Source organism: Fulmarus glacialis, unplaced genomic scaffold (assembly GCF_000690835.1).
Source record: "Fulmarus glacialis isolate BGI_N327 unplaced genomic scaffold, ASM69083v1 scaffold9099, whole genome shotgun sequence".
In the NCBI taxonomy this organism is placed as follows: domain Eukaryota; kingdom Metazoa; phylum Chordata; class Aves; order Procellariiformes; family Procellariidae; genus Fulmarus; species Fulmarus glacialis.
The window spans coordinates 21,603-82,205 of NW_009232611.1; the positions used below are offsets into that span (position 1 = coordinate 21,603).

The 60,603-nt window shown below is 43.7% G+C and overlaps 1 protein-coding gene across 1 annotated transcript; it reads right to left on the reverse strand.

Annotated features, from left to right (window-relative positions):
- Positions 1 to 21,199: 21,199 nt before the first annotated feature.
- Positions 21,200 to 48,902, reverse strand: LOC104082021 (synaptic vesicle glycoprotein 2B-like). The gene is made up of 12 exons (XM_009584970.1): positions 48,386 to 48,902; positions 36,967 to 37,147; positions 36,180 to 36,331; positions 33,594 to 33,727; positions 32,749 to 32,838; positions 30,522 to 30,632; positions 29,295 to 29,383; positions 28,367 to 28,531; positions 25,664 to 25,797; positions 24,776 to 24,976; positions 22,321 to 22,480; positions 21,200 to 21,383 (listed from the first exon to the last, which is right to left on the reverse strand). The coding sequence occupies exons 1-12, from the start codon at positions 48,900 to 48,902 to the stop codon at positions 21,200 to 21,202; spliced, it is 2,118 nt and encodes a 705-aa protein (XP_009583265.1).
- Positions 48,903 to 60,603: the final 11,701 nt, after the last annotated feature.

Below are 60,603 nucleotides of genomic sequence, written 5' to 3' on the forward strand. Positions count from 1 at the left end.
CCACTTAAGGACTAAAGGATTTGGCCGTTGGAAATCCAACTTGTATTTGCAGAGCTGTTTTCTGACCTTTTCTGTAAGCCAATGTAGTCACGAGCAGTAAGATCAAAGGCCTGATGAATGTCTGATGTGAAGAGAAAAGAAAAGGCTTCAGGCTCTTTCAAAAAAAAACACCCATTTCCAGTTAATTTAATAGGATATATGCTGAAAAAGGGACTTCTGTATACAGTACATTGAACACAAACTCTTATATTCTCTCTGCCTAAGTGGCCAGTCTGTTCTAGTGAGTCTCTGCGTTAGTAGATACCAAATATTATGTTTGTCGGATGAATGTACCTCTTCAGGGTCTCGGTTTGCAAGGCACTGAATGCACCACACTTCGGACATCAGGTGTCCGCAGCACACTGCCAGGTCAGGATGAATATAGAAACCCAGAGACTTGGTGGTTTGGGATAAACGGAAGAGGTGACCCAAACCTCCAGTGGGGTAAACCAGCAAAGTTTCATTGATTTTGGTGTAGCAGCAGTGATCATGGTCCCTGATGGTCTGACTGCTGTTTCAGATCAGTTGACTGTAGAACAATTAAAGCAATGGTAGGAAGGAGGAGTGCGTTTTAAGGCAGTAACACCAGCATCAGACTTACAGCTGCCAAGTGAAATTTAATAACGTGTTTCCTGACATGTGAGCATTTTACTTCTGAGCCATCATTGAGAACTGGTTTTTGGCATAGGAACCTGGAAGGAGCAGCAGTGAGCCCAGAGGGAAGCAGCCCCCCTGCCTGTGGTACAGCTCAGTGGGACCAGCTCTCCTCGTGTGCCTCTCAGCAATGACTCCTGCACGTTTCATGGGAGAGAGGAACACACAAAAACGTTCCTCTGTGTGTGCTCACTGATAGTTCCTAGCCCAAAGCCCTCTATACAAAAGCAAACCTCAGTCAAATAAATTTGAAAAAGACAACATCTTGAAAAAGCTTTTTCTCTGGTTCCTACTTGCAAAATAATAATCTGTCTCCATATATAATGACTTTGGGAGTGACATAATGAAAGGAAAGGGGGAAAAAGTTGGTATTATTCAATGAAATCCATTTAGTGACACTAAGCATGTCATCTAGCACTTAATTTTGCATGTGTCAACTAAGTATAAGAAAATTGTATTTGCGGTAGGCAACAGCCCATGCTTGGCCCAGGTAGCTACATTAATGTGACCGACTGCTTTAGGATTTTCTCCTCTGGGACATTATTATGATCTAACCCTTTCAGCTGTTAATCTGCTGTGCTTTGCAAGATGGTGAGGAAGGCGCAATGAAGGGAGCGGTGCTTAGAGGGGAATTGGACACTTCACTGCATTTTACTGCAGTAAGTAATTACAAAGTTGAGTATTTCATATACTCGCTGCTTTTGATGGTTACCATCAACATACAAATACTTTGTAACTGCATCATTTCTTAGGCAGCAGATAAAGAGTCAAACAACAACGGGAGTTTTCAGCTTTCAGGCATCTGTGTCCCTGCTTCTTTTGCTAAATCCCTGTGTGGAGCTCGAGTTTGGGTGGATGTCTCCCCTAGACCTACTGAACAGTGTCAGTGCCACAAAGGAGACTGTTCTCTGTTCTTTTAGGAGCTAAACGAAGGCCAGAAAAGCATCGCTAATCTTTGTCAATGTATCTGGGATGGTCAGGGCTGTAAAATGGTTCAGTGCACTTTTGAAACCTTCTACAGGAGACAGAGTAATGCCAGAAAGCCTCTGCATTTACCTCCAAAGAGGATCTGAAAGGAGACAAGCTCCTGAAAGTGCAGTTTACCAGGGGAAACTACAGCAGCTATATCTATGTGAGCAAAGTGCTTCTCTCTCAGATTTAGCCTAGGATTCATGCTCTCTTTTCCCTGAGACTCAGACATTCCCACGCTGTATCAAATGCATGTGAGATGCTACCAGGCTGGTCTCTCTCCAAGGAAACCATAGACTACGTCTGTTGTAGCAGGTCTTAATTGCATGAGGATGAACTAAAAGTTTGCCATGATTACCCTCTGCAAATCAGGAGCACAGAGGCTGCTCTGCCCCTGCCTGTCATGCTCACTGCTATCACTTCTTTGTTTTCTTATCCTCCGTTCTATTTTCTCTTGATTTAGTCTTCAGTTCTAAGCACTTCCATGCCACCTTTATTCTGTCTTTGGATAGTGGCAGAATGTGGGTCTTTACAGGCTGCTGTTTTTAAGTAGCCGTTCTACAGGCTGTCTGCTGTGCCTTGCAGACACTGTCCACTTTAACCAACTGATACAAATTTTGGGCCTTCAATCAGAAAATGGAGGTGTGAGCAAGAAAATGAACTAACTCAGGAGATTCAGTCCTTCCTGCCCCTAAAGCTCATTGCTAGTCTCAGTAGTAATAAATTAGAGTTTAAAACACTTTAGCTTTTCATCATCCATTAGACTAAACATCCACTACTCATTTATATTCCTTCTGCAGTATCATTGTCTTCACAAGCCTGAATGAATTGATTTCTTTGAATTGGGTTGGGTATCATGAGAGGGCTAAATATTCCCAACAGATGAGAGCATGAATTGAGTGGGGGGGCGTGTGTGTGAAATAAATTCCCATCCAGAGAAGGAAGAAGTGACAGTTCAATACAAAGCTACTGTTACAATCCTAGAGTGACAGGAAAACCACAAAATTGCACATATGTGCAACAAGGGAACAAGTTGCTCAGAGAAGCTGTGGGTGCCCCATCACTGGAAGTGTTCAAAGTCAGGTTGGACAGGGCTTCGAGCAATGTGATCTAGTGAAAGATGTCCCTGCCAATGGCAGGGGGTTTGGACTAGATGATCTTTGGTGGTCCCTTCCAACCCAAACCATTCTATGGGGCCTCTAAGGTAGGTAGAGAAGTATCACTATTCTCATTTTATACGTAAAATGGAGATCCAGGATGGAAGTCAAATTGTTTGAGAGAGACCAAACAACAGACAAACTACATAATCCCTAAGAAAACCCAGGAATTCTGGATGTCACTCCTGCACTCTTCCTTCTCAACCATGTTATCATCTGAATGTGTAAGAAAACATAATCTACAATAAAATAAGCATCAGTCATAAGTCAGTGAAGCTGAGGTGGCAGCAGGTCCCTCAGTTTTGCCTCTCCAAGATGAATCAAAACCCAAAGAAACAAGGGAAGTTCAATTTCTTTCCAATAAAATGCCATTATTGTATCTGATAATGACATGTTTTGCATACATAGACACACACATGTGTGCACATGCATACAAAGTTGTTCCATACTAACAGGTTTTCTGGCTTGGTCTCAAAGCTGACGTAAATCAGAAGACCAGGAGCTTCTCGTCTGCTAGTTTATGGACTATGAATAAGATTGCACTTATCCTGATGATCCTTCTATTAAGCCATCATTTATAACCATAAGATAGACTGCCCCTCAGAAAGAAAGGACACATCCATACAAGGGGATCTGTCAAAAGGACTCAATGTGTCACTCCGAACATGCCCATGACCCAACCAACACTTATTTGTTTCCCTTCCTTTTTTAATTTAATCTATTTTTTCTCTTTTCTGATTCCTTTCCCTTTTTACCTGCTCACTGAATGGAAATTGCACTGATAGGAAGGCAGAGATACCAGCTGCTCTGTAACTCTCTCCATTTATCTCTCTTAGGTCCTGAATCAGTCAGGTGCTTCTATGCATGCTTAACAATAAGCACCTGCTTGAATCCATCCTTATTCAGTGAAACATTTAAAACTCATTGTAAGCCCCACTGATACCAAGTGGAGTTAAACACAGTTAATGTCATGCTTAAAATTCAGCCCAGATAAGGAGTGCTTTGTCAAATCTTTGTATGGCACTGGGTAGCAATGCAGACCTAAATGACCTCCAAAAAACTGCTTATTGCAGTTGTTCATAGCAGTTAGGGGCAAATACCTGAAGGTGGAGTTAAGGAAATATACCTGACTTCAGATCTTTGCCACTCACAAGCAAAAGTTCAAGGAACCTGAGAGGAGAAGGCTCAATAGGCTCTCAAAAAATCGCAAAAGCTCTGAGGAATAAATGCTGCTTTTAAAGTTTTCAGGATAGCAATTGCTCACAGCTGCCATAAAACCCAGATGACTTCCATATATTTAATTTTATCTGCCTAAAAGCTAAATTTACATGTTACAGAATTTGAAGGTAACCTAGGGATGCTGTTTTGTAGCTGCTTGCCTACAATTTCCAACACTTGAAAGCCATCATCTAATGAGACGATTTGAGTGGAAACCATTCAGTATCTCAGTTACTGTCTTGATTCGTCATGACCAACTGAGATAACTCATCACTAACACAAACAGTTCATTTCAATGGCAAAAATAACCTCCTGGAGGATGTATAGTGGGCTGGCTATGAAAAGCCCTATGCCAGAGTACAGGGAGTGAGGACTCCAAAACTGTACCTGCAGCCTATGTATCCTCAAGAACATAAAATAACTAAAACTGCATGTTTCTGGTCTGAAGAAAAGTTGTCTGTGCTATTTGTAAGAGCCATCTGTTCTCCAAAAGTTCGTTGACCATTGCACAAATGGAGTGGCAATGCCTAATGGGAGGTGTCTAATGGGCAGATGAAGAGAGCGAGCTGAACAGCTCGGTCTCTAACTATTAAAAACTGGCTTTGGTTGGGCTGCCTGGCTGAATTGCCAATGGCTCGGCTATTAGAGGGCTCAAGATGTTTATCTATAGATGGGTGTAGGGCTCTTCGTCAATTTTCAGCACTGTGGCTCTTTCTAACCTGCTATAAAGTCTGCCTGATCTTTGGATCTGCCTGGAGCTTGGTGCAAGATCAAGCTAACACACCCAGAATGGCAGGTGTACGAGAGCCATAGAAAAGCAATAGATTTGGTGATGGGAAACATTTAAGCCTATATCGTCCTTCTCTTAGATGCAGCCATTAGTACCCATATCCCTGAAAACACCAAAACATCCTTTCAAAGTGCAAGGAGCCTCTCAGATCAGCTCTTATGTGGAGGCAGCAAGACCCCAGCGCTCGCCATGCCGTCTGTAGGCGGCATCCCTCAGTGTCCCGCTTCTTTCTGCTCTTGAAGAAGTCTTATGCCTTGAAAGAGCTCCCATGGAGCACAATTCAGCTGCCTAGCAATACACTCACCATGGGCTCACCAGAGATGACTCTACTTTGCACCACTTCCCCTGTTCAAAATATCTGCCAAGATATTTATGTTTGGCTCTTCCTACGTGTGAAATCTCTCCTCATCCAGGGCCCTGGCTACGAGGCACCGGTGAAGCTCCGAACTGGTAAAACAAGCGGTGAGGCAGGAGACACAACCTCCACAGGAGGTAAATCATGACAGCACATCTTGCAATGTGAATAGCAGACGTCACCATGCTCGCCCAAAGCTTGCCAAAGAGTTCATTTCTTTGAGTTCCCTCCGTTGCCTCTTTACACGTGCACAATTGCTCACACATACAAAGCCGATGAACAACTACGTGGAAATAAACAGACACATGCTAAACCCCAATCAAACTATGCTCCTTCTGCCAGCTGGAAAAGGAGGGTTGGAGTATTTCGTGTTTTCCCTGTTTTTTACCCACACAGCAAACACTGGGATACCAAATAAGAACCTGTATAGAAAAAATAGAGCAGTATGAAGAGGACATAAATACCTGAAACAAACTCAGCTGCTTTGCCCAGGAGGAGCTGCTATTTCACTTCAATGCCTGCCGAAGTTGTGGATTCCTCCCTTGGTCTCAGCAGTGATTTTCTTTCCTTAATTAATCAATTACACATGTAACTGTGGTCCATTAGCAAGGCAGATGACTGTCTTCAGACTCTGATTACTCGTTTTGGAAAAGCCCAAAAATATTTCAATAGGATGAATAAATTTCCTCTATGAGGTTTTAATGAGACCATTTAGCTTTTTTTTTAAAAAAAACAAGAACTGAAAAGGTCATAATAAGCCAACTCCACCTACATCATGCACTTGGGAAAAACAACAGGCCCCAGTTTTAGACCCTGTCTGCACTTAATTGTACTTGGAAGAGTACATAATGGAGGACTAATGGTACCTATGCATTTAGTTCACTTAGCAGCGCAGAGGGGATGGTTTCCTACATGCAGTAGAGCACTTTGGTTGGCTGTTTTATAAGATAATGATCAGGACACATACATCAGTAATAGACTGCCAGGACTAGGGTGTCCTGGGTTATAAACCCCAGCTGGTCATTATCATAGTTATTAATAATAACAGTAATCTGCATTTCTAAATCACATCTGACCGCAAGAGCTACCAGAGTTTGTTTATATAATAGACATATTGCAGTAAGTCTAATTTCAACTGTGTATAAATATAGGGGCATTTTTCAGTGTGGGGGCATGTTTTCAAAGAAACAAAAGCTCCGTTCTTAGAGCAACTCAATATACTGTGCTGCACACAAAAATACAGCCAGGATTTCAGTACTTACTTTTTTGACATCTTCCCATAATACACACAGTGTATCTATTCATTTCATTAATCCATTATTGACAAGAAGAGCTCAGGACTTTGATTTTAAATCTCATCTGAGATTCTGAAAGCCTCTAGTCTCCAGCAAGTGCTTGCCCCTGGGACACTGCTACTATTATATGCTGATTTGCATTTATATATTTTGTTTGGAAACTGCGTTGTATTTGCTTTCTCCTATCTGAATTTGTTTCTGACACTGGGGATGAAAACAGCGATCAACATGGGACATCAGCAGCAGCTCACAGCTGTCCCCATCCTGCTACATTCCCTCAGCCTTTCTTAATGTTTTACTGCTTATTTTTCAAACTGAGAGGCTTAAAGCCAGGAAATTCCTGAAAAATCAGTTCTGAACTCAAGTGCTAAAAATATACATTTCATATAATGCTGAAAAGAAGACAAAGTGATCCCCACTCTACATTTGCCAAAGCGTCTCTGAAATCCAAATAAATTAAACTTCTTATTCACTCAGCATTGCCAAGTGGATGGGTACAAGCATCTTGTTCTCCAGTAGTGAGCATTGAATGACAAGTATATTGCCATATTCTGGGACTTATTTTGGTAATTGTTTTACCAATAAGGCAGGCATCAGGGCCTTCGAATCCTTGCTGGAACATGTCCTGCATCCTTACTGGAACATCTCCAGAGCTCCTGGTGCTGCCCCAAGCTATGGAGTCCACTGGGCTTTCACTCCTTTTTCCTCTAAGGATATTTAGACACCATTGAGGAGTGAGATGTCAGGAATATATGGATAAAATGGCTCAAAAGCTGGGATGAAGGCGGCTCAGTAAGAAGCAATTTGCATTGTAAAGAAGTCTTATAAGTATGCAGCCTAGTAATAACTGCCTCCATTTGTGACAAATGTCACCAGGCTGATTTGAGCTGCTTTGGAGGTGGAGCAGATAGCAATTATCTATCACCCTGGAAGATGCTCTCAACAAATGATTCACATTTGAAAGGGGGTGGTGTGGTGTTTTCTTTTGTTTTGTTTTCCTGATGAGTAATTTCAACATGAAAGTCCTGGTTTTCAAAGGCTTCAGACTTAAGGTCACCTCTGCAGGCCATTTGCATCTCCCCAACCCATCAGCCCTATTGCACTTTATGTTGCACAAACTTGAAAGCAAAACATGAAAAGGATCGGAAAGTTATGGAGAAGATTGAGTCTTTGGGCATTTACATAGCTTCAGAGTTATGACGGCTGAAGAAAAGCTTGCTGTGGCACCTGGAAAGGCAGCAGTCTGCAGATGGGTACCAGCTTGTGGTTTGACATTAGCTCTGGACTGGGAGAATGACCCATGGTACAGCTGAATCCTCAGAAAAGACCTGCTTAGGCATCCATTCAGCTCTCTCCAGGCAAGGGCATAGATAGCACCAGAGTGGTAAAAGAGGAATACCGGTATCAATATAGTCAACACAGATCTTGCAATGTGCTCTACTGAATTGACTCAAGTTTTCAGGAGTTGTGTCAATATGGTGTCTCAGAGACCTGACCCCTGAAGGTTTCCGCTGCAAGCTGCAGAAACACAGATGAGCTCAAGAAAATTAGATTCAGCTCCGTCATATGAAAATTTGAGGAATTTGAACTCTGTGGTGCCAGAATGTCACCTTTTTAATCCTGATCACCTGTCAACTCCATTTTACAGCCACTGTATTGTCCTTCTGCCTCCAGCCCACGGCAGCCAGGTCTTCAATGAGCCAAGTACCTCTTGCACATCTGTTGGGAATCACTTCTAAAGCTGTGTCTTTCCGCCCCGCCCTTCTGACAGCTTTCTGTATTCCTTAGGACACACAAGCACTAGACAGGAAATTCCTGGGGTCTGACTAGTCACAGACTGCTGACCTTAGGACACTTTTTTTCTCTTCCAATTGCACACATACCATTAATAGGCAATAAACTTTGAATCTTGAGGTAGGGCACTTGGAGTCATGAGTGAAGATTCAGGAATCATTTGAATGTGCTCATCTAGCTTATTTATATTTATGCTTATTTTTGGGAATAAAATGTGAGTGTAATCGAGCATCTTGAGTGCAGTGTGTAGCTTGTGTAATTTCAGATGTGTGTTTGTGAAAATCTTCCGGAGCTGCCTCTGGGAGTCTTCTTCAGAGAAAAGTTTTGCAATTACCTGACCCTCACCGTAGTTTGACATTTTTAAGCAATTTTCCATAGAAGAAGTGCTCTTACTGAACCCGAGGCATTCAGAGGAGGAAACAAACTCCCACAGAGGCACAAGAATCGCTCTAATTCACCTGGTGGACTCTCAGCAAAAAGCCCAGGAAACAGATCCCATTACCCTGTTCCCGAGTCGGGGACAAAAGGAACAGAATGAGTCACTTCCCCGGACATGTCTGTAGATGGGAGCTGTCAGTCCTTGAGACACCACGAATCACTGAAGATAGACAGCAAAGTCAACTGCAAACATTTCAGCTTCCTCCATCTGTCCCTGCAGATGCATCTTAAACTGTGCTGTTTGCAGGGAGAGCCCAATTTCGTGCCACCTACCAGTGGCTGAATCTCCAGATCCCCAGTCATATTCTGCAGCAAGCTGAAGTCAATGGACTTGGCTATTTGCAGGACCCGGCTTTCTGCTAGCAGAAGTGATCACATGAGATGTTGTGGCGAGCCAGTATCAGACCATGTACCTATCCCAATCCAAGCAGGCACTGACTACAAGCTTGGGCTATGTGAATGGTTTTATATCCTATTATAAAGGTACCAGTTCCTCACTGTCATCCAGTCCTCACCATCTCTCAGGCAGTTTAAGAGACAATAATGGCAAAGTTGTCAACACCTTCACATTTTCTGTTTTGTAACCTCCAGTACAAATATCAATTACACAGTCTGACAAGGAGAAAATGAAATTGCAAAGTGTTAGGCTGCAGGTATTTAGTTCAATGATTGGGGCTGTCTTTAAAACACTATAATGACACCATCCCAGCCAGATAAGAGAGAGATGGGGTATTATGTGCATTCCCACACCTGGAATTTAAATTAAAATTTGCTGTGATTTAAGACGTTGTCTCCTTTGAAAGTCTATGTTTTCCTTGGAGAAAATAATTATTCTCAGCTAATAATGCTAGTTGCTAGGCTAGTGATTAGTATATTTGCAACAGGGTAAATTTGTTTCCTATTGTCAAAGACTCGGGTGCATTAGTTACTGCATGATAATCTCAATCTGGAATGACTCTTTGACTTCAAAGGACATCTATTCTTTAAAGCTCATCATCACCTTGCCCTGCTTTTGCTTATGCCTCGGTTTGGAAGGTACATTTTTCTGTGTGATTTGCAGAAGTCATTACCAAATGCTTGAAAGTCCATCAGCCAGGTTACCTTGATAATTTCTTTTATGAATAGTAATAACAACAATGACAATAAATAAAGCTAAATTATATCCAAAGGAAAACAAAGTAGCCACTTGTGAGTTGTGATTGCAAAGATAGGTAGTAAGAAAGATGCAAGGACATAATATAGGTACTGACAGCATTATCCCCCATGTCTCATTTTGAAACCCCCATTAATTAATCAGGCCCCCATCCAAGGACTTTGCTCGTAGGGGTAATGTCAGGCAACAGCTTCTCATTACAGAGGGAAAGGGAAACACAAGAAGTAGTCGCTCAGAGTTACGACTGCAGAGCAGCTCAGGACAGAAAAGTGTAATGCTTTATCCCTAAATCAGCTCAAGGGCAGACACCAAGCTAGATTAGGATCCCTATGTGGCAAACAGGAAGATCTAGATTTTCCTCCACATTGGTTTTAATGCTTTGTGCAGTTATACGAGAACAGCTGCTGTGCCCTTTGAAAAGCAGGGCCATTGCAGTGGAAATCTCTGTTTTACAAACATTTTGCCTTGTGCTGGTTCCTTGTCATGCTCGAGGAAATCCTGGCTGAGATATGCCTGGTGATTAGCTCAGCCCTTATTCCTTCCCTGCCACTATCTCACTTACTGGAGGAATTCGTACTCAATGATTGTGTTGCTGATAAGGGAATTCCCAGGACTAAAGTGACTGAACATACTGGATTTACATAATCTTGTTTAAAAATCAACATGGCATTTGCATCATGTCAGATGTGATGATCATCTGTGTGATCCAGATTCCAACTGCATCAAATGAGGATGGATACTTGGGGAAGTCATACCTGAAGATGAAGAGAGAAAACAGAGAGAAAGAAAAGAAGACAGAAAGTGATTTTCCCAGATTTTGCTGTGCTGTGAATCACCTCAGAGATCTAGTTCAGAAAGTCTTTATTCTGAAGTGAGAAAGAACTGTCAGCTTTCCAGCGAGCCACACCATCACCCTAATTTTCGTTCAGAGAACCTGCCACCCACACCTCGGCTGGTTTGGGGCTTGCATGCACGACAGAGATTCGGGCCGAGGCCTTTGCCTTTGCTTTGCACCTTGACCAGTGCTGTACTGGGAGAAGTCAGAAGCCATTGGAAAGGCTCATTACAATGCCTCACACCAAATGGATACCAGCAGTCAGAAGAGGGTTATTGTCTTCTGATTAGCTTGGTAACAGCTCCTGGTTTAGTGCCTCCTTCTTCCAGTATAAGACCATTCGGGCAAAGACTTTTCAAGAATAACTATCCTGTTTAAGATTACATACCCACTTAATTGCATGCATACAAGCTTTTTGTTTATGTTTCTTGTGGTTCTTGGAAATTATTTGAGATTGTTCTGTTTCTTGGCAAGGGCTCAGCATTCTGTGCTAGCAAATGCTACCAGAAAGACAACCCTGGAGAATAAAATGTTCTATTTATCTTATAACATCCAGACAGTATCACATTAAACTGCCCATGCAAACCTGCCTCTGAGTCTTAAGCCAGCCCTAAGAAAGGAAAGGCAGTAGACTGAAGGTTGTTGACACATCCCGAGTAACTCTCTGAGTTTCCCCTCAGCTTGGGCTTGAGTGGAGCCAGTCTCAAAGCTACTCCTCTTGTCAATTAATTTCTTCAAAACACCATCCCCATGTGAACAAGATTTCCAGCAAAAGGCCATGCGTTCTCCCCTATAAATGCAAGGTGTGAGCTGGGAAAGTCTTTCAACTCATCTGTGACACCATTTACTCCTGCAACAGTGGATATGAACTTCGGGCTTGTCTCTCTCAGAGGGTATAAGAGGTTTATCTTCTCACTGCTGTTGACTGAACAGTCTGAGACAAGTATCATTAGGCAGTTTAGGCTATCTGTGCATTGCCAAGGAGCTGACTGGGATGTCAAAATCTCTAGACAAGAATTTCTCCCAAGGCTAAAAGTGGAGTGACCAGGAAAAGCTGCAATTGCTAAAACTCTGATTTTAAGACCAGATAATGACAGAAAAGGGTTTGGGTTTGAATCTGGCATTTTTGTTTGGTTGGTTTTTAACATTTCCCTGCATCATTTTCCCATTTGGATTTCCTCCTCTTTGTGAAATCCTATCTCTAAAGCCCATCTAAGGCAGTTTTTCATCCCCAGTGGACATCAGAAGGTTGCAATAACCATGGGCATGATTTGGAGATACACTTAACTTGAACTCCTCTGTGGTAGGTGTGGCATTCACCCCAAATTACTTCTTTTTTCTGCTTAGCCAGCATTTCTCCTGCGCAAGTTCTATACCAAACCTTGACCTAAGGAGATAGGGAAACTGGTTACTTGGGGTTAAATTTGCACCACTTAAAAGAGAAAGCTGTTTTAACTGACCTGGAAGAGGGACATGCTGCAATACCAGAGATAAAAGTCAGCAAAGTAACAGACCCTCAGGACATTGAATAGCAACTGGTACCCCAAAACCAAAACCTCTGGAAATCTGCCAGAGAAGGTCTCTCGGGCCCCTAATGCAAGGGTGACTACACGCAGAGCAAGAGATCTGCCCCAGAGACCAAGACAAAGATGATACTATTCCTGCCCTCTTCCAGGTGGGATGTGAAAGGGGACAAAGTGACTTAAAGGGACTTAGCAGGGTCCTACAGCTGAGCCAAGCCAGGGCTGCAAACTCTTTGTGGTCTCTTTGGGTAAGGTCAAACAAGGGCTGTAAAAAAGTTGTTCTGAAATATTTATAGGCCTATGGGCTCAGTACATGGCTGGTTTCTGGGAGCAGTTTGTTGTTCAGGGTCTAAGGGAAGGAACAGGGCTGCTGGGAAGTTTTCAAAGCTCTTATTCTTATTCAGGATAAAAGCGCTTAATTTATCATTCAAAGATGTGTTTCGAGAGGCTGAGTACAATATTCTCTTCCCAGTCTGAATCAGAAGATTTCAAGGCTAAGAAAGGGCTCCCTCTGGAGAAATGCTATCAGCTCCTTCTGAAACCCCACAGCTGGCACGGACCCTGCTCCAGCTGCTGTCCTGCCTGAGGCTCTCCACCACGGAGAAGGGCTGCAACCATGGGAAAATATGTCCTCCCTGGGGTAAGTCTCTTTACTTTGCCGGGGTTACGAAAGAGAGGAATGAAGCCACTTGAGATCTGGCTTTGGTCTCCTTGCAGTTAGGTCTGTTTGTATTTACTGGATAGCTCTTTTGTTTGTTTTCTATGATGAATCAAAAGCTTTTCAGAGAAGCCCAACCTCTTGGTTCTCAGAGAGAAACCATCGATGTAAAATCCATGATGGACAGCAGCTGCATCCATCCCTGTATAGGGAAGGCATTGAGGATTTGTGGCCACAGGTTGTTTCAAGGTGATAAGCAAAGCACTTAGAAATATGTACGATGTCCCTCGTCTTACATTCATGATACAGGGATGCAGGAGGGGTTCATGAAACCACTCTGGGGAGAGACTTCTCATTTTAAGAGCTCAGATTTTAACTGCAGAAGGTTCTGCCTGTGCTTGAGGCTGGAGAAGGAAGAACCTGTGAGGCAATGAGTGACATCTTGCCATCATTAGCTGGGCTGGAGACCTTGTCTACAAAACCCATTCATTGCAGCATCTCAGCAGGCTGCCCCAGGAGTCACTGCTGGTGCTGACCTGTTCCAAGGTCTGTGGGCAAGGCACTGACCAGCCCGGAGCTCTTCTCCTCTAACTGGAGTCTCACCACATTTTGACAAGGCATTTGCATCTCCACTGGAAAACACTTAGGAGCTGCAGGCCAAGAAAACTTGAAAACCATTGCACTAGTCTACTGAAGCAGAAACTCTCATATTTTCTCCCCCATAAATACATTTGCTTTGCTTCAGGTTTGCACAACTCCCGTTTCAAAAGCTTTGGCACTAGACAGGGCTCTTTCTTCTCTAACCTTTCTATTCATTGCTCTTTTATCCCCTTTTCCCTGACTTCCCTGCGGGTCAGACCCCTGTGACCTGTACCTGACGGCACTGCTGCAGCACCCTGTCTACACCTGATGCAGGTCCTGGCCAAGACTCCTGGTCCTGGGCGCAGCCTCCTGCAGCCAGCACTGCAGTCACTGGTGTCTGGGAGCAGCAGTCTATGTTGTGTGCAACTGCTGCCATCTTCTGCTCTTATTGAGACTAATTTCGGGCCTGAAAAGGCTGAGGCAGAACCAGTAAGGTCAGGCATAGTAATTTAGTTTTATATATAAATGCATATGCGTGCATACATATGTGGGTAGAGATACGCACATGTTTTTATAGGCGAAACAAGCGCTGAACAATAAATTTACATCTCACTTGTAATTTTTTCAAATAGTATTTTTGAAGGTTAGTGCAGTAATAACCTTATCACACTTAAAATGTTAAAAACTATATATAAGGCCTAACTGTTTTCATTATCATGGGCCAAGATGTCTGCAAGTTCTTCAGTTAATTCTCCTCACCCACTGAGAACAGTAAAAAAAAAACAACCTGTGGCAACCTCTTTGGCTAGTTCTTTTTGTGTTATACACATCTGCTTACAAGAAACTGGTCTGAGAAACACAGACTCACTTAATATCAGCTACAAAGTCATATCAGTGTTTGTGCATTGGCAGGGTGCTCAGTCTCCAGCTATTTCTGCCACAAGATGAAAAAACAGGCCTCCATATCCCAGCACCAAGTGCCTGGCCAAGTTGTTGCTCTTCCCCTGACTTTTGAATGAATATGAACTCAAATTGTAAAGTCTGATCTCTACTTTAAGAGTCCCCAAACCAGGGTCTGAGATATAGGAGCACTGATAAAATGATGGGCCAGCTTACCACAATCTAACTCAAATCATATCCCCAATATCAAGTCCCTTCACAATTCAGAAGCATCACTCAGACCTATTGTTGGATTTAGTGGCCGCTGGAAATGCCATCATTTCCAGCCTTCTTCCTCCGCCGGGTAACCTTCTGTGGCAGCTTGGGTGAACCTGCACATCCAGGGAATCTGGGTCATTTATTGGTAGCTATGAGAATCTGTGCCAGAAACTCCACATAATGAGAATCATGAGATGGTCAAGGTAAAATCATCAATATGGAAAAATAGAAACACAGATTTGCAAAGGTTTTCTTATCATCCAGTCCATCCTATGCTATCTCAGGCAGCCATGTCACATAATTCTGCTCTTAAATTCCCTGCATCCTACTTTAAAATTAGTCAGGGCTTTTTTATGCACAGTTTTTGTCATCAACCTTGTCTGCACATTCAAATACGGGATTTTTCCTGCTTACTGAGATTTCAGCCTTTTGCAGAATGTCAACTAGCCCGGAGTAAGGACTAATCAAAAGCACCTCCAAGGCTTTCAGTACAAATCTCTGACCTTTATTTAAAAGCCCACTTCTTCTTAGAAAATGCTTTTTGACGGTGTTTGCTAATACACAGTTTCCTACATAAAGGCAGAACACACACAAGGGGCTTACGGACTGTTGACTGCACAGCTCTGTACTCCGCAGTCGGACATGAGCATTGCAAAATTCATGGCTGGCAGCTCCCACCTGAGACCAGTTCTTACCAGCTCCCACCTGAGACCAGTCCTTACCAGCTCCCCCAGCAGCAGGCTGGTTCACCCAGTGGGACCCCAGCTCAGATGGGTCCTATGGGACATGGCTGAACCTGAGGTGAGGAAAAATGCCTGATTTAGTCCCCTGATGACAGAGGTGCCTTTACGACTCCTTTATTATGTTTCCAATATCTTCTGGCTCTTTATCTCTCACTTGAGTGTTAGCTTTAACGTGTTGCTTATGCAGTGTACGTGAAGAGAGGACTAAACACTGATTGACCTGACAACAATTCAGCACCTGAATGTCTAGCCAGCCAGAGTTGACTCAGAATCGAAACCCTGCTGACCTTCAGTGACTCTGGGGGAAGAGACATCGTCACATGTTATGGAATATATAAAGTTGAAATTCATGCATGAACCCCAGAGTCTGCCAACCAGCCTCCACTGCTTACGCCATGAGCTCTTTTCCCACTCAGTTGATCTTGTGCAGGTCTCTGTCATCCTGTTCTGAAAACATGGGGTGGATAGTTAGCTTTATACAAAGATCTGCAAATTTAAAAAAGCACACACATCCTTAGAAATACCTCCAGAATAGTGTATTCTAGGGTTAAATGGTGTCCCTAGCTACAAGAAGAAACTTTTATTTTTGACATATTCTTGTTACAAAGCAGAGTTTATCTTTCCAGTTTTGCATGGCATTTAATAGTATTTCATGCTTCCTCCACCAGAAAACTTTTCAGGATATAGATTTTCTCATGTAGTATGTTAGGAAGTACACAGTGTGATAAAATGGTGAGAGAGAGATTTAATTGAGGTGGGATTGTTTGAGGGAGCAAGGATGTACACATAGCAAACATCACAGGAAGTCTCCACATTGTCAGAGTACAAAGTCACCCGCGACTGCCCTTGTAAAAGGACTCAGAGTGCCCATTAAACACAAGCACTACAAGAGTCGTTCTTTTTCTTCCAGCTTTTTAATGTGATGGAGAGAACAAAAACAAAGTCCATTGGAACAGCTGCAATTTCCAGTGACAACCAGACACAGATCAAATAAAAAAAAATAAAAGAAGAAAGGTTTCAAATGAAGAAAAGGAACCAAGGGACTGGAATTGGCTATTTCACACACAGAGCTGACAGAACATCTAAATGAAACGTTTCATTAAATGCACAACATTGGGTGTTACTTACAGTGGAACTTGCAGCTTGTGTACATTTATACAGCACTAGCATCACATACAGCAAAGAAATTTCTTTCATTTTGTTTCCTTCGCAGTTCCCAGGCTTGATTCTTCCTAAAAGCAGCATTTGCTAATATGAGGGTGAGAAACTGAGGGAGAAACTTGATGGAAATATAATGTATGGGGCTCAAATCTACACATATACCTAAAAATATATTCTCCGATTTTGTGTGTCCTTTGGAACGTCAGAGGACACAAGCAGGGAACATAAATGGACCTAGTGCCTCCTTAACGGTATCAGAGTATACTCTGTTGTTGGAGGTCTCAAAGCAGGACCTGGAAGAGACCTGCATGTCTGCAGAAAGCTCAGCTCCATGCAGCCTTGCTCTGTGCCCCTGTGTAAACCCAGCTCAGGGGCTGGGCCACTCCCAGGCTCTGGGAATATCCCTTAGTGCACCTCTCCAGTATCACCGAAGGACATTGGGCTGCCTGACCACTCCCCAGTGTGCAGAACATCTGGCTCTGGATATGGGTTTTCCAAGAGTGACCCTTCTCTTAGTCCAAAAGATCCACACACCGCTGTTTATAAGTCACATAGCATTTCAAGGGGATGAGGATCATATGGAGGGGGATCACCCCACCCAGCTCAAGCTGCAGCCACCACCAGTAGGGTATAGCAGAGCCCAAGGCAGTGGCAGAAGCTGTCCTGCACAACTGAAGTAAAGGAATAGGTATACAACAACCAGTTAAATCAACAGGGAATATAAGGAGGCAGAACTGGTATCATAATACCACTGGTTGGTCTTTTGCAATAGTATCAACAGTGCTTTGTGTTCCTCTAAATGTCTGTTTCTGCGTGCTCAGAAGCTCAGTAATGAACTCCTCCTGTGACCCCATTACAATGCTGTGCAGATAAAGACACTAAGTCACAGCAGGCCAGTTTCGGTTCCCTAGACCCACCTTCTCCCTGGCTAACTGGCTGGACTGGTGTGCCAAGCATGCATGAAGAGGTCCAGCTGTCCTCTAGAAGAGGTCTTTGGGATTTAAGGCAAGTCCCCTGTCTTGGTCTTCTTTGCCCGTGTTGCAGTAAAGTTCATGAATCCGAGGAAATGGTGCTCTGCAGGGATCATCAGTGGACCCATGGTCAGCAGTTTTCCTCTTCTCTGTGGATGGTCCAGTGTATCCAAGGCAATGAGACTGTTCACTGTGGCAAATGCAGGCAGGGGGAACGACTGGAGGAGGCATGCTGGCCCTTGCACTGCAGGTGTAGTGCTGATTTTACAGTATAAATAAAGCTGAGCCATCAGAGGTGCCCGATGAGAAATCTCCCCCTGCACGGTGCTCTGGGGCTCTGTGGCTCAGGCTCAGCCTAGCAGGTAGCCGACAGCTTGAAACTGAGACCCGAATCAAAACACAGCCAATGCTGAGAGGACGGCACCCATCACCCATTTTGCTCTGGAGAGCCGTAGTGTGAAGCCTACACTGATTTATACCGCGACAAGGACAGCAAACAAACACGCCAGGAGTACTGACTAAGCCTTGTTCACACTGGAGTTGGATGGGAGACATCGGCCCAGGTGTCACACAGGCAAAAATGCCTGAGCTGGAGCCGCTGCCCTGGGTTTCTCTGTTGAGGAAGGAGAGGAGCAGGGCTATCCCAGGCAAGCCACCTTCTTCTCGGCATGGTGCCTGAGCGTGGTCACATATATTGCCTATGCCTTTCAACTGAGAGTAATGGGAACCCAGGGCGATGAGTTCAGATCCAGACATCTAACTCACAGGTGTCTAAGGCTGGGCAATGTGGTTTCTCCTTAGCTTTTCCTTTCTTCCTTCTCTGTTCATTGTTGTCCTTTCCCAGGCCCCTGTGTACCAGCTGCAGTGTGTGTTTGCCCTTTCCTATTAGGTCAATGAACTCCCTGGTCAAGTCAGGGATAGGAGCCTTGTCGCGACACATGTGCATCATCCCCTAGCCCTCAGGTGACTGACCCATGGATTTTAGGGGTGCAAAGAGTTTCTACAGTCACGTGAGTAGCCCGGGTGACGTTGACAAGATCCTATTGCTCTTTACCTTGTCCCAGCTAATCTCTCGCAGGTGAGGTTTAGCAGCCTGTGAAAGAGCCATTCTGTAAAGAAGAAAGGTTTCTAAGATTGGATAATATTTCCTAATATTACCTTGCCATTTCTATCTCCTCAAGACCTCAATCTCTTCCTTCTCAGAAAATTAACAGACAAGTTTTGCAAAATAAATGGTGTCATTAGAGCCACTGTACAATGTCAATGGAGAACACAAATAGTCAGGTTTGCTGTCAGAGCATTGGATGGTATGTAACTAAAAGTGCTTTGTAAAATAAATAAAGATAAGTTCTGGCTCCACAGAGAGCACAATAGAATAGTCCAGAAAATGAAACAAACTTTTTTCCCCAAATGCACTGTGGTAATTGGCATGCACAGTCCAACAAAATGGATGAAACATAAAGACCATGGTAATCTTTTGTGTTGAAATACATATTTAGCTGCTTCTCACCATGCAAAAGGACCAGACATTCTTAGAGAAAAAAACACATTCTGGGCTGTGATTCTCAACAGAAGCTGTGAACCGCTGCCAAAGGACATAATTACATTCACTCCAACCTTAGAGAAGGAACCTTGCTGTTCTGAAGACAAATCAAAAAAAGGCCTTAAGCTACCCATAAAATGAAGAAATGAAGCATAATAAGCTCAGTTATTACAGCAGCTTGTGATTTTATCAATTTCATAAACCTCAAAATAAATCTCAAAAATCCCCAATAGCCCATTGTAGCCTAGCTGCTCCGTAAATGTTTATCCCTGATTGACTCAATGATAAAAGTGATGCTCATTAGAGGGTTTTGCCTCATCGGCAAGGATTTGCTTCTTGGGATCTAACCACGCTCTGTGTCCTTCACCTGTCCTCTGCAGCAGCACTGACACTGACTCCCACAGTTACGTGGGGCTGGCCCCGGTGTGTTAGTGTGGACTGCCTCTGCGCAGCTGACGGCAGAGGTGTTAGACTTCAGTCCTGCTGGGCTTCAGCCTAGCCCTGCATTTTTTCTTCAAGAACGAAACAGGGGGATCCGAAGAAAGGTAAATAGGAAAGTCATTAGCAAAAATACAAAAGAACTTTTTATGTCACAAAATATCCTGGTGAGACAGATTCCCTGCATTATGTGACAGTTTCTGATCAATTCCTGTCTATTGCTGAGCTTGTTGAAAGGGTCTAATTAGCGCTATCTAGTCAATTGTGAGCATTGGTGTGTTATTTAACAGTATGCATTTCATTCTTGCTTCCCAAGAAAGTATATCCAAAAATACACAACTCACTTTGCTTCTAGGTGCAACAGAACTTAAGTCATATGATAAAAAGGGCATATGAAATTCAAAAATGGTCTTTACAGGATATCAAACTTAACTGTCCCATTTAATGGAGAATTTAATGTTCTGTACAGTGAAAGCTTGCTGCATGCATTCCCTGTGTAACAAGTTAAATGGCTTTCAGTAACTGTGCTTACCGTGTTTCAATGAGACCCAAGTATGTAAGAAAATCAATCATCATATTCTTCAAATAATATGGTTAAAATGCTGGTAAATTCACAGTTACCATACTCTAAGTATTAGACAAAAAGTCCCCTATTTACACTGGATAATATGTACACATTTGGTTTGTGGAATGCTCCAACATCATATCAATTCCTCCTCTGTGAAAGTTGTAGGAAAAAAATTCTTAATCATCATAGAAAGATATATTCCCAGCCATCAATACATTTAAATATTTGGTGTCTGGATATAAAGAATGAAGTGTCACTAAATTGGTCATGACTCCAGATAATCCTGAATTAGTGGGATTAGTTTTTAGTGTCTCTCTTCAGATCTTCTTCAGGGTGCAGATACTAAAAATTATAAATTTCAATAGCTGATCACTTCAATGTGTGTATGTATGTTTGCAAGTATGTGTAAATACATATATATATGTAAAATTATGTATGTATTTCTCTCCCAGACCAAGAAGGTTCCTAGTGATTCTCTATGCCCAAGTGAAGACAGTAAAGGGCTTTGAAACCCTGATTCTTCTGAGAGAGCCGAGCACCCACCCTCATATCCTCCAGAAATCAGGATCCTCTCACTCTTTCAGGCAGTTCAGGTGGTAACCCCCAAATAAAATCAGCTAGGGTCACTAGCCACATTTGTAGCTCTTGTCCCTGTTGCTAGAGCTCACCTATAGTAGGTTTGTTACCTGCCTCCCCTTCGGATGCCCCTCGTGTCTGAGCACAGCTGATAGGAATTGCCAAGCAGTGCTGGGCAGGGCAGGCAGTATCTCGCAGCTCGGCAAAGGCATAAGGGGGTCAGGATCCGTCCTCCCGTGGGACACGCTCACACCCACGCAGGCGCACACATGCACGAAGCCGCTGTTCGTGTCCTGTGCCATTACACTGGGATGGAGAGGGACAGGGTAGATTCCCGGTGTAGGCAAGGTTAAAACCAAGTTCTGCAAGGGGCGTGTGGTAGCTGCATGCACCAGTCGTGGCTGTAAAAGGGTCAGAAACTAGGGGTTTCATTTTTATCCCTTTGGGCTCTTCATTCCCTCCGCAGTCTCTCCTTGAGGTATCGTCAGAACAGTATGGAAATGGACATTGCGATTTTTCCAAACATGGCTCTTTTTTGTTCTTCTTCTACGTCTGCCCACCAACCCCCTGGCCTCAGTTGCTCACATCAGGACCTGTTCTCGAGTCTCTGGCAGGCGCAAAGCAAGCAGACCACCTCCAACCAGAGCAGAGGAAGCCAGAAGGATGGGAACCACCTTGGTTATCCCCACAAAGGAGGCAAAGATTGAATTCCCCAGGATGGCACCAAACTTGCAAAGCCCATTGAGGATGCCAAAGGCTGTTGCCCTGCGCAGAAGAAAAGTAGAAAGCAATGGTTAGTAGGGAGGTTCTTGGCATAACTACAGAAGATCTGGATGGGTAATTTTGTGAATGCTCTTATGTTGCCCAGGCTATGCTTCTAGCAAGTAAAGCCAGGCAGAATAAATAAATAGATAAATAGACGTTACTGTTTTGCATGCCTGTGTGAATGAGGGGAATGTCTGTGTGTACTCATTTGTCCTCTTCATCTCAGCTTCTCCCTAGCCCTAGAGTGACCCGCTATGATAGCCTTTGCCCTCCCCAAAGACAGCAGGACACAGCCTGCTTTCTAGAACTTGTCAAAGCCCTTCCAAGCGCTGGCTGGGTTGTCACCAGAGAAACAACCAGGGCTCTCCTCCAAATCCTGCTTCACCCAGCAGCTAAAAGCATGCTGCCTTCAAAGCACAGTCCTTCTCCTTCCCTTCTGACTCACCTCAAGAGCCTGAAAAAGGCGAAAAAGGCTTATAATGATGTCACAAGGAAAGATTTCATCTGCAGCACATTCTCCCAAAGTTTCTTGTGCTGCCTCATCTCCCAAACCATTCTGAGCACATGGTTGTCTCCAGGTTGCGGACGGGAAGGCTGTCACAGTGATGAGCTATGACAAGAGGCTGGGGCATACAGTCTGAAAGGCCAGACCTCCATGCACATCCATGGAAATGACAGACTCCGTATTTTCTCTGCCCGTAATTTCCATACGCCCATGCGACTCCCCTGCGTACAAGCCACCATGCATGCAGAATTGTGCTTGCAAATGTCTGTGCTGAGCCAGTATAGCTGCAGGACTACCCAGCCCTTAAGGACTGGTGAAAATAAAAAAAAATACACCTCCCCCATCTACATGTATCTAGAGTGACTTTTTCCATCAGGAACCCAGAGGCTAAAGTCAGAGGGTGGCGACTAAAAGGAGGAATACTCTGAGCACCTTTTGTCAGTGGGGTAAAGCTCCACAGTGATCACGTCCAGGGCGTTCCAGGCGGCAATGCTAGCCCCGCAGAATAGGCACTGCCAGCCGATCATTGCCGACTCGCTGTTGCCGAAAAAAAGAAAGAAGCAGCACACTGCCGAGATCAACATTGAGCCACCTACGGGGGAAACCAAGAGAAAAATGTTGGCACCAGTTTCCCCTGTCCACAGTTGAGCAAACATATTTGTGGATAAGGATGGCTTTCAAGTGACGGCATTTCCCCTCAAAATGAATTAAATCTGCAAGAATCCAAAAATACCTTGATGCTGCCTATCTGTCATTCTCTGATGCTGGAAACCAGCCTGAAAATGTTCTCAATGACCATCTGATCTTACTGATAGTCCTGCTCTGTGGAGACTCTGAAGACAGGCTTTTCCAGGCAGGTTTCCAGCATCTCAGGCATCCAGATGGACCCAGGAAGAGCAGAGGCAAGTAAACATGAAAGTCAATGAGGAGGAAGAATCATTGTGAAGGTTTTTCAACTTGAGTTTTGAGTGAAGAGCTGGTGCATTTCATATCGTATTGAAATCACTTGACACATTTCTAGTCTCAATTAGGATAATTTACAGTCAATTGTATGAAGCACTTGAGGTCTCTTAATTATAAGAACATCATTAGATTTCATGGCACATTTGCACAGGAGCCATAATTTTATGAACACCACCGAGGGAGAAAGTGAGAGTGTTCATGCTCAATTAGGCACAGTTCAGATTCAGAAATATTAATGGCTACATCACTGCTTTCTACCCCATTGGGAATTTTCACCTGAAAGATGGAATTTCTGCAAAATCAAAGTATCTTTCACTGGAAAGTTCTGTTGTTGCTGAAATATCTCCATTTACTACCAGGAAACCGAACAATTTTTTTGTTTGTTTGGGTGTTTTTTGAATCAATTTGACACCATCCAAAATAATTTGGATGCTGAACTGGAACTAAAATGCTTCGTTTTGGACATTATGTTGCATTTTGCCACTGCAGTGCCCTGCCTATGAAAAGCTGTCGTGCAGGACTCCATATCCACTTCTCTTCCATGGTACCTGGCCAAACTACATCCCCCGCTGTGCGGTGTGGATATTCCCTCTGCTGAAGAGGTACACTGCAGCATTAGGGTCACCGTGTGTGCACCAGGAGATCTGCTCTTTGGTACAGGAGAGGGTTTAGTGGAACATGGTAAAACTGAACTGAAGTCCCAGTGAGGTACATAATGCAAAAGCAAAATTCAGTTTTCATGTTAAGCTGACCAGAAATAATACGTTCGACAGAGTGATACGGGTGGGATGCCAGAAGGCTGTTTCAGTTGAAAATTCCGTAGGGAAAAGTTTCAGCGTGTCGTTACTAATTTTTGTCCTGTACTTTTCATTCTGCAGAAGAAATAAGCATTTAGGATTCCAGCTGTCATCTCAATTCCAGATGAAGATGCTGAAATGCTGATATGTTTGCAGGGTGGACAATCTGATTCTCATTCAGCTTTATTTAATTTATTTCCCACAGACCCTCTGATTTGTTTGGGTCTTTTCCAAATTCACTATATGAACGCTCATTTTCCCCCCCAGCATACATTCTCAACACGCCGGTGGGGTCATCTCGCTTACCTTAACCTGTCTGACGGTGAGGCTAAGCTGACTAAACTTCCCTATGTTCTCAAAAGAGAGAGGTAGGTGAGCTCAAGAGAGTAAGTCATCCCTTAGCCCTGAGCCACATCCCTGATTTTATTAAACTCACTTGGCAGCATGATTCCCACAGTACCTGCAGAGCAAGGTCTGAACCCTGGAGGAAGCAACACCAGAAATTACCAAAGTAACCATAAAGCTGATAAGGTGATACCTTATTCCCATAATGCTAAAGGGTGGCATCTGGCTTGGCTGTGACATGGTCAGTTAAGCTACCATATGCTTTCTGAAGCTGTTTGTAAAATCATCTGAAAATCAGAAAACCAAAAGAGGGAACTCCTGGGCTGTCAAGCAGCTGCATCAAATAATCTTTGTGACTATTCATTGCTACAAGCAAAGTGTTTATTTATTTACACAGAGAGCTATGGACATCGGCATCAACTCAACAGCACCAAGAGGTCCTGCTTCAGCTCCAGCCCTGTTGTGTTTAGAGCTGGATAAACATACAGGCTTTGACATAAAAGCCAAAATAAAAAAGGAGGATGTCATAGATACACAGAAAAGCAGGGTGAGGAGGCGGGGAGCAAGTAACTTGCCCACTGCCACAGAGTAGATCACTTCTCACCCTGGAGTCTTTTTACCCTTCTGCTCCATTTGATGTGGGAATGACTCATCCCCACCTGAGCCACCTCGGCTTGCGTTGGTGTGTGCAGATGCAGCGAGACCTTCACACTGACCTTGGCTCTTTGCAGAGTCGTGCTCCCACCCACGACCCGCACCATGCACCCAGCGTCCCCACTCACCGATCATCTTTATCCTTCCTATTTTGTCCATGAGCAATGCGGAGATGATGTTGCCCGGCAGCACAGACAGGCTGCCCAGAAAGCTGACCAGGTAGATCAGGAAATCGTTATCCTCCTCAAAGTCCAGGTGACAGCCTTCCTTCTCCTTCAGAAACGTGCTGTTTATGAGCCTGCAGTTGATGAATTTGTGTTCATAGAGATCTGCAAGGGAAAAAGGCAAAGTCTTGATCCTGCTTGGCTGATCTCCCTTCGTACAGCAGCCACAGGAGTGAGGATCAAAACCAAATCAAAGATCTGAGAGGAGCTCCTCATCAAATGGAAATGGCCAGCAAGTTTTTATTTTAGTGGCACACTCTAGCTGCATGCTTGCACTCATGCACTCCCTGTATTTGTGGAATCACCTGGACCGGTATCCCCATGCCACAAGGACAGGCAATGCAGGCTCTTGCTTTCATGGCATTATGGTTTGTTCTTTATTAGGGTAGGAATGAAAAGCTTTTTCAGGATAAATGAATGAATATTTTAGTGATTACTGATGATTTTACGATCATCAACCACAGGTTGGTTAAAATTATATTTTAAGCCAAATTTGTTCAATCGAGCTGTTAAAGTGCTAGGCATTTTGCCGTTACATTAACCTGCCAAGGTCTGAGTGCAGACTTTTGCATTTCCCGCGCAGCAGGCAATGGCACCAGAAGCCACGTGGTTAAAAACACTGATGGAGCAACCTGAAGCCTCCTTCCAAATGCATCACCCTCTTTTTTCCATCATCACTCTCATTACCCAGCACACACACAAACACACAGATCCCTATCATCCTTTCTCCCAGAATCTGACAAAATCGTTCCGAATGCGCGAGAGATGAGACCATAGCAGGAATCCCGTTACCAGTGTTATAAAAGACAGTAGAGATGATGGTGCAGTTTTCGAAGAAGGTCTCGCTGGATGTCACATTTTCAAAGTAGCATTCCTCAAATAGTGAATCCTCAAATCTCACTTCCTTGAATTTCATGCCAATAAATCTGTGGGGCAGGAAACAGAACTTCACTCTGTGCTTTAAGGTATTTTCTACACATATAGCATGTAACGGCTGTTTCAAGAGACAGAGCACTAATGGCAATTTCTAGGGTCATTTACAGAAAAGGTGTTGCTTGAATGCATAACTGTCTTTCCCACTCCATGCTTACATATTTTGTATTTTAGTAGGAAAGATGGATTTGAAGAGGGTTTGAAGATGGACCTTTTAGGATTTCTGTCAGTTTTTCTATTCCTCAAGGTAGTCACATCTAAGGCTGAATGGACACAAATCCTCTTATTTAAGTACTAGCCATCTGAAGAAGGCATAATTTCACTCAGTGCATGGCATTTTCTTTGTGAGCTGGCCTTGCTGCCTTCCTTGTTCTTCCCCTTCCTCCAGCATAAATACAAACAGACATTATCAGGAGCCCATTGAGCCATTTGCTGAAGGGCTTCTGACAGTTGTTTAAACTCCAACTGATTTTTTTAAGCAAAAATGCAGTAGAGCTTCTAGAGAGAGTGGGGAGATTATCTGAGTTCTGCTTGTAACCATCTCTGTTCGAGGACTATTGCTTATCATGTAATGAAAACAGATTACACTAAAAATAATCAACTGTGCCAGGTGATTGATTTCTCCTCTGAAGGGAAGCTTGACATGTCTGACCTGCCTGCCTGAAGGATGACACAATATTGATTTACCTGTGAAATTTTGCAGGGACACTGAGAAGATGTATTAGTTAATGCACAGGCATGTTTAGAAGATGTAAGGAGCTATTAAGAGCAAGCATTATGCTCTAGTTAAGGAGGCCACAACTGTCACCAAATAAAAAGCCTTCTAACATATACCCAGAAACTTAATTGAATGGAGCACTTGCAGCACACGATGGTTGTTTACACCATTCAATGATCACTGCAGGGCTTCTTAACTGAAGCTACTAACAGATATTATTAATGCTCAAAATACCACAAGAAGACTATTCAAGTCTTTTGCTCCATGTAGAAGGTCTCACAGGTTACAGCAAAACTTAAGCTGTTCTGCATTTGATCAGTAATAGCTTGTGATGTATTTACTCCCAAAGGCTGTTAGAAGCCCTTTTCCTGCAGTTTGCTTTCTTAACATCCATCTTTAAAAGTCATATAGCAATGGCTTGGTGTTCAAGGGAGTTTTAACTCACAGCCAAGGGCTGGAGGGGAAATGCAGCTATAAATCATATTGAGATATGCTCTGGGTGTTACTGGAATGTAGTTTGATCTGGTTTTGAGTTATTGAATTGGAGAGGACCAAGGCAGGAGAATAGTGATGTACATCACAGTTTTACGTCGTCCTCCTGCAAGGTGCTGAGCAGCCTCAGTTCTCAATGAAGTTAGTGAAAACTGAGCATCTTCTCTGAGCATAAGATAAGGTCTCCAATCCCTAAATTTGACCATCATCCACTTTTCACCAGACTTTGTTTGGCTACTCGATAGGCAGGGGAATAGGAATTATGGGGCTAGGTTTGCACCGTCAAGCACAGCTGCTTACTGCAGGGCAGGTCTCTGGAAGGACACGGGGACACATACTGGGGTCCCCCACCTATGTCTATGAGACAAGGAAATGGAGAAATAGTTTCTGAGGGGACAGGAACAACCTGGCTGGGCAATGAGCTATAGTTTCACCCGTAAAGATTAAAACAATGAGTGTTTTGGGTAACACTGAACATCCAGTGGGACCTCCCCACATAGCGCAATGCAGCTGGAGCAACACCCTGTCTGGTCTATCTGGGGCAATGGCACTTCCACAGAATCTACACAGGGGTATTTTTCCACCCATTTTATTGGGATTTAGAAAATAATGGCCCGCTACAAATCACTAGGATTTATATTGCTGTGGAACATAGCGTGATTGGGGTCCAGGCTGGATACAGAAGAAAAACCACCAGGCCCAGCCCAAATAGGAGAAGAAAGGGAAGAAAGCGATGATGTTCTGCTAAAGTAACTTCACTGACTTCGAAGCACTAAAAGAGAAGGTGACACACTCATTCTGCGGGGAGATGCCGGCCGTTGTGGCAGAGGCACAGCAGTACAACTGGCCATGACACAGCTCGCACTAATGGGCTGCAGGACGGAGACCGGAGTAAGTCATATCGAGGACTTCACGGGGAAATGGCTTTTTATTTTGGAAATGCAGCAGCTGAGCAGTTTCATGACAAGTGATGGTCTCTGCTCCCCAAGCCCAGTAGATGTCAGTGTGTGCTAAGTAAAGAGAAGTCACCTCTGCATCCAGAGCTGCCCCGCACAGCCGGGTGGGCGCCCGCTGCCCTGATCCCAGCCCGGGGCTGCTGGAAGCAGGGCTCCCCACATGCATCCCCATAGGTCTGGGGATGTGTGGGCTGAGGCAGAGTGTGCGAAAAGCAGGAGAAAAAGGATATTTGGTCTGTGGAAAACTGCCTTTGGGATTTAAGAGGTATAGACTGAGTGTCCAAAAGAACAACAGAGATTTTTTCAAGTTAGTGGGAAAAGGAGGAAAAAAAAAAAAAGAGCTTTCTAGAAATGTATTTCAGTTCACATGCATCGAATCAAGTTCCGTTCACTTACTTATCATTTCTGTATTCCCCATTTCTATGGATCTGGTTTTCCAGGGTGAAATTAAAGGTGAAGTGTGACACTTCTTCCTCATCAAAGATCTTCACTCGGGATTCATATGCCTCTTCTTGGAGATACCGGATCATATCAGGGAACCAGACAATAAGGCCATAGTAACTATAGCAGGATGGGAGAAATACATTAGGGATGCAAGATCCCGGCACTGCAAATATCACAGTGCTTTTCAATGATCTACTTCATAACTTATAAACTTGTTCAATTCCTAATGCAAATGCATTTCTGATACAAATTCTTGCTCAGCTCTGACACAGGACGGAGCAAAGTGTCTCCCTACTCTAAACACCCAGCTGCTCTCAGAAGCAGGTTGATCCATTTTTGTTCACTTAAAGCAGGACAATTCATTTAAGTTTTAGTGACATTGACTCCTTGGCTGGGAAATACAGCAATGTGCTATCCTTGCTGCCCAAGAGACCAGCAGAGTAGCAAGAAATTTGGAAACTCCCCCAGAAGGCAGATTTCTGCAAGTGTGAGGTTTAAGTGAGAGTTAGAAAAAATTTACCTGTGGTTTAGATTTAGGCTCACCTGGATAGTTTTTATCTAGACTAAGGAACAGCTGAGAATCAGGTAGGGTTATGGGTTTTTTGTGTGGACAGGGTCAAATGAAAGATCTAGAGGTGAGCAAGTCGATATACTGCTGCCCTACTGACCAGTTCTCAAGTTCTGATTTGTTCAAAACACCTTGTACTCTCATATAAGCAATCAGACCGATCAATAGTTTGTAGGAGAGCAAGGCTTAGTACACAAAGACCCTTTAAAATAAGACCAGGATTAATTTTGTAATAGCTTATTTAAATGTGTAAATAATTATTCAAACCCTGAGGGCCCTCAAGTTTAACTTGAAAAAGTTAAAGTACCATACCTTAAGGCCATTGTAAACCAAACCACAGCCAGCATCAGTGTGTTCATCCTGTACTGGGCTGTTAAACAATATAGCACATTGTCCCAGACCTACAAATCCACAAGAAGGAATTACCTGCAAGGAAACCCTAGCAAACACTTGACAGATTAATTTCTGAGTGCATCATAAATTTAATGTCAGTAAAAAGGGCTCATCGGGGGGAAGGTCAGATGTGTGGCTTATATTCAGTGTTTGTTCAAAATTATATTTATCAAGATAAATGGCTTACAAAAAGATCACTTATTCAGCTATGTGCCAGGGTACTTGATCTGAACTCTCTGTAATGAGCTGGAGTGCATGACCGGGAGCGGGCTGGGATGATGCAGTGTCTCTCGCAGATTGTATCAGTAAATGTGGATATGAGCCTGTTCTCAGACCCTCTGACAATTTTGGCTTTTCAAATATGTGTATGGTCTCAGGGGTGATTTCAAACCGAGCTCCCAAGCTCGCTGAAGAGCAAAAAAGAGCCAAACACAGCTGGCACTTTAGGAGGACTAAGATGAACTCGGGTAGGGATGGAGCCAAGGAGAGCAGGAGGGAGACCAAGATCTGCTCTTTTTGACCTGCTGCAGGAAATACTGCCAGGAACACGAAGGCACATAACTCCTCATGCTTTTAAATGCCACATAAATACAGTAATAGTATAGCACCTGAATTGCTATTAATTAAGAAAGACTCTCCTTTACTTTAAGCTCCTTAATCCTCTTAGACTAGAAGATCTAGCAAGATTTTCCACAAAGTTCTGCATGGGCACAGGTAAGCAGCATAGCACATGTGAAAGGTTAAATTAGCTGGAGAGACAATATAACATTGTTAGAAACTCAGCCTCAGCAGGAGCACGGAGCAAACACTCTTCTGAATCCACTGCGGGTGGTAAATTCACTTAGGCTCTGGGGAGAGGGAATCAATATTTATCTGCCCAGAGGGAGAGTCAAGTGCCTGGGGCTGTGGCTCGTCCTGGAAGCTCTGCCATTAGCACAGGTGGACTACCGTGATGCTCACAGGGGCGTTTTGGCAGTTTGCAGATGCACACATCTGCATAGAAAGTGCAATCAGATTACAGCCCTTTGCAAACACCAGCAGATTTTTGAGTGAGAGTCAGGGTTTCAAGACACGATGACCTGAAGCAATGAGGCACTAGAGCCCGAAGCTCAAAAGCCCCCGTGGGATGTTTTTTCTTCTCTTTACCTGTTTGAAAATGGTCGTGATTCTGACCAGCCACCGCTGGTACCACGTCCCTGTTGAGCTCTGGATTTCAATAAATTCATCTACTTGCTTTGGAGTTTTGATATAGGAAACCTGGAAAAGAAAAAAAAAAAAAGAAGAAAAAAAAAAATTGGACTGAAGTTTCCGGAATTGATCTTGGGTGGATTTTAAATTCCACTGTCTTCTGGGCAATGTTTCCACCTGATATCCTATATATCTTTTCCTTGAATGTTATCACTAACAATTGAGCTAACTGATTTAATTACAGCAAGATACTTTACTATAGAAAGAAGCCTGCCCTCCTTCCTTCCTTTCCTCCACCACTCCATCCTTTCTCTCTCTCTCTCTCCTTCCCTGAAATATTTTAAGTGCGTCACATCCACTTCAGTCTTTCATTTATTGGCTAATGTGCCTGTGTACTACTTTATTTCTCTATCCCTTAGATTGCCACTAGAAATTAGGGCTAGGCAATTATAGTAAAAAGCATCTCCGTGATCAGCCACTTGTGTCTGGACCAAACTGTGCCCGCAGGATCTGTTTCTTCAAAGACAATTGGCAGGAATATTTCTCATTCAGCACCTTTTAAGTACCACTGGCAGAACTTCTATGACAAATGAACGTGTAGATGGGAATCTTTGCATCTGAAAATGCATCCTGTCATCAAGTGAGCCCACACCGTGCACTCAATTCGCTCCACTAAAACAGTCTGAATTTTCAACACCGAACACCTGAACTGGACTGCTCAAGAAACCTTAAAAATAGGTCCCAGAAAATAGTTGCTCAGTAAATTTAAATAAAGGACATATTCAAGGAAACCATGATCTGTTTGTAAACACAAGAAGGAGGCGAAAATTTACTGAATACATTTCTGAGTATGAATGAGTGCCTTGGCTCAGCTGTGGAGTCTCCGTGTTCCTCTTGCTGGCACCGTTTAAATGTCAGATCTGGGAACTGTCCCGGTACCAGCTGACTCACCACAAACTGACAACTTCTGGCCTATCAGAAAAACATGAAATCTGACAGTTTGTGCTACACCAGCCACACTGATTGTCTGCCCATACCAAGGGATGTCAGTAAATCTTGATTCCGCCGGCGCGCCGAACCTCGAGGTGCGACATGGAGATCAGCTCGTGCTGTAGCAGTCATGGCACTGCTGGATGGAGTAGTGAGCACTAATGGGTGCTGTACAGCTGCTTCTTCTTCATTCTCCTACTCAGCTCAGACTCTCATAGTGCCCTACTTCTTTGATTTTTTCTTTTTTTTTTTTTTTGTTTTGTTTTGTTTCTGTCCTCTTTTCCCCCCGCCACACAGCGGGACCGGCCAGACCAGCTCGGCATTACAGCAAAGCCAGGTAGGGATTTAGAGAGGCGTGGTCTCTCTCGCCTTTGCTATCAAGTTCACATTAGTCAAAAGGTTGGTAGCCTAAAAATAACACATGCTCATTAAGTTCCTACTTGAACCTGCACACAGGTTCATTCCTGAGGGGTCCTTCTGAACACGGAGCCTTGCTCTCCTTCTTGTTCAAAAAGACATGTTTTACACATAGCCGTATCTCCTTTTCTCCATCCTTTAAGAGCATAAATCAAGAGCTATTTCCTAGCTGGCTCACTGGGAGTTTACAACTGAATTATAGTAATTTGCAACTATCCCCAGCATACACCTTTTACCTGATTTTACTATTAATGAAGTCCACTGACGTGACCTTTTTCACAACAAGCAGCAGACTAATGAGTAATAGCCACTCATCCCACTTTCCCGTGGAGAGATTAAAGATTGGGTATGAGGCAGGTGGAGTTTGGGAAGCTCATTAGAAGGTACATGAAGTTTAATCAGAGTTTGATTAGAAGCCAATGGAGAAAGGATTGACTCAGATCTCCCACATGACTAATATCTCTCTTATTTGGTTTTAGTCTCTTACAGTAGACCAATTAAATGTGTGTGTAATTGGAAAATTACTGGTCTATACGCTGTAGAGTAACACCAGGAATGAGGAGTACACACTGCAATTCACAGGATTGACTAATTCTTGAAAAAACAGACTGGCATCTAATATTAAATGCACAAAACGTATCTCAGAGTCCTTTTTTTCTGATTGCTGGTGGAGGTCACGTTAAAAGAGTCTCAAGGAGGAATAAACTGGTGCTGTGCTGCACCAAAGAAGGTGTGTCCAACCTTTCTTTTTACATTCTGATGGCTTTGTTAAACTCACCGTAAACACCCTCTCTGGCTCGCCCTTGGCCCGCATGTTGGTGTCATGAACTTGTTTGAGGATCATCCAGGCTTCATCATGTTTACCTATCTGAAAGCACCAAAGAAAAAGAAAACAAACGTTGGAGTTCCCAGGTCTGTAATTCCCAAAGCATAGGGAAACCAGTTCTAGAGGTCCAATGTAGTGGAGAAGCACACGTGCAGCACTGGCTGCATTAAACGCAAAGAGCTGAAAGCACGGTTTGTATTCACAGAGTGAAGCATCTCTGTGCTGAAGAAAGGAATTACCCTAAAACTGTCTGAGGCAGGAGTGGAGTCAGGAACAGAGCTTTAAAACCAGATGAAAGAAGAGGAGATGGATGAGGAGACCTGGGCTCTAATCCCACCTCTGCTAAAGACTTGCAGGGTTAACTTGAGCTAGGTATTGCCACGTTTCACATCTGTGAAATGGGAATAAAGAATACTTGCTTAAGATTTCTGAGGTTTATGTATTTTACTCAGTAAAATGTACTCTGTCCTTTGCTGTTCCATCAGGATTCATTGGTTACATGCCCAAACTCTGTGAGATGTTTTCAAAATGCTTTTGTTGGACTTACAAAATTCCCAGCACTCACCACCTTCTTTCTGTACCACATTTGGCAGTGATACACTAACCGTCGTTGATTGACCCCGTAGTCTTTGGGGTTTAAGCAATCTGCGGAGCTAGTGTAGACATATAGGAGTGGTTTGGCCTCTGAGCTTGTGCTATGCGTGTTTGATGGGATGAAGAAAGACAGACGGTGACACATTAGGGACCAGCTATCCTCTGCTAATATCAGACTGCAACGTTCAGATGAATCATCTTACCTCCAGCAAAAAACGCGGGCTTTCAGGCATGAATTTCAGTGCCACCAGGGAGGCGATACAGGGCAGAGAGCAGACAAGTACAAAGACTCTCCAGCTGTGGAAGTGGTACTTGGTTCCCATACTGAACCCCCAGCCTGGAAACAGCAAGAGCCAAAAAGTAAAAATACTGACCAGGCATTCTGAGTTTTTCTCTCCTAAAGCAGCTCTGAACTTTACAGCTCTTTTTGACACGGGGACAGGTGGAAAGGTTGCTATTCTTAGTAACGACAGCTCTTAGAGGCTCAATAGCATGCTCAGTAGATAACAGCAAGTGAGTTCATGCTCATTACAGAAAATGGAACATACTTGCTCAGGCTCTGCCTTTTAAAAACCTTCTTTTATCTTTGAGTTTAGAAATCATCTAGTGATAAGAATATGCAGCTGTAGGCAAGTAAAGCTGGGAAAGGATAGAAGAATCAGGGCCATAATTTATAGCTGCTCAGTGATGTTACAAAAAGTTTACAAAGGTTAAATCGTCTCTGCCATCTGAGAGGCATGTTAGAGACGGCTTCTTTCCATCTAGTACCTCACACATGTATTTCGCTTTTTATGGAAGCAAGCTAGGAAAGCAAGTTTATTTTTTTCCAGACCTACAAAATCTGAGCTGGGATTCAAACTTAGAAGAATCAAGATCCTAATCCTGCGTTTGAGATTCCCCCTCTCCTGCTTTTTTCCTGATGTCTGAGCAGGTCAGGTATTCCCCTGCTAAGGACTAGAAAGTACAACATCATTCTTACATCGCTCCATTTACTTTCCCTAGGCTTACATCTCAGAAGGAATGTTTAATCCTATAAACATTTTTATTCACATAATAAGGAAATCATCAAGCAATGGCTTTTGCAGAGGTCTCATCTGAGTCAGTCATGGTGTTCTACTCATTTCCCAAAGTTCCAAAATAGTAGGGGAACATGGGAAATCAAAAATAGAAACTATAAAAACAAAACATCAAAAAGTGATCTGAAAAATAAATGTAATGTAAATATATAAGGGCTTTTTAAAGCAAATGTAGTTGCAGATAATAGAATTATTTCAACCTGACACCACTATGCAGTAAGTTTGCCTATTTGTTCCAACAGTCTCTGTCATATCAACCAAAAGCATGAACATTTCTTTATACTGAGTGTACTTTAAACATGGTAAAAATGAATTGATAGATAGGTAAATGTTAGTGGTTTTCTTCATGGCCAGTCCTATTTTCCTCAAACAGGATTTTGCAAACAGCTGCTGTGCTGGTTTTGGCTGGGATAGAGTTAATTTTCTTCACAGCAGCTAGTATGGGGCTGTGTTTTGGATTTGTGCTGGAAACAGTGTTGATAACAGGGATGTTTTAGTTATTGCTGAGCAGTGCTGACACAGGGTCAAGGCCTTTTCTGCTCCTCACCCCACCCCACCAGCGAGGAGGCTGGGGGGGCACAAGGAGTTGGGAGGGGACATGGCCGGGACAGCTGACCCCGATGACCAAAGGGATATTCCATACCATATGACGTCATGCTCAGTATATAAAGCTGGGGGAAGAAGAAGGAAGGGGGGGCAGTTCAGAGTGATGGCGTTTGTCCTCCCAAGTCACCGTTACGCGTGATTCCCCGTTAGCCGGAGCCCTGCTTTCCTGGGTATGGCTGAACACCTGCCTGCCGATGGGAAGGAGTGAATGAATTCCTTGTTTTGCTTTGCTTGCGTGCCCGGCTTTTGCTTTACCTATTAAACTGTCTTTGCCTCAGCCCACAAGTTTTCTCACTTTTACTCTTCTCATTCTCTCCCCCAGCCCTCACACACTGCGGGGAGTGAGCGAGCGGCTGGGTGGTGCTTAGTTGCCGGCTGGGGTTAAACCACAACAGCTGGTGTCACTGAATACTGAGGGAATTAATCTTTTCCAGTAGATATTTGCTTCTGATATTTTCCTAAGGTACACACATGAGTTACGAGGAATACCATGTGACATGCAGATTTTTGCTTCTCAGAGCATGAATATGTTTCAGAGTCCACCCACCTACTTTTTCTCTCCCACTTCCAGCTCTGGGCAGGGAACCCATTCCACTCCTCAGCCCAGTTAGGTGAAGTCAGATGTGACTCCAGCCCATCGCATGCTGGGGAGACATGTCACCAGATACACAGCCCTGAGAGTGTTTCTTTGGCTAAGAAAAAGAGCATGTGCTCTCCTCACTGCTATCATTCATAGCACCCAGTAATTCCCCGATTAAAGTTACTTATTTTTGATAACTGGATCAACTTTTGCAATATAATCTCAGTCCAGTTTTCCCTGAGCGCACTGACATTTAGATTAAGAGCTCAGGCTCTGGCAGTATAATTCAAGGGGTGTATTTGAAGCGTTTGATGCAAAGCAGCCCTCATCAGTCCTATTTACAGCCTTAGTATGAGTCAATCAATCATGCAGTCTATTTATCAGACCTTTTGTGTGCACTAATATTTTCAGGGTTGTTTATGCTGGGATGTTTAAGGACTGACTAATGTTACCTGTGCGGGTTTTTGGGGTAGTGTAGTGATGCAGGAATGTGGTGTTGTCAAAAGTCAATAGCACAAAACAGTTACCGTAATGTGGGATGATGCTCCAAGCCATTGCTGAAGCAAAAATGCCACCGATCATCCAGAACATGCAAAGCCAGCTCAGGTGTTCCCCCCTCTTCTCACGAGATAGGAATTCAGAGAAATAGGCAAACACGATGGGGAGGGATCCCCCAATACTGAGGAGAAAAAACAGCACATGGGAAGAATGAGAGTCGTCTTCGATGTCTTTGTAGTTAGAATTGCACATAGGAAGAGGGAAGGTCACACAGACATGCTGCACAAAAGTGAGACTTGTAGGAAAAATGCAAATCTCTCTTTGGCTGGACCGGTCTTAGACATCAAAGACAAACAAGATCCTTCTCATGCTCTGAAAGCTGAATTTCCTGTACAGTTTATATAAAGCCAGTGTAATGCCCTGCTCTTCACCTACACATCTTCTCTGTTGTTATTTTGAGATCACTCATTTTAGGGAGGCAAAATAGAGGCAGGCGATGGGAACTGCTGAGGGTCTCATTGGAGGCCCTGGCAGTAAGGACTGTAAAATGAGGTGGGCATTTATCAGTCTCACTCACCTTTCTGCGCCATTTGGGCAGTACCAGAAGTACGTCAATGACCAAACTTTCTTACTGCTAACACTTTAAGGGTCAAAAGTGAGGAAATGCAACCACACATGCTAAACAGCAGTGCCGTCCTGGCTTGGTACCAGAGATGCATCTCCGGAGCAGCCTTCCTGCTCCCACCCCGCACACCCAAACTGCCGCGCTGTGGCAGAACTCCTCCAGGACATGGGACCGATTCACCAGTTACCCACCCGAGGCCCGAGATAAGGCGGCAGAAGAGGAAAAATCCGTATCCCTGGACGAAGGAGGAGAGGAACGCGAAGGCAGCATTGATTGCAAGTGATATGATGAGGCATTTCTTTCTTCCCAGTTTATCAGCGAGGCCGCCCAGCATGACAGCCCCCACCATCATTCCTAAGTAGACTATCAAGCCTAGAATAGAGACAGGGAGACAGTGAGTTTGGTAGCTGGGTAGAAATAGTATGCAATGTAGAAGCAGATTTTAAAATGCCTGTATGGCAGCTGATGTCGACCCAGTATACTATGCAATAAAGTAGAGATACTCCCATCCCCCCCAAATTAGATATCTCAGGTGCCACAAACTCTATCCATTGGTGAAACCTAATTTCCCCATCTTCTGCCCATGAGCTTGCATCCCTCCCTACTGCATTGCTTCATGCAATATAGTCACACCCTCATTTGATCAGACCCACATCTTTCTTTCCCAACCTCACTGCTCACATATCCCCTGCACGTAAGCAATGGCCAGGCATAAGCAGCTTAGGACACACGTGTCCCAGCTATGTGCCACCAACGATACAACAGAAGTCTGATGTCTTAACTCTGCTAACCCTCCGGAGTGCAATGGGACTGAGGATGTGTAGGGAGGAGGCTCTCTCTAGCTGCTGTTTATGCTCAGAAAGCTGTGAGAGCAGAGCGACTGCTAAAGCACGGCTAAATCTCTTTGCAGGTTACCTATCCTACCCATGCGTCCTTTGCAGTATATCGTCTTTCTCACTCTCTGCTTTTCCTAGCGTTAGCTGAAAGATCCGTCTGTTACCGAAACTCACCTTGTGTAGCACAGCTACTTCCTTCATTACTGAGCCAAGATCTGGCATCTAACTAAAGGGTAACTTACAGAAAAGAGTGCGGTCTTGATCTGAAAATTTCAGGAGAAGGGAGAACCTACTGCTTGTCTTCACAGTTTGCTCTAGAGAGTTCTCACTTTGACATTGTTAAGAAAAATGGATTCTTCTTTTTAATTTGACTTCATTAGGTCTTCCACCATGGGGTCCTCAAAAGACAGTTTCAGTGACTACGTTTAGTGCCGGGCTGAATAGGACAGCATGGTTTTCTTCTCCAAGTAGGCTCCCTGTACCCAGCTCATTATGTGCTTGCAACTCTGGCCTAGAAAACACGGCAGTTGTTCTTGACTCTTCTACTGACACTGCCACCAGAAGGGCCACCTATTATATTGCCTTTTCCTTTATCTAGGTACCAGTGTAAATAGCACTAATTAATAATGCTCACAGGTCCAGGATTTTTTTTTTCACTTATTTTATCTACTTTCCAGATGTAGACACTTCAGTGAGCAAGACTATTCCCAGGAATAACCACAAGCTATGGTTCTTTTGCTGGCAAAATTCCTGTTGAGGTCTGAAGGAGTTATGATATGAAAGAGCAGCAGGATCAGATATTAAGCATTTAAAATCTAATAGCAATCAGTGCTGGAGGGTTGGAAACATTGATCAGCTAGGGCGAAATGATTTGCACTGCTGTTAAAGAATAACATCTGGGAATTGGTCAGTCCAGCAGCTGGCAGCACATGGACAGGTCTTTGAAGGCTGTGTTGGCCTCTGGGCTTCAGATTTTTGTTTTAGGCTTGTCTGTGAACAAATCTCTGTTCATTCCTTTGAGCCAGGAAAGATGTAAGGATGGAAGGAATCAGGCAGGAGCATACATCTCCGAGGGACCTCTGAAAAAGCCCAGATGAGGCAAGACCACAGGGATACAGACTATCAGAAGGTGGATCTATGCTACTGAAGTTATTCTGAGTTTCACAGTGCAAAAGACAAAGCCCTTCATGCTTTGCCTGCTTGCAGCGTGTGGCTGCGGCTGCCTCTGCCTTAGCACTGCAGGACCAAACCCCTTGGTGACCTGGTGACTTTACAGCATGCTCTGATGGCTCTGCCAGCTGCTGACATGGAAGGGTTTGGGGCAGCACATCCAAGCACACTGTTACTGCATTGGCAGCTCCTTGGCTGCTAAGCCGCATATGTCTCAGAGCTGTCTACTGCAAGCTAGTGGTCCGCAGAGTAGGAGCAGTGTCACCATCACCACGTGTCAGAAGAACGTGGTAGCAACCGCTGTGTCTCCCGGGGAGCACAGAGGTGCAGGAAGCTGTTCCCAGAACGCCTCCTATATCATCTCAGACACCATAGGCAGGATTATAGTCTATGACTATAGGCTGCACAGTCCTGCTGTGGAGATTCTGATGGGGCCTGATCATGGCTAGATATGATCCAGAGGAGCTGAACTATCTCAGGATGGAGGAATATCTGCTTGCCGAAAAGCAGAACTTGCAGTGCAGGGGGCTTTTGAAGGAAAAAATGATGCTTGGAGATGCTTGGAGACTGGGGGCATGTCAGGTTCAAGACCCAGCTGAGCAGGGGTTGAAGGAAACACCATAACTCCAGAAAAGCAGGAGTGTTCCCTGCATCCCTGGCCCCCGGTGAAGGCAATGGATGCTAAGCAAGTAAATACACTGCCTTAATAGGAAACATTCCTATTCGCTGACTGAAGAAATGCAGCTAAACGAAAAACATTTTTCAGACATGGTTAAAGAACATCCCTTTGGAGGGTCAATCCTCACCTTGAACCAAGTGTTGACTTCTCTTGAGAGCCAACATCTTCCCCAGGACCTGTTCTGTCAAACACATCACTTGGGAAACAAGGTGATGATGAATTTTTTTGCAATTCGTTAATGTTTAAACAAGACGATCAGTCTGATGGCTGAAGGCTGTTCTATGCCATCCAGCAAAGCTGGCTAAGGACTAATGCAGAGAGTTATTTGGCAGCTGATTCTGTCTTTCTTTTAATTGCGAATGCCTGCACTTGATTTGAAATGCATTACTAAATTAAAAGCTATGCAGCAGAGAGCCACTGCAGCATTTGAAGGGTGCTTCTCTCACGTTGATCAGAATTGGAAAAGTTTTGACTTCTGAAATCTCCCCTGTCCATAGCAGGGCAGTGGGGTCACCCCTCTGTGAATGGTTCCGCTTTCTTTTCTATCCACACAATGTCTAATGGGCAATCAGGATTTTCTGTGTCAAAGGCAAAAACTCTGTTCTTGCCTCTTAACGGCCTTTGTACCAGAACCATGGCACAGGATTTTGCCATCACAGTTTTACCTCCACCGTAAGCGTGTGGTCTGTGCAATCAATACCCACACTCCCTGCCCTACCCTCCTCGCCCAAGCTGTCCTGGTGAGGTGATCTGAAGGTGCGTAAAAGTTTCAGATACCGAGATGCAGCAGTCAGAGAAGATCTGTACACAGCTGGAAATCTGGGTTCTCTTTCTCTATTAACTTTGGTCTCCAGCTTGTTCGCTGAAGTGCAAATTACAATGGAGAGCTGAGGCAAAAAACTGGTTCAGTCCAAAATCTTTCTGAAGGAAGAATCTTAATGCAGTGCTGTGAGGCTTAATGCTTTTACCCTGGCTCCCGAGCTACATTTAATGGAGCAGCTCTGATTGCAGCCAGCAGACAGAAGTGATGATGCACCCTGTATCTGCTCACCGGTGCAATGCAGCCACCCATCTGACAGTGAGCTCTGCCAGCACCGTGCCAGCAGCTCGCAGCACAGCTCAGCCCACACCGCCAAACCCCAATGAGGAAGAAAAAATTATCTGCCAGAGTTAATTTTTATTTTTTTTCCCGGTGAAAATCCCTGGATGGCAGATGTTCATCCAAATCCTCTTAATAACAGAAAACATCCCAGGTCAGGAGGAGGTGGAAGAGGTTGTTACTGTCTTCTAGCTGGTGATTTATTGCAGCCGAGTACCCTGGCTGGCGGCAGGGCAGTCAGGTCTCTGGCCAGGGGAAGAGTGGGCTTAGCACGGCATGTGTCAGAGTTTGAAACCAGGCATCAAGAAGTGGAGTGGAGCTGCTTTTGTGGGCAAACCCCTGCAGATTCTGACTGAGGAGCCCAAACTTGTGATGGAAGGGAAGATTACATCTCTGCAACACAACATCCATCAAACAGTGAGCAACATAAAACACAGCAGAGCTGTTAATGCCACAAACTCGCTTAGAGGATGTGGCTTTCATTGGTTATCGTATGTGATAAACCAATGGATGCATTGTCCCTTAGAAATTTAAAACATTGAAAATCTGTAGTAAAGGAAACCTCAGGGATGACCAAAGACTGCCTGCTTGGCCGGTTTCTGAGGGGAAGGATCCCGGTTATAGAAATGTTTGCTTCAGGGCTGAAACAAAATCAGCAGGATGTTTTATTATGATGGAGAGGTCTCTTTTTTCTGGCCAATATCATTAAGCCTTTTGGGGCAGCTGCTATAAAACACTCTGTCAGCTGACGGATCTTGAGACCCAAGGTGCTGAACAACATCAGGCTTTGCAGATTGAGGTGTCCGGGATTAACAATAAGGTGGCAGGGACCCAGGGAGGAGTGGAATAGTTACTCATAAAGTCTCCATGCAGGAGAGAGTCTTCTGGAGAACGCAGTGATGGTTGTTACCTTTGAAAGAGATCCAGCTGGTATCAAGGAAACTAAAATTTTAAGGAAAATTAGACGAAGAAAAGTGATCACTAAATGGTATTTCTTTGCTGTGTTACTTCTGTCCACCAAATATTCTACAGAACAGCATTACAACAGTCTACCAGAAACTTGACTTCAAAACTCGGCTTCAAACCACACAGACCTAGACTGTGCTGGGAGGGCTCAGCTTCCCAGTTAGCACATGCAGTGGTTAGGTGAAATGTTAAGGGCAACTCTGAATAAGCCATTATTTGCAGACTATTCCACAAGTAATGGAGTATAATGAATGCCTGTGGGAAAGTCTGCAATAGCCTCCCATAAAATCTGTGGAAAGAGCAGAAATTCTAAGAATAAATTTCGGGTTATGACTCATCCAATGTTGAAGTTATAAGGAAAATATGTGACCACTGACTGGGTTTATTCCCACTAGAAAAGAGGTAACATATACAGCATTTTCACATTAAGAAATTTATTAGCCTTTATTGAAGTTGTGTGCTCCATGTTAGACAGGAATTGTCGACTTAAAAACTGAACCTCTAGAAGTAAAGAAAGATGGATACAGCACACGGCTATGTGTGCGCTAAACTGTCTTTTTACTATTTCAATGCATTTAGAAGTAAGGGTTTCAGAAAGAAAACAAAAAATTCAAGGTTTACCTTACAAGCATGAATTTCTTTCATTGACTGTTAATGGGATTAAAGTTCTTAAAAATGAGGCACAGCTGAAAATACACCCTTTCAAGTCAGGACAAGGACTCGGGAAATAAATGGAAAATGCGAGCAGAAAAAACCCCAGCTCAATGGGAAGAATTAGTCCCAGAGTCCTCGGGGCTGCCAGGAAGGTGAGGAGGCTGCCTGGGTCCGGGTGCCGGGTTGTCTCACCTCTGCTAACAGGTCTGCTCGGAGCCGGTAACCACAGGAACATGGCAGCTCCTACCTGCCTTCAAAGCCAGGCCACTACCAGTACAGCCTTACAGTAAAAGAGAAGGCTTTTGAAGGGGGAAGGCATTTGGACAACAGAAAAGGATTAGAACCTTATATATCTTGCAATTCAAACTGTAATAAAAACAAAATCCAAACACTCTTACCAGTGTAGCATCTGTTATACATGGATGCACTTTATGGACACAAACAAAATTTTGTGAGTCACGTCTGGACGATTTGGGAGATGGATGAGGCAAGGCACGGGATCCAATTGTGCGTAAGTAATTTAAAGAGAGGAACAAACCAGTGGTAGTCCTGACTGTCTTGTGCTCTAGCGATGGCCAGCGTGTCCCAGAATGGGGGACGGTCTCAGCAGAGGATGAACTGAGGGCTGAGTGGCCTTTTTTCCCTTTCTTCCTGAAATTTCTTATCTGCTTTTCTTTGTAGGCTTATTAGTGCTTTCCCCATGAATCTCCTTGACCTCGTAAACGGGAATCAAATGAAAGGCTAGTCTCGTTGCACTTGCCTTGGTGATGAAGTACAAGCAGAGAGACTTCATCTACAGCTAATGGCTCTGCCACTCAGCAATGGATCGCCCATGTGAAAGGCGGCTTTCCATTTTTGGAGATCTGGGGGTGGATATCGGGTGAATCTGGCTGCTGAGATCGAGCGGATTCTGCACATTAAAGCCAAAGGTGGGTGCGTGAATCCACGAGCGCTTTGACGCAGCACCGGCGAGGCAACGCACACTGAACACTTCAGCGAGCGCTGCCAGCACGGCGTGGGTGGCTGTTTACACTCAGTCGGCTTCACAGTCCCCCCATGAGACTTGTCCATCACTACAATATTCATGGGACCATCTGCTTCCCCCCACCCAACCCCTCTGCTGAAGCAAAGTTTTCAGCAGAGGAAGCCAAACAAATCTTTTGCTGTTAAATGAAAACCTGTTCGTGCTGGCTCTCGTCAGATGAAATTCCCGCAGTGTTTATAAATGGGGACGCAGCCATCCCCATATCAGATCTGCACAAGATGCGGGGTGTTCCCAAATCAAAAAAGAAACTTTTTTCCCCGAGCATGTCCCTACCGCTCGGGGTGATGATGCTCCTTGGACTGCAGGAGCGTTTCTGCCCAAGAGCAAATTTGCAGCCAGGAATTCGTGCCCAGTGCTCAGGACGTGGGCACAGGCAGGTCTCACCAGGGTTTAGCTGGTTGCCGTGTTGTGGGTCCATGGCCATGGAGGTGCAAAACAGGCAGCCGTGGGCCACGGCAGAGCAAGGGAGCCATGGCTGGGCTTGTCTGCGCTTATCCAGGAAAAAAAAAAAAGTGGAGAAAAGCCACTGAGCTCTGCCGAGGGGATTAGGATTTACTGTCATATCAGGTGAATTCAGGTCAATGAGAAGCTGATTTTATCCCAGCTGATAATAAAACATCCTCTTCACACAACTAAAAGCAGGGATATTATTACACATCCTATTTGACCTGACTCACACAGCCTGAATTGCTACGTAACTGCATAATTACTAATAGGATCTTTCTTCTATTTTTTTTTTATCTAACATTGCAAGGCTAAGAGTCTGTAAGATTATATTCTCCTTAAAATATTATTATTAAATCATAAAAATAAAAAGGGAGCTGTGTGCCTGAAAGACAGGTTTTATTCTCAGCATTGGTGTGGCTGTTTTGCAGTTATGGGCAAAGCCCTTAAAAATTTTCTTGTCTCAGTTCACTGAACTGTGAAATAATGATAACACAACTGCAGCTCAGGGGATCTGGGAAGCCTAACGCTTTAACTGTGCCTTGCGTTTTTTATATGCAGGATATGAAAAAGTTTAAAACATTACTATGACACCATCTTTTATACTTGCTGTGTATTTACTGCTCTGCGCTTGCAAATACAATATTTAATTCTCTGAGAGGTGATTGAAAGAACTTGAAGATATAAATTTATATGATATTTCTCCAGTTAATGATAATGTGTGCCTTTCAGCAAATAAGTAAATACAAATTTTATGACTCTTCATATGATTATCCTTAGCAAATAAAAAGAATTCTGTTTCTGACAGGTTGTATTATACTGAAAAGGAATATTCTGTTTCAGTAAATTTAAGAAATTAATTATTATTATGACTACTGCTGGTGAAAGCTCAGCAAAGCAGATTTATCAAATGGATATGTAAAAATAATGTTGTTACAAGTTACCAAACCTATTCTTAACAACTAGTGTTAAAAACCAGATTAAATTAAACTGCTAAAATATATAAAGTTGTTGTTTCTTTTTTTTTTTTTTGTAATACCCCTGCAATCATCTTCAAAATAGCATTTCGCACAACAGAAAAACTCCAAATATGTGTTTTGTCCCACTAGGGATATTTAGGGCTAAAATAGCTGTTAATTTGCATCTGATGGTGAGATGTTTATTTTCAGCACAAAATGTAAACGTTTTCTAAGATGTGTCATATTCATTTCACACATTTCATGAAACACTGTGGGCATCTGTTTATTTGTAATTTTTGCATAATTTGGCCATAACTTGCTTGATATTTTTCCATGCTTGCTTTCTGAAGGAGGAAAAATATGCAATATACAGAGTATTTAACGTCCTTTTAGCAGAAGCTGAACTTCACTGAATTGTGATGCTTTAGGGGGCATCTACTTTAGCTCTCTTATTTGTCCCTTCCTATTTCTGTGAGGGTTTGATTACTTAACTGATTTATTTCCCATTTTTTCCCTCCTGGCCTCTCTTGTTATGGCTGAGACCTTCTCATGTGTTTAAATGTTAGCAGCTGCCTGGAAGCAACCTTAACTCCACCTGGGATAACCTAATTATGTTTCCTTAGAAAAAACGTGTTGAGACGAACGGTCCCGTGGGAATAAACATGAGCTCGTCTGTTGACATCTACTGGTACACGGGGATAAGGTAAGGGGCAGTAACTCCTGTGTGGATGATGACCCTGCATCCCTAAAACCTCATGATAATTTGAGGGAAAGCTGTGCCTTCTCTAATCAGCCCTCCGTTCATTCTGTGCAGACACACTCTTACAAGATCATCACTGCACATTAGGCAGAAATTGAGGTGAAGAGCCCTTTGATTGCCACCCATTATTGTGCCAAGTCAGCCTGTAAGTACCATTGAACCCTGAATATTGGCAAGATCAATTTGCAATAGCACAACCCACAGACCATCGAGGGAATGGAAACCCCGAGGGAAATGAGCATGTGTTGGAGGCTCTGAGTTTTGTTAGGAGATATCTTTTTCTAGTTGCTGGTGGATGGGTGCTGAAGCTAATCCAGGAAAGGTTTTGAGGAAGATTATGTTCTTGTTTCCATCAATAGCACTTCCCCAGCCTTTCGCTTCAGGAGCTGATACCTAGCTGTCCTTATCATGTCGTGTACCCACAGCGGCTCAGAAAAGGGATGAAACCCTCTCACAGGGGCAGTACTTGGGACACCAGGCTGTGCTGGAGGCAGGTCTGCACCCAAAACTCGTGTCCCTGCACTGCCCTGCTGCCCGCCAAACCTCCAACACCCTCCGCTCCCTGCTGCTGCCCTTAGTACAGAAAGCTCTCCTCCTCCTCCTCCTCTCCAGACCCAGAGATCTGCATTCTTCCCCTCTTACGCCCTCCAGCAGCCCCGTGCCCGCTCCAGCCTCCTCACACCCTCACTTCTTGATGCCCTTGGGTATTCGTTACTCCTATCAGTGCACTGCTCTGCAATCTAAAGCTTTCTAAGCCAAGATTAATTCATTTTCACAAAGGATCATCTCACAAACCTCAGGTCCAAGAGGAAACCTGCAGCAGAGAAATATCCAGCAGGCAAGAGAGTATGTTTAACAAGTAAGATGGACGGAATCAGAGACCTGCCTCATGTACAACACCCATCAGTAACAACTGAGTGCTACCGTAAATATCCACTTTCCTCTCTGCTTCAAACTCAGATGGATCAACTTTTCTTGTTTTTAAGAAATTCTTTTTTTTTTCTCATATTTAAACCACAAAATACTGTGAATACAGGCTTTGAGAGCAGATCGCCCAAACAAACAAGCTAAGGATGGAAGAAATTGTTCTGCAAAACCAGGTTCTCAAAAGTTGTCTTTAAAAGTGGGCAAGAAAGGCAGTGAAGAGAGTGCTCTACCCCTAATTAGCAGTTCCAGATTAGCTTGGTTAATGCGCGGGAGGCTGGAGCTGGGATTGGGTACGGATCCAAATGTCTCCTTGCTTATTCAGAGCTTATCAGAACACCCTGAACTTTCAGCCTTGCAAATACTGTTCTGGAAAAAGCAGAACAAGCTCTCTAGGGAGATTTCTTGTTCATTTTTACCTGTGGTTGGGCCAGAAATACTTCAAAGATAGATTTTCTTGTGACATTTGAAGTTTTCTGACTCAGGTGCCTGCCAGAGCTTGAACTCTATGGAGATAGATATTTATAGGGTCAGAGTTTCAGAAGATTTCAGCTTTCATGTAGTCACCAAAATAAATGACCTGCTTTTCATAAAAGGTCTCATCACTGGAAAGGCACCCAGCCTGGTGTCCCATAGGGAGCTGGTGAATTCAGAAGTCCCTTTGAAATCAGGATCCAATTGTGAGCAATTTGCTTTTAGATATCTGACCTGAGATATTTCAAGCTAGAATTTTTAAGTGGTTTGTGAAGCAAAAAAAGTTAGCAAACCCTTTAAGACACAAAACTAAGTACAAAACTAGCCAACTATGGAAATAAACACCTTCAAGTTCAGAGAAGAAAAAAGAAGAAACAGAAAAGTGTCTAGGACATCAGTACACCAAGATGAGAGGTCGATATAAGGATAATTATCTATCGCCTTTGTCACATGAAAATAATGCAAACGGAATGGAGTCAAGGGCTGGGATCTAATCCAAAATCTGCATTTACCTTGCATCAGGCAGGGCTTCTGGGCCAGAAAGTATGAACTACAGGCCCTGATGATTCCCGTACAACCCTGGTACATGTCCATCCAGACACGCTATCCCTCTCCTAAAGCAGTTCTTCCAAGAGCTACTTTATTTTCCTTCCAGATGTGCTGTACTATTGCACGGCTGGCTCTCACTATGGGCCATGCTGGATGCTTTCCTGATTCTTGGAGATCTTTGCCATTTTTGGCTTATAATGTGCAAGGGAAAAAATTGTTCATCCAAACCTTTCCACCCAGTCTCACTCACAATAACTAAGCCTTTGTATTTTGACCACAGGGAGGTGTCAATGGTGATGCAAAAGGGGTGTTGCCAGTAGCCTCAGCCTTTAATCCCCACGCCGCACATCAGTTGCATTCCACAGACCTAAGAAGAAACCTCCATAGGCTATTTCTGACCCGGTACGTATTAGCAAACTGCTCTGACTGAGAAGTCAGTGTGCAGAAGGAACAGACTGCACAGCTGATCTGCTGGTTGGGGCTTTGGGCTGAAGAAAAGGGGAACCTGGCCAAAGTGGAAAACTTTGGAGAGCAGGGCAGCATCAGCAGCCACAGTGTAACAGCAAAGTGATCCAGAGCAAACAGACCCCCATCTTTTATAACTATCATACGTGGATGGCACTGCTTTGTGGACTTCTCATCACAATTTAGTTTCTAAAAGGATTGAAACACGAGTCACTAGGTCCTCAAGTAGGAAAAGCCACCTTTAACCTTTCGCTTATTTGTCCCTGAACACCCCTATGGGTTTTGCCCTGTGGACCTTCTGACTGTGAGCTGCCTATTTCAGATCCAGCCTGCAGTGACCGGTACCGGGGTCACAGCACATTCATAAGGTGGGCTTAGATGTGGTGCAATTCTGCTGCTTTTGGGTAGCTGCCTTCTCAGCACCATGCAAACCCTTGTTGAGTCAGATCCACCCAGCCATGACTATGCATGACATACAACACAAGAGGAGAGTCATCAGAAGATCCTGAAATCAGCTGGTCACTAGGAAAAGATGTTCTAGCTACTGTCTACTGCATTAGAAGAGCTGTTCGCATGTGACACTTACCTAGCATCCCTTTGTTCGAACTGGATAAGCACATATCCTTCTCGGCACTGGGAAGAACAAATCCAACCACAAACACCTCCACCCCATCTGCCATCAGTGCCAACCCTAAAACAAAGAAGAGGGTCCACTGGAAGCGTCCATGGCCACACTCCTCAATGATGTTCTCGTACTGGTGGGCAAGTTGCTCCTCATCCTCCATCCTCTCTGCCATAAGGTCAGCACGGTCTCTGTACTCATCAGCCACGGCAGGAGCTCGCTTCTTCTGCTTTTCTTTAATGTCATCTGGGTGCGGGATCCCTTGGTACTCCCCCTCATAGACCTCATCATCTTCATCGTGGCCTTCTGTAACATCACTCTGGGCATCTTCTTCATGAGCGGGCTCATCCCCGCCACGATAGTAGCCGTCATTGGGTGCATACCCTTCATAGTTACCGTCCTGGTACCTGTAGTCATCTGAGACTTGGTTTGCCTCTCTGCCCCCTTGATAGAGGTTTGTGTTTCTATATCCATCATCCATTCTGAATGGAGATTTCTAAATGCTATAGATCACTGTGTGTAGATACTGTAATATAGGTATTGATTTGTGCAATTTCTGGTATTGGTTACTTGAACATATCTTCCCTCTGTTCTTTGGAACTGATGGGATACACAGCTTCCCAGGCTCAGAAGGAGAATTACTATATAAAGTTTCTCTCTGACAGAGTCTCACACAGCTTTTGATAACGCTTCACTTTTCAGCTGTCATTTGTGACTTGCTGGTTTCTTCTGTGCTTTGGGTGGGAAGAGCTGCTGTCTGGGGAACAGCAAGGGAACAGCAAATTGCACAGCCAGGGAGCTAGGAGGATTTGACAGGTTTTTCCTGATTCATCGTGGTAGTGAAGGTCATGTCCTGAGAAAGAGGAAACAATAGCAATGAGACAGCAGTGAGCTTGCAAGCGTGCATGCATTGAGTTTAACGCCCAACATTTTGAATACACGCTTTTCCACTGCAAAAAAAAATGGCAACAGTGCTTGTGGAATGTTTTTGCATCGTCAAAACCCAAAGCCTCAGAACAAAAAAGAACATTAAAAATTACCAAGTTAAGTGGGAACCTAAAGCAGAATGTAAAGCAATGTGTGGTCCCAATTTCTGTCATTCCCAGAAGTCCTGCCACCCACATGTGGTGCTGGTTTCTACAGAGAGCAGAACAGTACTGAGCTGGGTTGCTGGAACAGAGCTCTCAGGTTGGTAAATATGTTTCTGTCCATCTACCCAGAGCACGCTCATCCCTGATACCTACAACTGGCTAACATCATAATGACAGAAAATATGAGCTTGGTTTTCTTTTTCATCCAGATCCCAAACTTAATTTTATTTAATAGCTTCTTTTTTTCCCTAGTGTCTCTCCGTCTGTATGACAGATGTACAACTAAAATGCAGTGTCTGCCAAGATAAAGTCACCGAAAGTCACACCAAGTCTGTTCTTCCCATATCTAACCATCAACGGAGGATGATTTTCACAGAGAGCAAAAAACAAAGCTAATATGGAATCACTGCTCTCTGCAGGGAAAACCAAGGGAAGCCAAGTCACATCTAAACACATTCTCATTTTGGACACCTGATTTCCATTATTTTTCAAGCAGTTTTCAGCCAGCTGGCTCTCCAGTGTTCTCCTGCATTTGTTGCCGCACACAGCTGTAGGCAAGGAGTTTGAAAGGAGACTCACGTGGGAAACTAAGTAGAGTCACGCTAGAGCAGCCAGCACAGCGTAGGCATGCACAAAATGTGGACTTCACTTTAAGCTTTGAGCTACTTGCCTAAATAAAGTGTAAATGAGCTATGAAATGACATGGGCAGGCACATGTCTGTATATATGTGGGCGTTGGTACCTACACAGTCAGTTGACTTATAGAAGTGTACACAAATGCACACACTGTCAATAACAGTGCTACCTCTGCACTTTGGGATCTTATTTGGCAGATAGTATGGGTTTAAACGACATGCAGCTAAAATGACTTCAGAGGAGAAATTCAGTAGAAGCACTCTCACAAAATGCTCAGAAGGGCATCACTACTGCTGCAAATGCTGTGATTTTTTGGCAGCCCAAATGTTCAGGATAAGGAAAGAGCAGAGGCTTGACTTCTCTGCGTGGAGTCATGGCTGTGCTGTGCCTATGCTGTTCATGGGAGCTGCTCCAAGAAACTTCATAAAAGCTTCTCCTGCATTTCTGTTTAGCTACCTATATATTTATGGCACATAATTATGTCGCGGCCTCTGCAGATCCTGCCAGAGCATCTTCCTTTTCTCTGACCCCTCTGCCATTTGTCACTGCATTCAACACGTTTCCTCTTCCTTTTCTTTATGCTGAATCACACGATACATTTCGCATGAAGTTAAAAAGGCAGCAGGGCATTCTTCCAGGGCTGAAAAAGAACAATCAATAAAGTAAAAAAAAAAATTTAAAAAATCCCAAAGGCATTCTGATCAGGTTGTAAAGATCAGGAGACTACAGTGCAGGTAGCAGTAAAGAGAAGTATGTGCGTCCACAGTGGAGGTGTTAACGTGCAGGGGAGTTAATACATCTGACAGCCATCAGAAGCACTTAAGTGGATTTTACAGCTCTCGTTTCAATGCTGCAGTGTCACTACTAATGGTTAAAAAAATCCAAGAGTACTTTTGAGTCTCAGAACCTCCCAGTCTTGAAGTAACTTTCTTCATTACACAAAGATTTGTGTCATGACTGAACATCATGTTCTCCAAGGCAGTAAAAATGTAGTTCCATGGAGACATATTTTCTTCTGAAAAGTAGGGGAAAGGCTCTTTTTTAAAAAAAAAGAAAAAAGAACAACATGTGCTATGGAAGTCTTTAAACATCATGTGTTGGCAGGTTATGTTTCAAAGTGACCTCAAACGTCGGAGCAGGAACTGCAGTGACCTCGCTGGTTTTGTCCCTTTCTGATTGCTACAAAAGTGGATTGAAAACTCGTCTTAGGAAATGAAGTAACAATAATACTGATGATCAATAACAGAACTGGTCAGATTCCGGGTCTCCACAGACCTTACCCCTAGCCTTACACCTACTTTTTCAAAAGGTAAAAGTATGTTCTTGAAGACCAAGCACTGGAAATCTTTTCATTCTCTATTAAAGAGCTGCCAAGGCTGGAAGCTGGGCTCTTTGCCTCCTACAATAACAGGACCAAAGAAGATCACAAACTGAGAAAAGACCTACTCAAGCATCTGTGCTCTTTCACCGATACACAAAGATTGTTATTTACCGTATGGGATCACTTATATCTTGGGCAGCATAGGAAATAATGGCATGAGCTGAGTCTCATAGATGAGTGCCAGCCACCTCTGTCGGGAAGAATGTGTAATTCAGAAAAAAGGTCGTGGCAAGTAACAGTCACTGGGTTCCCATTCAGTTTGTAGGATGGATATTTTCTGGGATCACCCTAGGAGAAGGGGCAGTGCCCAGAGGCAGGCTGTAACTTAGGATTCTTGAGTGCTTTGCTCTGATACTTGACACTACTTGTTTCCTTTCGTTGCTACAAATGCACAGGCTGATTCACTCTAGACCTGATTCTTTAACACCATTTCACTCAAGCTGAGCTGCACTTACTCATATTGGCAGCCCCATTTAGCATTTAGATGTGAAATCATGACTTCTCGTAAAGATTGCAGGCTTGGATTGCTATAATTGCCCTTCACAGTGATGCATGAGAGCTTGAGACAAATATACACATCACATCGAGCCTATTACAACCTTGGGCCCTTTTAAACCGACAGCTACCTTTCTGAGACATGCAAGCAAGGTTTAAACACATGACAAATATAAGACTCCATAAGGCAGAGTCTGCAGGGGAGGGAGGGGCAGAGGCAGGAAAGTCTCATTCTGGGTCTGGATAAAAACCTAAAGTACCCGGGAATACAGTTCCTTTCCTCTCTTGTAATTCTCCATAGCACAGTACTTATTTCTCAGTACATTACCTTGCTTTTTCTTCCCCTCTAAGTAATTTTTGCACTAGAGCTTTTCCTCTGTACGCTGCTTGATTTTTACCATAATCTTATTTCCACACTAAACAGTCTATCTCATCAGTTATCCTGATGCTAGCAAGCATCCTTCACTTAGTCATGCATCTTGCACACTCTAATTTATTTAACAGCAACTCTTTAATACACACTATTCACCTTGCAGTTTTCTTGCACTCTTTAGCTCTTCAGTCAGCTCAGATGTTGCAAACTTAGCCAGGAATTCAGTCATTTGAGCTCTGCAACTTAAAATAGTAACCTAAAGTCTTGGATATACTCATAGTAGAAAAGGTATTTACTCTAGGAAAAGGGACCTTTAAAAAGAGCAGCTTAACACCTGCGTTTGCCCCTGTGAAAGAGCATATAAGGGAGGTGCCTGGCATGCTCAGGTGATAAGCTGTGGGCTGAAGGGCAGCAGAGCTCGGAGGGGATGCAGGTAAGGGCGAGTTTCTTGTACCTGGCACCAAATGAAGAAAGCGCAGGGGTCCCGGGCTTGTTAGAGCTGAGCTCTATCAGAGAACAGACCTTATAGCAAGTTAGTGAGCAGGGCAGTTACAGAGAGGTGATTTCTTGTGAAATATATTGAATCTTGGGGCACGAGGGAGTTTCTGGAAAAGTAAAGAGGGTAAGGTTGTCGCTTTGTGGGAGCCAGAACTGAAGGGAGCTGTGGGCGCACGTACGTATGCGGCAGGGAGAGCACTAAGGCTAGGAGCTGAGATCCAGATCCTTCTCTTTGCCTTTGCATGCTCAGAAAGGGAAAGCTCTCAAAGTCAACAGCTGAAGGGAGAGGCTATACGAATGCTAAGGATAAGGAGCAGTACAGGGACACTATAAAAATGCTTTCAAGGGATCTTTAGCATTCACCAGAATAATCCCTGTAAAACAGATGGCAGAGCAGTTTAATATTCCGCCTGAAGGACAACTCCTCCAGCAAAACATCCTCACCCCCAGAGCTGCTTTCTGCTGGCAGCAACAGGAAGATGCCCAGATCCTACCGTGACCATAAGGACACTCTGCAAGTCACAAAGCTGACTGTAAAAAAAAAAAATGCTGAGAGGAAGCTTTCCTCACTGAAAGGAGAAAGGAAATGGTGCAGATAAGTTTTTGCCAAGTTCCAGTCTCAGACTGTTAATGAGGATGCAATTAATGGATCCATAAAGGACGAGATTTTTGAGGTGCTTAACTCACAGCTCCCAGGGGAGCAGTATCCTGGATTTCAGGTAGCCAACAATTGCACAAATATTATTAGACAGCCTGAAGGCAAGGTCTGATCACCACGTTGCTAGGTGGAGGTGAAGCGTTGCAGTGCCTGGGATGCAGCTCTCTGCTGCAGGCTGAGCACCCTCGGGTCTGTCACTTGGCTTCTTGGCATTTTTGTGTCCCTCTCGACGGCACATGGGGACAGCACAGCCCTCCTCTGGTCTGACTTGCAGATCGGTTGCTCAAACCCCTTGCATCTGTGGTTATATGAATAGATGGCAACTTGTGCGCCCAAACCCCTAGATAAACCAGAAATTGGAGAAAAGAGGTCCCTGTGCTCCCTGCTTCACAGCTGAGGCCCAGGAAAAGTAAATGGTTTGCCCAGAGTCCTTGTCAGGTTTTCACTGAACTCTTGCAGTCTAGCCTTTTTTTTTTTTAACCAAGAAAATGGCTATTTTCCCTCAGGAGAATTCTGAAACTTTCCCTCTTTTCAACCTGTATAAATAACAATAATAATATAAAAAAAAAAAAACCTAAAAATTAGTCTGCAACCCCATATATATAGTCTGCAACCCCCACAAAAATAATACTTTCAGATCAGGTCTATTAAAAATATTCATCTTATACTGCAAAAGGTTGCCCTTTTCACTGGCACGAAAAAAAAGCAGGTGCATGGAGAGTTGTTTCAAACTGAAAAACAAACATTTGATTTAAGAAATGCCAGCGTGTCAGCTGCTTGATCCATTTTTTATTAGAAACATTTGTTGAAACTGAATTTTTTTCCCCTAAAAACCTCAGGTTTTGAAAAACTGGCATTTTCTTATCAACAAAAATTGCATCAGAAACTCTCCAGTTTACTCTCATGGATATAATATTATCTCAGGTGCATCTTTAAGAAGGCAATATAGAGAAATATGATATAGGAAAAGTAATCCTGCTAGTTATACACATATGACCTCTCTGCTGTGAGGCAGAAAAGGGCTTTTCTTCCACTGGGCTCTGATTATTCCTTTTTTTGTTAACTTTAACATTGCTGCTGCAGCCACACGATTCAACATCCAGAAGAGAGCTGAGCAGTATCATCACTTTCCTGGACAGATGGCAAGGCTGGGTTCTTGGCAAGGATCCTGCAGAGGGAAAAGCGTCAAGATTTGGAGAGAATATATATGTGAAGTTAGAAAAAGGAAATGAGAGGGCTTCTGATGCAGAGAGGTAGAAACCAGGTGAAATCAGAAGTCAAGGAGCAAGGACGGGGATTAATGGTCCAAATTGTGCTCAGAATAAAGGGGGAAATGGCCAGGGAAGGATGGAAGCCCTGACATATTATTGATCCACAAACTGCAGGGAAAAAAAAATGACACCTACTGCTTAGTAATAACAGGAGCTCTTGCCTTCATATCTAAGGATTATAAACCCATCTCAGGCCATCTCTGTTAGAGCTCAGCCCTAATCCTTACTAATTCTTTCTTGACTTTTTGCAACTCTATTTCACTGACAAAATAATAACCAGACAGGGAGAAAAGTCTCAGAGCATAGGACTCTGAAACACTTTCGGAAGAAGTTGGCTGTGGGGAACATCACGCAGTCAAAAAAAAAAAAAAATTTAAAAAAATTATTGATTGCTATTTAAGGGGGTGATTGTGTCAAAATAGGTCACATCTCTTGCAGGTCTTTAGCAGTCACCTTCCTTACCTTGCCTTGCTATCAAATATCCTAATCAGATGGTGGTGATGAGAAATGTGTCCCTGGGGAATTTCCAGTAGGTTGTTCTCAGATCTGAACACTGCCAGTGAATCAGTGTGATTTAATCAGCTGAAGGTCTGGTCTCTTTTTTGGAAATACAGGTCAGTCCTTGGAATGCAAGTTTGTATATGACTGTAGACAGGTATGGGAGCACTATATACACCACTAGGAAAAAGGTTCCTTTTGATTCCTCCCATTCCCTCTCCAGTCTCACAAGACTGGAAGTAAAATTTGTCTTTGCAATTAATGTCCAAAAGAAACCATAGTCATTAGGCATTCTTGAGGGAGGACTATATCACAGTCCCAGGTTGGAAACCCCTTGCATCTGGAAGAATGTGAGCTCCAGATGTAATTTCTTAGGTCTTTTTTCTGCTCTTGTTCAGAAAAATCAAGGTGGGTATGTGAGTTTTCTGATTTTCTTAATCCGTGAAATGGTAGCTGGAAGGGAAAAGGAGCTATTTTGCCACCAAAGACACCATGATTATGTGTGTGGGCATGTCAATATGTGGTTTTCAGGTGTAAAGTTATGTGTTAATGGCTACAACAATCAACTGTGGCTGCAAATACTTACAGGAGGCTAACGGGGTCTGGACAACAAGAGATTTAAAAATCAAAGTCTGTAGCAGGGCCCACCTTAAAAAGAGTTTGTGTTGCACTCTGGATGAAGAGGTGTCTTTTGTTGTGGCTTCAGAGGAGAGTGCTGCATTAAGTGAAAACTAAGGATAAAAACAAGTTTCTCCCGAGACTTTTTTTATTATTAAGAAATTATTTGATAGATATGCAAAACATGTTCAAAAACTCTCCATGGACCTTATTAAGCAAGCTGTCCTTGCCACAGATTCTGTGTTAGTAGCTGCGAGTGAAAAGAAGAGGAAGATATTTGAAAGTCATTGACTTGAAATCATCTGGTTCAAAGAACTGGCTTTCAGCAGTATAGATGGCAGCTAACGATTGCTCCCCTGCAGGATAGGTAGGACATGTAGGGTAAAACTCCTCTGTTCGGTGTAAAAATCACTGAATTGCTCTAAGATGCTGCTGGGATCTCTGGGACAGAGATCATTTATTCACTTTGCCCACGCTGTAGATTGGAAGAAGATCAGTGCTAATGCAGCCCTGGTATATTGAGAAATGCAGGGAAAACAGAGCTGAAGCAATTTAGCGTGCTACCAGCAGATCAAATTAATTATTTAACAGAGAAAGCGTTTTAGTTCAAAATCCTCTGCAACAGAGTCTATTGAACTTAAGTCGTCTTACAGTTTCTGGATAACCTCTATTGATCTGTGGTGGTTTTTACACGCTTCTGAATATGTGCATACCGTGTATATTTTGTTCCACCATGGTAAAATACCTGCTGTGTGATGTGGTCCCAGAGTCCTGCATTACTTTGCTACAGCAACACATTCTTCTGTGAAGAGATGCTATAATGTTTGAAGAAGAGGCATTTACAATAGCCCATGAATTTGGAGGCAGAGCTGGATGTGGTATGAACATGAATAGTTCAGTTGTGTTTGATTGAACTATCCTGATTTGTGTTAAGTAAGAATCTGGCTGTACTGCTCTAATGCCATTACACTTTTTCATACTAACCCATCCCGAGCACACTGGGGGAGATTTCTGGTTTCCAGCACATCGGGCACTAAAATGCCATTGCCTTATGTGGTGGTGACTTTCACAGCAAAGTGGCTGTGGGCTGAACTTAACTTGTAATCCACCATGTTACGTTATGAACTAAGGGACAGAAAGTCCCCCAGATTGTTAAAGGGAGATTATATCTTAAAGCCTGATATTCTGTTGGTGCAGATGCTTTAAAGGTCATATCTAAGACAGTATGTGCTGCAGCAAGCTGGCACAGGGAATATGTAGCAGATGAAACAAGGAACAAGCATCAGTCAAGCAGGATAAACAGCTTTTCTGAAGTTAAGGATGCAGACTAGCAAGTTGGGTGTTCATGACATATAGGGGGGAATGTTTAACAGTAGGAGTTGGAAAGCAAGGGCTTAGCAGCACAAAGCTATATAAGGAGGGACAGACTACACATTAGGATTCCAGAGAAAGGCCATAAAAGGTCAATTTGACAAGCTGAATATGGGTAATGAGTTGAGACAGATGGTATCAGAGTATGGTAGCTAATAAATAATAAAGAGACTTGCTTCAAGGAGCAAAAGGAGGGAGAAATCACAGCTGAGAACTTAGTCAGAAGGGAGGTGGTGGAGGGGAAAAGAACAAAACCATGGAGGATGGGGGAGAATCAGAGCAGGAGGACTAGTGGAAGAGGAGTGCCTGGTTTCAAGTGCCAGAGTTTTGTGGAGATGATAATTTACCCAAAGAAAACTTGGAAATGCATATGCCTGAACTGGAATTTGGCCATCTTATTGATATTAACAATCTTTTAGCTGAGAAAATACTCATGGTCTCTAAACTTTTCCTAGATATCTATTCCCTCTTCTCCTCCTCTCCCATTATCGCAGTACCTAAGTAGCTACAGTGCTCACAGCTCCCAAGCAAGGCTGGGAAAAGTTCTTAGGTCTGTTTTGCACATCATGACCCGAGGCAGAGAGAGACTAAAGCTCCATATGAGCATTGAAAAGGAAATGCTGTGCACTGTGTGCCAGACTCCCGGGGCCCCTGTAGACCAGCAAGCTAAGACCTCCTTCCAACCTTCACGCCCAGCTATCTTTGACATGATGACCAAGATAAAGGTGAGCATTGCTGCCCCACAAATCTTTTCTTAATGTGGAGCTGAGGCACAAACCCTGACCTGGATACCAAGGAATACCCCAAGATGTCCCAATATAGATGTAAATCAAGAAGCTTTCCCAAGATCACCTGGGGAAGCCGTACCAGTGCCAAACATCCAGCCCATGTTTTTGTTATGTCCTTGTCTTTTTAAATATCATAGAGAGCTAGAGTCTTTGAGGCTTTACTGCTAATTAATAAACCAACCTCTCCATCAGCATTGCACCTGGCAGCACACACCAATAGGTAATTTAGTGTTGATTCAGAAACAACCGTGCCCCGGTGCCCTCTAATGAGTTTGAACATTTCTATGTGTGTTTGCCCTTGGACAGCTTATTAGGTCTAACCTTGCTGGGCTTGGAGGCCCTGACAAGCTCCCAGGGATGAGTGTAAGCAATAACCTTGGAAATAAACTGCTCGCAATTCAGCAAATTCTGCCTGTGTCAGACAGCAAACACTCCTGATTAACTATGAACTGCTTAGCTTATTGGCAAAGATGTGCCTCTAGCTACAAAGGGGATTTTTATTTCATCACACTTGCAATCTGTGTTATTAAATAACGAGCCACTTAATTAACTAATTCATTAATACATGGCTGTGATGAATAGATTTGCTCCAGTGACAGAGTCATGAAAGCAGGCACAACCCTGAGTGATTTCTAAATACTGCTTCCTTTCAGAAGGGTTTTTATTTGAGCAAATATCTTTATTAAATACTTCATTCTTTCTCCTGCCTCTAGCTAATAAAGCAGCGCCAATGCCTGCTGTGTCCGTTCCCCCCCAGTTCTCCCTGCTCTTCTCCTTCCCACCTTTCTGCCTTGCCGAAGCCTGAAGCTCCCCCTCTCCTTTGGCTCCGCACAGTTGACGTGTCTTCAGTGTGTTGTGCCACAAAATCACTCTTTGCCCAGGGTTACCACATAGCTGTGGCCAGGGTGCAATGTCTCATCGTCTCCTATCTCAAATGGGAAATGACTGCAGTGGTTCAGATACTGAAAAGCATCGCTAGTCATTGTCCGGGATCACCTTTCCATTGTTGTGGGACCAACAAACCTCCCCACAAACCGGAGGCAGAAGGACAAATCGTTTAATGCACCTCTCAGCAGCCCTTGCAGGGTTGTTGTCTCCCGTTTTCCACCGTAGTATTGGAGCATGTTAAGAAAGGGCTCTAGCAGAGACATTTCCACCGGCTGAGAGGTATCTCTGCAGGGAACCATTCCTGTTATTGGGAACAGCTCTTTCCCAGCCCAGGATGCTCAGGCATCAGTCTCTAGAGACAGTTGCTTGCCAGCTCCAGTGAAGTGTACCAAGGCACCAGCCATGCCAGAATTCAGGCTCATTCCAAGAAATCCCCCGTGCCGCAGCCTGTCGCAGTCGCAGCCAACCTTATGCTTCCATCATGCTCTTTAATAGGTTTGTTACTTATGTTTCCCTTCGGGGCTGCTCAAGGATCAAGTCTGAGAAGCACGGTTGTTAGAATGCTAAGATTGAGATCAAATAAGAGAGGTGGTTCTCAAACTAAATTCAGCCGCCTCCTTTTTTGTGTAAGCCCTTCAATACAATTGTTTTGTGGCTACAAGAGCTTTCAAAATTGCAAATGCACTGTTCATTATGCACCTTGCCTTGGAGAAATACAAGTACAAGCAGCAGCAGATTTAAAGAGATGTTCACTCTGAGACTCCTTTCAAGGTTATTTAGCAGGGAAAATACTGGAGCAATTGCTTTTGTTCCATCCATTTTCATAGCATTTTGATTACTTTCACCATTTTTTAGATATGAAATACTACTGAGGGGACCTGGACTTTGTAGCATCTAGGACCATTCAACAGATTTCATTACCTGGTTATCAGATTCACTATGTGCATTACCTGTATCACTGCAGCGCAAACAAAACATACCCATAAAATGATGTTTTCCTCTGTAAAAAAAGCAATTTGCAAAGCCTGTCCTAGCTGGGAGACTGCGCCTTAAATATCTCAGATTCCCAGATTTTTGAAGAACCTGCTTTTGAAACAAGCATCTTGCAGAAAATCACAAAAATAGATCTTTTCTTTTTTTCATTGACTAGATGCATGAACTAAAATTGCCCTAGGGCCTGAAATATGTTGGCACTGACTTAACAGTAACATAAGACCTCACATATAGCAACACTACATTTATGCTCATGTTTTATACCCATATGGAGGCTTTCAACTCAAAAGAGCCCCCAGCAGTTTTTGTGCACTATACAGCAGAAGAGGAGTATGGCTAATTTGAGCACATGTAGTCGACCCCCTAATGTTAGGGAAAGGTGGATTGCTTGGTATTGGTTTTTCCCAAGCATCCCATATTCTTTTCTTGTTCCTGCAAGAGTCTTTAGGATAGATCTCTGCAAGAGCAGCTCATTTACACAGAGCCTTAAGCTCAGGCAGTATCTTGACAGCTCAAAGTCTTGTGGTTCTCAGCTGTGCCATGGGTCTCACAGGGGGAAAAGGATTCTTGCGTACGAGTTGGCACGGCTCATCAAGAGGGCTTTAATCTAGGTTCGCAGGGGG

Coding starts and splice junctions, on each gene's coding strand:
- LOC104082021 (XM_009584970.1), bottom strand. CDS start 48,902: ATGGATGATGGATATAGAAACACAAACCTCTATCAAGGGGGCAGAGAG. Junction 32,839..33,593: donor GCCCGCGTTTTTTGCTGGAG/GTAAGATGATTC, acceptor TGGTGCTTTCAG/ATAGGTAAACATGATGAAGC. Junction 30,633..32,748: donor AGCCAGAGAGGGTGTTTACG/GTGAGTTTAACA, acceptor TTTCTTTTCCAG/GTTTCCTATATCAAAACTCC.